The sequence below is a fragment of the Notolepis coatsorum genome, assembly GCF_963971535.1.
Source record: "Notolepis coatsorum genome assembly, contig: SUPER_6_unloc_1, whole genome shotgun sequence".
NCBI lineage: Eukaryota > Metazoa > Chordata > Actinopteri > Aulopiformes > Paralepididae > Notolepis > Notolepis coatsorum.
In genome coordinates, this window is record NW_028174883.1 from 316,158 (window position 1) to 388,246 (window position 72,089).

The 72,089-nt window shown below is 48.7% G+C and overlaps 2 protein-coding genes across 2 annotated transcripts in view; both read right to left on the minus strand.

Moving 5' to 3' along the window:
- Window positions 1-517: 517 nt before the first annotated feature.
- Window positions 518-29,633, minus strand: LOC311231266 (protein transport protein Sec61 subunit alpha-like). Its single transcript, XM_084338264.1, is given in 14 exon segments — window positions 518-618; window positions 621-718; window positions 9,884-9,960; window positions 10,070-10,261; window positions 12,663-12,860; window positions 15,093-15,253; window positions 21,393-21,431; window positions 21,434-21,545; window positions 24,803-24,912; window positions 26,136-26,267; window positions 27,665-27,743; window positions 27,896-27,961; window positions 28,072-28,139; window positions 29,515-29,633. Coding segments are annotated over 14 exon segments (1,425 nt in total). The 5' UTR covers window positions 29,522-29,633; the 3' UTR covers window positions 518-532.
- A 13,856-nt stretch (window positions 29,634-43,489) lies between these two features.
- LOC311231269 (phospholipid phosphatase 5-like) overlaps window positions 43,490-72,089 on the minus strand; it is a 40,081-nt gene continuing 11,481 nt past the window's right edge. Inside the window, exons 3-8 of the mRNA XM_084338267.1 lie at window positions 62,810-62,918; window positions 61,948-62,037; window positions 56,191-56,254; window positions 54,839-54,963; window positions 53,454-53,624; window positions 43,490-43,799 (exon numbers count right to left, since the gene is read on the minus strand). Coding sequence (XP_084194393.1) covers window positions 43,615-43,799; window positions 53,454-53,624; window positions 54,839-54,963; window positions 56,191-56,254; window positions 61,948-62,037; window positions 62,810-62,867 — 693 coding nt within the window. The 5' untranslated portion in view covers window positions 62,868-62,918 and the 3' untranslated portion in view covers window positions 43,490-43,614. The remainder of the gene's footprint in view (window positions 43,800-53,453; window positions 53,625-54,838; window positions 54,964-56,190; window positions 56,255-61,947; window positions 62,038-62,809; window positions 62,919-72,089) is intronic.

Consider the following 72,089-nt stretch of genomic DNA (forward strand, 5'->3'; position numbering starts at 1 on the left):
CTGAAATGAACATGACGTGGCTCTCCCTCCATCCTCCGAGAGCGTCCGGACGGCGGGGCCGAGCCCGAGGTCAGGCGGTGGCCTCTGACCCGACCTCTGACCCTTGTGCTTATAGCTGCCTTCTGTAGCAGAAGAGACAGTCGTTGGGTCTCAGGCCGGCTGCGGAGAGGAGGCTGATTGAACATGGGACACGGGAGGAAATGCAATACGGTGCGACCGCTGGGACAAGATGTCGCCCCCAGCCCCCACCCCCTCCTCCAGCGCTCGTCCCCTAAGAGGACACCAGGGGACAGGGGACAGCCCCCCCCTCCTAAGAGGACACCAGGGGGACAGAGAAAAGAGGACACGTCCCAGGTGCAATCTGTATTTGATTGTGCACATTTTATACAATGCAAAAAAAATATTTTTAAATGAATTTGAGGAGAGCCTATGTTGTGTCTGTGTGGTACTGTGTGTTGGGGGGGGGGGGGGGGGGGGGGTTCTTTAGAAGAGCAGGGGGGGGGGGGTCTCTAGAACAGGGGGGGGGTGCTATTTAGAACAGCAAGGCTCCCATGCTGCCCACTTCACTCTGCTCCTTCACAAAGATCTCAAAGTACTGGTAGATGATGGTCACGGCAGCAGGATGCCGGTCCCGGAGCCGATGGCACCCAGGAAGTCAGCCATGACAGACAGCCCGCCTATACACAGGCCCCCGAACGCTGCGGCCGTGGGGATGTACCTGGAGACGGAGAGACGGAGGACAGACGCACTTATTAATGATCTACCTGGAGACAGAGGGACGGAGGACAGACGCACTTATTAATGATCTACCTGGAGACATAGAGACGGAGAACAGACGCACTTATTAATGATCTACCTGGAGACATAGAGACGGAGAACAGACGCACTTATTAATGATCTACCTGGAGACATAGAGACGGAGAACAGACGCACTTATTAATGATCTACCTGGAGACAGACACACTTATTAATGATCTACCTGGAGACATAGAGACGGGAGAACAGACGCACTTATTAATGATCTACCTGGAGACATAGAGACGGAGAACAGACGCACTTATTATGATCTACCTGGAGACATAGAGACGGAGAACAGACGCACTTATTAATGATCTACCTGGAGACAGACACACTTATTAATGATCTACCTGGAGACAGACACACTTATTAATGATCTACCTGGAGACAGACGCACTTATTAATGATCTACCTGGAGACAGACGCACTTATTAATGATCTACCTGGAGACAGACGCACTTATTAATGATCTACCTGGAGACAGAGAGACGGAGGACAGACACACTTATTAATGATCTACCTGGAGACACACACTTATTAATGATCTACCTGGAGACAGAGAGACGGAGAACAGACGCACTTATTAATACCTGGAGACAGACACACTTATTAATGATCTACCTGGAGACAGAGAGACGGAGAACAGACACACTTATTAATACCTGGAGAAAGACACACTTAGTAATGATCTACCTGGAGACAGAGAGACAGACGCACTTATTAATGATCTACCTGGAGACAGAGAGACGGAGAACAGACGCACTTATTAATGATCTACCTGGAGACATAGAGACGGAGAACAGACACACTTATTAATACCTGGAGAAAGACACACTTAGTAATGATCTACCTGGAGACAGAGAGACAGACGCACTTATTAATGATCTACCTGGAGACAGAGACAGAGAACAGACGCACTTATTAACCCTTTGATCGCCAAAAACGCTGGGACACGTCTTTCCCCGCCATGCTTATTCTGCCAAAGACGCTGGACAGCGTCTTTGATATCAATATTTCAAAAATCTGTGATCGAAATCATATAACGTTGGCCACGGAATTATAAACACCCCCCCCCCCCCCCCCCATCCGGTCATCATCAGATCATACTTAGTAACTTCTAGAAGTACGTCCATTTGAAATTTTTTATCTCGCGCATATTCCTATCAAACTGTATTTCATCATCAATATAATGCATTTGGGGCTATAAATTACGTTCTGGAGAAAGCTGCAGAAAACGATAAAAACATACTTATACTTTAGACCGTATTTTAGTATGAATATGTGAATGAAAAAGTTTAACGTTGCTACACCCTGAACAATAGATATAGGACGTTGAATGGGCCATAATAATGTCAATTTAGCAATAGAATTTAAAAAGTTATAGCCCTGCAAAGAAGGGGAACTTCTCCATGTTAAATAGGGCTGGCGTGGGATGGTAAATTATGAATTTAACCCTGGCGATCAAAGGGTTTAACCCTTTCACTGCCACACAACCGACGGCGATGCTCCACCATTAGCATCATTAGCTCCGCGGTTGTGTGATAGTAAAGGGCTAACCTTCTGTATTGTCACAGTGAAAGGGTTAACCGGCCGTCGCGTGGCAGTGAAAGGGTTAATGATCTACCTGGGGACAGACACAGAGAACACGTCAGACACACTTATTCATAATAATATTATTATTATTATTATTATTATTATTAAGACACGGCTGGTTCCGGACGCATTTATGCCTCTGTTTTCCTTTTTTTTTTATCATTAGGTGTTTCTCAAGGTAGAAGGTTTATATAGCTCCACTTGTTGTTAGAATCAAATGTATTGTCATCATGCAGCACAAGTACAGTACAACCAATATACGTTTGGCTTCCAACCAGAGTTGGAACAGTCTAAATGTGGTGCTAAAGCAATGTCCAAACATGAGACAATTCAAACTGATGTATAAGGAAATGATGTTCACAAGGTACAGGGATGAGGAAGGGACTTGATATTCACGGGTGTTTACATTTTTATTTTATTTCTTTCATGTTTTACATATAGTTTTTTAGTTTTTGTTTTGCATATATATATTTTTTTTTTTTTTTTTTTATGTTTTAAAATAGTACACTCATTTGAGTAGTGGAAAAGGGGTAGGATTAAATAAGTGTATACTTCTTCCTACTCCTTTTCGAAAATGTAGATTGAGTTGTGTTTTGTTATTGTTTGTTTGTATTCATTGCATGTTCGAAATAAAGATAAAAAAAAAAAAAAAAAAGTGCAAATGTAACAGGAAAGTGCAATAGTGATATTAGGGATGCACCGATCAGATATTGATATCGGCCCGATATGACTAAAATAGCTGGACCGGGTATAAAAAAAATATATATATATATATAATAATAAATAAAATAATAAATAACAATTCAGTACATTTATATCTATGTATTAATTTGTTACATTTTGTTTCACTAAGTTAGGAAAGTAATGTTTTAAGTCAAGCCTGATGTTGCCTTCTTGCACAAAAGAATGATCCCAGTCTCTTCCACACAGTGAGGCGAACAGTTTATTAATTGAACAATGGGTATCGGCCGATACCCAAAGCCCAGGTATCGGTATCGGGACTGAAAGAGTCGGATCGGTGCGTCATCCCTATACAATGTACAGGTGATTAAACTGGATATAAAATATATAAATGAGGACTACTACATCAGATGCATGTACAATGTTATAATATTCAGTACAGTGATACAGTAAGTCATACTGGCAAGCGGTATAACTAGTAAGAGTGGGTAGGGATATATACAGATATAATACAGGTATGTAAAACGGATTATATGCAGGTATATTCAGACAGATGTGAATAAATATATATATATGGTATATATAGCATTAGTGTACATGCCATCATACAGAGTTATATGGGTAGACTATAGTTTGAGGTGGGTAGTTATGATTATTTATTATGATTACAGTGTAAGGCAGGTGTAGACAGTAAAGGCAGTAGGCAGGTATACATTGAGTATTGGTATCAGAGTTCAGACACTATGGATAACAGAGCCTAGATCAGTGGTCGGCAATAGGCGGGCCACGGGCCAAAATTGGCCCGCCAGCAATAATATCTGGCCTGTCAAGATTATTTTGAGAATATGATACATTTTTATTTTTATATATATATATATATATATATATATATATATATATATATATATATATATATATATATATATATATATATATACACACATCAGACCGACTATAGGCTAGGCTATATTTAAGCTATAATGTCCAAACAGAGAAACGACCACCACCTAAAGAATGCTTATTATACGTTGTGGTATCCATGTTGAGAGCATGACGGTGAATAACCGGTATAGGCAGCGAGGTGCAACGGGCGCTTGCTCAACATGAATAATGTCGGTGGACAGCGCCTGGTGCTGAAACGTGGCCACTCGTCAGAACGGCTCGTCAAATGAAGCTCACCGGATATTTCGTCTTGTAACTCAAGACCCGAAGCACGGAATAGGTTGAGTGTGATGACGATCGAAAGGCAGCAAATTTAACTTTCAAACAATGTATTGGATGATCGGCGAAAAATGCAGCCCGGTGGGGACAGACGAGAGCAACGTGCCGCGACGTGCGGAAAACAAGCAGTGTGGTATGAAATTAAACTCATTCAAACGTTATCTTTACTTATTATGACTGTGACGGTACCACACGTGTGAACAGTAACGATGCAATTAAACTGACGTCAAATCGGAACAAAAAAAGCTGAATCCGCTTCAAGAAGACGTGATAGATTAGGTATATAAGAATTACAACGAGACATCATTAACTAAATAAAAAATACAATTTGGCTTTTAACCCTCTAAAGCCGGGCGCAACACTAGACATGTTTTGCAAAACATTAAATATCTTTGGATCCGTTTGTGATAAAGACTCACTTAGATTGTCATCTCAAAATTGAGTGTATCTCTCCGTCAGTGCGCAGAAGTAAACAATAGAATCTTGAAATATCTAGATTGGTTGTTTTCTCTGGACTGCATCTAATCCGCTGTATCCATCCATTTATCATATATCTATGTCTGTCACTATAGCCAATGGAAATGCTAGAAATGGTCATGTGGACTGGGAGAACCAATGGAAAAGTCCTATAGTTTCTCAATAGTCCAGTCCGCTCCACAGAACGGGCCACAGATAGACGCACTGGTTGTGCTTAATGTAGGATGGACCGATAGAGAAGCGCTTGTCTCTGGTTTTATAATAAAATGGCAAAAAGACAAAGGTATAATGTTTAGTGCAAACATTTATTATATATAATAATGGAAAGTAGAAAAAAATTCTCATCTACCAAGTTACATCTTTTTCCACTTCGAAATGTCTGCATTTGATGTCTTTTTGAATCCATTGATTGATGACGAGAATGTATTTCATCAACATATACCCAATACTTGAACTTTTTTGTTTTGTTTACACTTGTTTACGTACTTGACTTTCTATTTTATACTTATTATACTTATTTCATACTTATATATTTTATCTAGCACACTCTCTGGAGCAAAACAGAAAGAAGCATTTCATACAAAAGTATTCTGTATTTCTGTATGACAACTAATAAAGAAACTTGAAACTTGAACTTGAAACTACACACCCCTGTGAACATTCACTTTCCCATCCACTTAATGGTAACAGTACAGTCCCGGTTATGTTCGGTTTTAGATATACTCATCAGTCATTCGGATGAGACGCTAAACCGAGGTCCTGACTGAATTCGGTCGTTAAAGAACCCAGGACGCCTATCGTAAAGAGTAGGGGGTTCCCCGACGTTCCTGGCCAAATTCCCAATCAGGTCTCTGACATCAAGGCCATCTAATCATCCCTTCCCCTTAATGGGCTGATATCAATCCCCGTCTCCCTGTCATTGTGTAGTGTGATGTGTGCCTGGTGCCAGTGTATGGTAGTCAGTGTGTAGTGTGATGTGTGCCTGGTGCCAGTGTATGGTAGTCAGTGTGTAGTGTGATGTGTGTCTGGTGCCAGTGTATGGTAGTCAGTGTGTAGTGTGATGTGTGCCTGGTGCCAGTGTATGGTAGTCAGTGTGTAGTGTGATGTGTGCCTGGTGCCAGTGTATGGTAGTCAGTGTGTAGTGTGATGTGTGCCTGGTGCCAGTGTATGGTAGTCAGTGTGTAGTGTGATGTGTGCCTGGTGCCAGTGTATGGTAGTCAGTGTGTAGTGTGATGTGTGCCTGGTGCCAGTGTATGGTAGTCAGTGTGTAGTGTGATGTGTGCCTGGTGCCAGTGTATGGTAGTCAGTGTGTAGTGTGATGTGTGCCTGGTGCCAGTGTATGGTAGTCAGTGTGTAGTGCGATGTGTGCCTGGTGCCAGTGTATGGTAGTCAGTGTGTAGTGTGATGTGTGCCTGGTGCCAGTGTATGGTAGTCAGTGTGTAGTGTGATGTGTGCCTGGTGCCAGTGTGTATGGTAGTCAGTGTGTAGTGTGATGTGTGTCTGGTGCCAGTGTATGGTAGTCAGTGTGTAGTGTGATGTGTGCCTGGTGCCAGTGTATGGTAGTCAGTGTGTAGTGTGATGTGTGCCTGGTGCCAGTGTATGGTAGTCATTGTGTAGTGTGATGTGTGCCTGGTGCCAGTGTATGGTAGTCAGTGTGTAGTGTGATGTGTGCCTGGTGCCAGTGTATGGTAGTCAGTGTGTAGTGTGATGTGTGCCTGGTGCCAGTGTATGGCAGCCATTGAGCCTGCGTAGCCCACGGTTGGGTGCTGCCAGTGGTGGTGAAGGAGGCAATTCCCACCCTACATTGTAAAAAGCGCTTTGAGTGTCTAGAAAAACAGAAAAGCGCTATATAAATGCAATTAATTATGAATTAATTACTGGTAGAACATCGAATATATGTTATATCCCTTATTTATTGTTGTCCTTGTATACTATTGCTACTGTCATTTTGTATGTTATTTACTTGTATGCATGTACATAACCTTGTTTTTGTTACAGCCTCCCACCCCCCCCCCCCTTCCCATAAAAGGCCTTTGCCTTTTGGACAGGCTGCTTTTGTATATAAGAATTTGTTCTTAATTGCTTGCCTGGATAAATAAAGGTTAAATAAAATAAAAAAGATGTCTTCAATGTAACCAGAAGTATCTTGTACCTGTTCAGCTCAACACCATGGAGGTCTCTCTGTACCGGCTGTCAAAATTGCAAAAACAACTTACATTTCCAACCTAGTCACAAAAAATTCCAATAAACCCCAGGCCTTGTTCAAAGTCCTAAACTCCCTCACCAACCCCTGTGCCACTCCCTCTGTCGTACCTTCATTAGCTCTATGTGAAGGCTTCCAACATTTCTTCATCAGCAAAGTCTCTGCCCTCAGATCTCTCTCCCCCTTGCCCCCCCCCCCCCCCCTCCCCCAACTGCCTGCTGTTTTTGACCAGTTTGCCCCGGTCTCCCTTTCCGATGCCATTAAACACCTGCGACCAACAAATTGCCCCTCAGACGCACTCCCCTCGCGCATCCTAAAGGAAGTACCTGACCCTGTCCTCCTCACATTATTACCTCTACTAAACGCCTGCCTCAGCACTGGATGTGTCCCGGCTGCCTTCAAGCATGCTGTGGTCCAGCCCCGGATAAAGAAGCCCAACCTCGATCCCTCTGTCTTCGCCAATTTTAGACCCATCTCACAATTACCATTTTTATCAAAAATCCTGGAGCGCATAGTCTACATACAGCTACAAAAATAAATCATTCCTTGAACACAACAACATCCATGATAAATTCCAATCTGGCTTTAAACCACGACACAGCACTGAAACGGCCCTCCTCCGTGTCTTAAATGACCTGATTTCAGCTGCTGATGCAGGTAACTCATCCCTACTAGTCCTCCTTGACCTCACAGCCGCCTTTGATACGGTAGATCACCACATCCTCTTACCTCGCCTCGAGCATCACGTAGGCCTTAGGGGCCCAGTCTTAGACTGGTTCCGGTCCTACCTAAGCAATAGGACCTTCTCTGTCCAACTTGGTGACTTCACTTCCTCTGTGGCCCCCCTCACCTGCGGGGTGCCCCAAGGCTCGATATTGGGTCCCACTCTCTTCCTCCTATACATACTCCCCCTAGGCCAGATCTTGGCAAAACACAACATCTCTTTCCATTGCTTCGCCGATGACGTGCAGGTTTACCTCCCCCTAAAACCCACCCAAGGGAGAACATCAATAAAACCACTACTTGACTGCCTGGCAGAGATCAAGTGCTGGATGTCTGAAAACTCCCTGACACTAAACGAAGGGAAAACAGAGGTAATTGTTTTTAATAGTGCCCCCCCGGCCCCCCTCATCGACGCACTTGGTCCCCTGGGTCCAAACCTCTCCACCTCTGTCAGGAACCTCGGGGTCATCTTCGACAGCAATTTTAAATTCGACAAACAGGTCAGCGCCGTAGTCAAAAACTGTTTTTACCACCTCAGACTCCTGGCGAAGACAAAGGCATACCTCTCCCAAAGAAACCTAGAGACAGTGATACATGCCTTTGTCACCACTCGTCTCGACCACTGCAATGCCCTTTACACGGGCATAGACAAATCCCTGCTTCGCCACCTACAACTGGTGCAGAACGCAGCCACGCGCCTCCTCACCAAAACAAAAAAACATGAGCACATCAGCCCAGTTCTGGCCTCGCTCCACTGGCTGCCTGTTCGCCCTAAATGTTTTTAAATCACTAAATGGCACGGCTGGCGTGCCATTTAGTCCGAACTCCTGCACCGCCACACCCCCCACCGATCCCTCAGATCAGCTGACCAGCTGCTACTGGTGGTGCCTAGAACTAGGCTCAAGACTAGGGGAGACAGAGCCTTCTCCACCGCAGCGCCTAGACTGTGGAGCAGCCTCCCCCTCAACGTACGGGCCGCCCAGACCGTGCAGGCTTTTGAATCACTTTTAAAACCTACCTGTTCTCCCTGGCCTTCGCCCCCCCCCCCCACTTAATCACCACTAGACCCCTGGCCCTTCTATCCTCTTTGTTTTACTGTGTCCTACCTGTTCTTATTACTTTCACTGTTTTACTGTGTTTGAAATTTTATTTAATTTTATTATTTTTTTTTTTTTTTTTTTCTCAACCTGCCTGTGAGGCACTTTGGTGCCAGCTGCCGCTGCCTGGAAATGTGCTATATAAATAAAATGTACTTGACTTGTCACCAGAGGTGTCTCTTGTACCTGTTCAGCTCAACAACATGGAGGTGTCTCTTGTACCTGTTCAGCTCAACAACATGGAGGTGTATCTTGTACCTGTTCAGCTCAACACCATGGAGGTGTATCTTGTACCTGTTCAGCTCAACAACATGGAGGTGTATCTTGTACCTGTTCAGCTCAACACCATGGAGGTGTCTCTTGTACCTGTTCAGCTCAACAACATGGAGGTGTATCTTGTACCTGTTCAGCTCAACAACATGGAGGTGTCTCTTGTACCTGTTCAGCTCAACAACATGGAGGTGTATCTTGTACCTGTTCAGCTCAACACCATGGAGGTGTCTCTGTCACCAGTGGCGTAGCGGAGGCCCCCGCACCCCCCACTGTAGACCATCCTCTTAGATTTTTTAGTACATGGTTCGCGAGTGCTCCCACGGGCCGAATATTGCCCCGATCCTCGCGAGATTAAATCCACGGGTACCTCTCGGCGTGCCGAAGCTTTTCCTAAATCACTTCCATCATCGAAAACGAGGGAAAGAGGTCGGTTTGCGACCCTGAAAATTTCGCGTGATTTTAAAAATGCTGTATTAAGTGAGCCTATTATGGGCTCCACGCGAGCTTTCTACCGTGGGTACATCTGGGCGTCCCGCAACTTTTACTCATTCACATGTAGCCCCGAAAATGCTTAGAAAAGGAAAGCCGAAAGCGTGGAATAAACTCGCCGAAACGGAAAAGTGTCCCACGGGCGCGCCGTGATTCCGATCCGCGTGGAAATATTCACGGCCATAGAGGAGACCGTGGGACACCTTTTTGCAACTGAATATGCGTCTCAACATTTTTCTCACTTTATTATTGATTTAGGGGAGTGGGCGGGGCCTCATGGTCTGACCTGCGGGGGGGGCCACTGTCTGTCACCAGAGGTGTCTCGTACCTGTTCAGCTCGTGTACCATGCTCGTCTCCCGGTGGCCCCTCATCACCATCTGCTGCTCCTTCAGCTGCTTGGCCACCTGCAGGAGACGTTAGGAACTCATCAGATCATCATCAGGAGCGTCGTGTAAATAATAAAGAACCTCCTCGTTGACACGTTGTATATAATAATGAAACACGTCTTCTCACGTCTTTGGCCGAGGAGCCCGACACCTCGATCCAGGTCTTGGAGAAGAAGGCGCAGGAGCCCAGCATGAAGACGATGTAGATGCAGGCGTGTACCGGGTCGTCCAGCACGTTGCCAAACGACTCCGGCGGCGACAGGAAGTAGCAGAGGCCGCCCACCGGGTAGGCTCGCGCCGGCCCGCTGCTGGTGGCGTCCTGCAACACACACACACACACACACACACACACACACACACACACACACACACACACACACACACACACACACACACACACACACACACACACACACACACACACACACACACACACACACACACACACACACACACACACACACACACACACACACACACACACACACACGGTGAGGGGGGTCATGACCATGTTCACGTCTTAAACTCATACTGAGGCCTTAGTTTTGCTTTTAAATTGCATATCATCATTCATTTATTTATTGTCACACAGAGTAGAAGAATTTTGCCAAAACAAACGCATTTCCTTTGATTTAATTATACATCAAATGATTTATGTCAAGGATTGCAATGCCCGCGCTTGAATGAAGTAAACTTTTCACCTGGATAACGTCAACATTCAGGGTGAATGTAATGTGAGAAATTGGGACGAAAAAAAATGTTAAAAAAATATAAAAATTTGATCGGATCGGGAAAGATCGGCATCGGTAGATACTCAAAATCACATGATCGGGATCGGATTGGGAGCAAAAAATGTGATCGGGACATCCCTAATTTACAATGTTTGTAAACATTAGAAAACAACAACATCAGGGCGGTTAGGTGGCCGAGTGGAGATTGTGTTCGTCACCAACCCCGGAGCTGTGAGCTGGATTCGCCTGTTCGAATCCAGCTCACAGCTCCGGGGTTGTCACCAGCTTGGCTGGCCGTCTGCACTAATACAATTGGCTGTATTAGAGGGTGGGAGAAGCTGGCGGGGTGGGTCCGGGTCGTTGTAAACAGCGACTCCTACAGTTCGGTCGGGGCGCCTGCTAAGCGCGGATAGGACTTGAGGGGGATAGTGTGATCCTTCCACACGCTACGCCCTCTCAGGGAGGATCCGCGCTGCCAGGTGAAAAGAAGCGGTGATTGGCTGGACGTGTGTCGGAGGAAGCACGTGATAGCCTCCACTCTCCCAGATGATCTGACTGTGGGGGGTAAGTGCGCAGCGACCAGGAAGGGACTGGGAATTGGCATACGACTAACATTGGGATGGGAGAAAATCGGAGGAAAATGGAGGGGGAAAAAGATCAAAAAAAATAAAAAAATAAAAACAACATCATCATTTCAGTTATGCCAGGTTAAGAAAGTTAAGAAAGTCCATAAAGGCGTAAAGCTTAAATGGGTTCTCGATTCATCATGATTACCTCGGCAATGCCATAGATTAGATTCTAGATTCCTTATTAACCTTCATGTTAAAAGGCTTTGTTTGCGTCTTTCTATTTGGCAATCTGTAGGATTTAGGGAGTTCTATAGTTCTGTAGAAAGTTGAAAACATATCACAATGAATAAATACAATTTTAAAACCTTTGAATCATAGAAGGATAGAATGCCGATAACCTCACCCCCAGACTAGTACAGTAAATCCCAGACTGTATCTTTAAACCAAAATAGAGCTGTGATTGGACGTGGAGGTGTGATTGGACGTGATGGAGCTGTGATTGGACGTGGAGGAGCTGTGATTGGACGTGGAGGAGCTGTGATTGGACGTGGGGGAGCAGTGATTGGACGTGGGGGAGCAGTGATTGGACGTGGGGGAGCTGTGATTGGACGTGGGGGAGCTGTGATTGGACGTGGGGGAGCTGTGATTGGACGTGGGGGAGCTGTGATTGGACGTGGGGGAGCTGTGATTGGACGTGGGGGAGCTGTGATTGGACGTGGGGGAGCTGTGATTGGACGTGGGGGAGCTGTGATTGGACGTGGGGGAGCTGTGATTGGACGTGGGGGAGCTGTGATTGGACGTGGGGGAGCTGTGATTGGACGTGGGGGAGCTGTGATTGGACGTGGGGGAGCTGTGATTGGACGTGGAGGAGCTGTGATTGGACGTGGAGGAGCTGTGATTGGACATGATGGAGCTGTGATTGGACGTGGAGGAGCTGTGATTGGACGTGATGGAGCTGTGATTGGACGTGATGGAGCTGTGATTGGACGTGGAGGAGCTGTGATTGGACGTGGAGGAGCTGTGATTGGACGTGGAGGAGCTGTGATTGGACGTGATGGAGCTGTGATTGGACGTGGGGGAGCTGTGATTGGACGTGGGGGAGCTGTGATTGGACGTGGGGGAGCTGTGATTGGACGTGGGGGAGCTGTGATTGGACGTGGGGGAGCTGTGATTGGACGTGGGGGAGCTGTGATTGGACGTGGGGGAGCTGTGATTGGACGTGGGGGAGCTGTGATTGGACGTGGGGGAGCTGTGATTGGACGTGGTGGAGCTGTGATTGGACGTGGGGGAGCTGTGATTGGACGTGGAGGAGCTGTGATTGGACGTGGTGGAGCTGTGATTGGACGTGGAGGAGCTGTGATTGGACGTGGGGGAGCTGTGATTGGACGTGGTGGAGCTGTGACTCAGGCAGCGTACTCACAGACCAGGTGCCCAGCAGGTTGACCAGGAAGTTGCCGCTGAAGCGCGTGGAGAGCATCTGGGAGATGACGTAGAGGTTGGACACCAGGGCGCTCTGCAGGATGATAGGGATGTTGGAGGTGTAGAACAGCTTGATGGGGTAGGTGTTGTACTGGCCGCGGTAGCGAGCCGACTTGATGGGCAGGTCCACCCGGAAGCCCTGGGGATGGAAGAGAGGATGACGGGAATAATAAACAATAACGTTATCTATTCAGAGTCCGCGGGTGAACCGGCTGTCGTGTGGCAGTGAAAGGGTTTTAATCTCCGCTACTGGAGAGACAGGCAAACAGTGAGTTGATGTTTCCTTTTGATCTCAAATCATAAACACAGTTGAACCATATTCATAAATCATCCAGTACCTCAAGAAACATATAACTCACTTTCAAACTTTCTTATCTAAAAGATGGTAAGTTTAGAGTGTTGTGTTCATTCATAGTTAAAGACAGTAGAGCAGGGCTGTACGTTAACTTTTTTTGCACATAGCACTGGTGCTACAGAGGTTGATCGTTTTGTAGCACAGGCCAAAATCTTGTAGCACAAGTATAAAATGTGTTATATTTGTAACAGTCACAAATGTGCCTATTGTATTTGTGTTATTTAGTTGCAGTGCCATGTTTGGCTGTCATTTTATGCTGACAAGTTGACGTCACACAGCCAGACACGCTACGTGTAAGGAATTATGGGATTTGGTGTTGGGTGTATGGACTCTACTAGGGGTGGGAATCACCAGTTTCATCACGATACGATACGATATAGATTCTTTGGACAACAATACGATATTTGCTGATATATGCCACGATATGATACGATGCAGGTGCCTGCAATCGATATGAGACGATATCATAACATAAGCCGATTTAACACAATCAGTAACATTTAGATCAACTCAAAAAAGGCAACGGAAATATCATTTGACATTTTTATTTTTGACCTCTTCCAGACTTTTAAAGGAAAAACAATCTATTGTTTTTAATACACATAGACCTCCTGTTCACTGTAAAGTGCCACGTTTTGATATATTGAGCTTTAAACTTTAAGTTAAATGTTTTGGAACTCGCAACACGCAACCGTTTTATGTTGCATGATCATGAATACATTTATTTTGTATGTTTAAATATCAACATTATCTGTCCACCCTCAGTACATTTACTATCAATATAATATACTCGTCTGACTTCATGTGATCTTTCCAAACACACACACACACAGAGAAGGGAGAATGTCTGCCCCCTCCTCTCTGCCCGTCTGCTGTTCTCTCTATATATAAATATGGCTATGAACAGCTTGTTGTTAGCTCATGCTAACGTAACGTTCATTTCGGACTTTATGACGCGAGGATTGCAAAGCATGTTATATGCATTTGACCCGTTGCCGAATAAAACAGCAGGGATTTGTTTTGGGTTGCGACAACACTATCTACTAGCTCTGTTTCAATGTCCGCGTTCCAAACGCTGCTGAGACGAGTCCTGCAGTCACCTGCTGTGTTGTGAGCTGAGCCGAGCGGATATGAGTCACTGCTCGCAACTCGCGGGGATATTGTTCGCTAGGGATTATGGGATTTGGTGTTTGATATATGGAGTTTTACGCAGAAGGGACATTGTATTTAATCGCACAAGACTACAAGTACCAAGTGGATAGCGGGCCATCGCACCAGTGCTATTGAAGTCAATCCTTTCATCGCACAGACTGACGTCAGTGTCGCACGTGCAACATATATATCGCACTGTACTGCCCTGCAGTAGAGGTTGAGTACTTTATTATCTAAAGATGGTAAGTTAGAGTGTTGTGTTCATTCATAGTTAAAGACAGTAGAGGTTGAGTACTTTATTATCTAAAGATGGTAAGTTTAGAGTGTTGTGTTCATTCATAGTTAAAGACAGTAGAGGTTGAGTACTTTATTATCTAAAGATGGTTAGTTAGAGTGTTGTGTTCATTCATAGTTAAAGACAGTAGAGGTTGAGTACTTTATTATCTAAAGATGGTAAGTTAGAGTGTTGTGTTCATTCATAGTTAAAGACAGTAGAGGTTGAGTACTTTATTATCTAAAGATGGTAAGTTAGTGTGTTGTGTTCATTCATAGTTAAAGACAGTAGAGGTTGAGTACTTTATTATCTAAAGATGGTAAGTTAGAGTGTTGTGTTCATTCATAGTTAAAGACAGTAGAGGTTGAGTACTTTATTATCTAAAGATGGTAAGTTAGTGTTGTGTTCATAGTTAAAGTAGAGTTGAGTATTTTCTGGTGGTCATCACATTCACACTCCAAGTGATTTAAACTGACTTTACAACACGGGCCGTCCACACATAAAAATAAAAATAAAAAAAATAAGAAATGGTTCAGTGCAAGCCAGGGTTGAAATGGATACGTGTCCTCCAGGGTGTGTGTTGGGCTGACCTGGAAGTATATGACCACCCCGAACACGAAGACGGTGGCGATGAGGTTCATCAGGTTGGGCAGGTTCTGTCGGTAGAAGGCCTCTCTCAGGGCGCGCACCTTGTCCGAGCGCGTCGCCAGCAGGTGGAACAGGGCGATGATGGCCCCCTCAAACTCAGTACCTGGAGAAGCACACGTTTTACATCATTTAGCTGAACACCTTTATATCCAAAGACATTTACAGGTTCTGTACGACAAGTCAGCAGGAAGGGTACGACTCTTGCAGCCGAGTAACAATGTTCATCAACCAGTGCTGGAACCTGGGTGCTGCAGTGTTGAGACATAAATGGTAATTTCTTTTTTTATTGTTATTTTTTTTTTATTACAAAATGTAAAAAAACATATTAGTATAGTAGGTAGAGTGCATGATAGTATAAGACAGTAAGGCAGTTTTCTTTTTAAATTCATTTCAGATATGGATTGAAGAAGTGTGTTTTTAGTCGACGGCAAAAGATTGGTCGGGTTTCGCCTCCTAACTGTGGTGGGAAGTCCTTTGTGGACCGAGGAGCGAGAGACTAGGCGGCTTCTCTTTGATGACCCTCCCGTGTCACAGGGACTGACACAGGGACTTGGTGTGGTTAGCTCCACAGGTTAGCTCCACAGAGCAGGTTAGCTCCACAGGTTAGCTCCACAGAGCAGGTTAGCTCCACAGGTTAGCTCCACAGAGCAGGTTAGCTCCACAGGTTAGCTCCACAGAGCAGGTTAGCTCCACAGAGCAGGTTAGCTCCACAGGTTAGCTCCACAGAGCAGGTTAGCTCCACAGGTTAGCTCCACAGGTTAGCTCCACAGAGCAGGTTAGCTCCACAGAGCAGGTAGCTCCACAGGTTAGCTCCACAGGTTAGCTCCACAGAGCAGGTTAGCTCCACAGAGCAGGTTAGCTCCACAGGTTAGCTCCACAGAGCAGGTTAGCTCCACAGAGCAGGTTAGTTCCACAGAGCAGGTTAGCTCCACAGGTTAGCTCCACAGAGCAGGTTAGCTCCACAGAGCAGGTTAGCTCCACAGGTTAGCTCCACAGAGCAGGTTAGCTCCACAGAGCAGGTTAGCTCCACAGAGCAGGTTAGCTCCACAGGTTAGCTCCACTGAGCAGGTTTGCTCCACAGAGCAGGTTAGCTCCACAGAGCAGGTTAGCTCCACAGAGCAGGTTAGCTCCACTGAGCAGGTTAGCTCCACTGAGCAGGTTAGCTCCACAGAGCAGGTTAGCTCCACAGGTTAGCTCCACTGAGCAGGTTAGTTCCACAGAGCAGGTTAGCTCCACAGAGCAGGTTAGCTCCACAGGTTAGTTCCACAGAGCAGGTTAGCTCCACAGAGCAGGTTAGCTCCACAGGTTAGTTCCACTGAGCAGGTTAGTTCCACTGAGCAGGTTAGCTCCACAGAGCAGGTTAGCTCCACAGGTTAGCTCCACAGAGCAGGTTAGCTCCACAGGTTAGTTCCACAGAGCAGGTTAGCTCCACAGAGCAGGTTAGCTCCACAGGTTAGCTCCACTGAGCAGGTTAGTTCCACAGAGCAGGTTAGCTCCACAGAGCAGCTCTCACCTCACTGAGCAGTGTAAGGGCGCTTTCACATATAGTTTTGGTGACTCGGTGCGATTCGGGGGGTGAAGTTGCAACATTGTTGCATTCTTCATTTGGTTCGGTCTGCATTCACATTGCAATTTGTCAAGTGCACCAAACTTTCTGAACAATGTCACATGGTCGAAAAGGGCGCTTGTCTATTGGACACAATAGAGTGGAAATGTGTGTGCGTGACTACGAGCCCTAACGTGTGTGCGCACGTGTGTGTGTGTGTGTGTGTGTGCGTGTGTGTGTGTGTGTGTGTGTGACTGCGAGCCGGAGGCGGTGCTGGTGATGCCTTCTGATGGGTCTCATCTTCGAAAGACTCAGCGATATGTTTCGGGCTGGATGTGGGTCTTGTGCCAAGTATAACGTCCAGCCAGGTCATCATACCAACTGACACTGGCCGTCTATCTGACGGCCACGGATAATAAACTGTAGATTTATATGGAATTCGTTAAACGGAACTGTTGTCTTACTTATTATTAAACATATTATTTATTTTTCCCAAATGAAGGTTGAAAGTCTGTCTCCGTCACAAGTGTAATGTAGGATCGACCGGTCTATAGAGGGAGAGCACAACTCATTGACTGCCTTAAATTAGCACACACAAATCATCTGCAACTAAGGTTATTTATTTAAATTGTTCCTGTTAATTAATTATTTTTAATAGACCGGTCTATCCTACATTACGAGCAACCAATGAGTCTATCTGACGGCCACGGATAATAAACTGTAGATTTAGATTCAATGTCAACGCCTTTTAAATATAATCAAAACGTTCCCGCATTTCTGTCCGCTTTATCGTTTTATGACAGACATCTGATCGAGTGTATGCGCCAATAATAACGAGTTGAGTTCTAACAAAGACCAGGCAGGCTGTGCTTCATCTCGCTATTCAGCAGAACGCATGAATGCTGAGTCTGGCATCAGTTTGCTTACATCAAACGCAATGAATGGTTTTGTTACACGCGTATTATTATTCTGCAGTATTATTAATTTGCTCAAACGTGGCCTCACACGGTGCCAACTGCAGGTCTCGCCATCTCAAAGATGACAGAGCATACATACATATGCAGCAGCATCCCCCTGTTTGGTTGCTCAATGCTGTAAAATATTACATAAATGTTTTTTTATGAACGATATTTGAGGAGCCTAATAACAGGGACTTTCATTCATCTTTTTTGCATTTGTGCCCGTTTTACGAGGAACGTATAAAAGTGTTATGCGCCCTGCTGTTTCACAGGCCGTCAGTGGACAATACTGTGTTTAGCCGATATTAAATAGTCTAATTGTTTTTTTCAGCCTGTTATTCGTTTTAACTTTCAGCCTGTTAATAAATATGTGTCGTTAATTCAGTATTTAACTTCTTGAATTCATATTTATTTAGGCTATGCTAATTAAAAACACAAATGTTATGGACATCTAATTTAATTTTCTGCTTATTTATTAATATATTGCTGACGCAGTTTTTTTTTATTTTGACGTGGCATTGATCCATTGTTCTATTGAAGCCCATTTTACCACCATCCTCTCGCTAAACAACTTGTACACTGCGTTGTTTTTTTGAGTGCCCACAAGTAGCTGTTTAATTTGGTCTTCTGCCCATATTTCTATCAGGGCTTTCACCTCGTCATTCGCCCACGTCTGTCCACGAGACATGTTGACCGCGTGCTTGTTTTGTTTCCTTCTGCCCAACATGCAGTTTATCAGGTCACTTCCTATATTTGGTCCGTGTTTGGTCCGATGAAGCGAACCAAGTTTCAAGTTCAAGTTTCTGTATTAGTTGTCATACAGAAGTACAGAATACTTTTATATAAAATGCTTCTTTCTGTTTTGCTCCAGAGATTGTGCTAGATAAAAATAGATAAGTATAAAAAGTATAGTAAGTATAAAATAGAAGTCAAGTACGTAGACAAAAGTGTTCAATATATACATATATACAATGTACAATGCAGAGTAGAAAAGTAACTGAGTTACAATACAATATACCATATACTACAGTACAATGCAGAAATGGGCTGAGGTACAATTTAGGTACAATTTGCAGTAAGGTGTAATAAGGTATGGGTTGTAGTGCAAATTCTTTGCCAATAAATATAAAGTGTGTTTAGGTGTTCTAAAGTGGGTGCTGCAGTGAGTTGTATGTTTAAAGTGAGTGTGTGCGTGTGGATGTGTGTGCTGTGGGTGCATTTGATGGTTGTTACATAGTGTTATTGTCATTTAGCATTCTGATGGCCTGAGGATAGAAGCTTCTTCTGAGTCTCTCTGTGCTTGCCATGAGACTCCGGTATCGCTTGCGTGTTTGGTCCGCACCAGAGTTCCACTGAGCATTCACACCACCCCAAAAAAAGCGGGACTATCCGAGGAAACAAACTCTGGTCCGATAGTCCGGACCAAACAGCTCTGGTGTGAAAGCACGCCGACAGTATAAATCCCTGTATATCTTCCTGTACATTTCACATTTATACTTTATATTTTAGAATGTATATCTCCGACTGTGTACCCTTAATTCCTATCCTCTTGTAAAAGCGGGTGTCCGTACCTCTGCCGGTGTTGACGGTGGTGGGGCTGAGGGCGGGGGGGGGGGGGGGGGGGGGTCTTACCTCTGCCGGTGTTGATGGTGGTGGGGCTGAGGGCCGGGGGGGGGGGGGGGGGGGTCTTACTCTGCGGTGTTGACGGTGGTGGGGCTGAGGGCCGGGGGGGGGGTCTTACCTCTGCCGGTGTTGACGGTGGTGGGGCTGAGGGCCGGGGGGGGGGGGGGGGGGGGGTCTACCTCTGCCGGTGTGACGGTGGTGGGGCTGAGGGCCGGGGGGGGCCTGGGGGGGGGGGGGGTCTTACCTCTGCCGGTGTTGATGGTGGTGGGGCTGAGGGCCGGGGGGGGGGGGGTCTTACCTCTGCCGGTGTTGACGGTGGTGGGGCTGAAGGCCGGGGGGGGGGGTCTTACCTCTGCCGGTGTTGATGGTGGTGGGGCTGAGGGCCGGGGGGGGGGGGGGGGGGGGGGTCTTACCTCTGCCAGTGTTGATGGTGGTGGGGCTGAGGGCCGGGGGGGGGGGGGGGGGGGGGGTCTTACCTCTGCCAGTGTTGATGGTGGTGGGGCTGAGGGGGGGGGGGGGGGGGGGGGGGGGGGTCTTACCTCTGCCAGTGTTGATGGTGGTGGGGCTGAGGGCCGGGGGGGGGGGGGGGGGGGTCTTACCTCTGCCAGTGGGTGATGTGGTGGGGCTGAGGGCCGGGGGGGGGGTCTTACCTCTGCCGGTGTTGACGGTGGTGGGGCTGAGGGCCGGGGGGGGGTCTTACCTCTGCCGGTGTTGATGGTGGTGGGGCTGAGGGCCGGGGGGGGGGGGGGGGGGGGGTCTACCTCTGCCGGTGTTGATGGTGGTGGGGCTGAGGGCCGGGGGGGGGGGGGGGGGGGGGGGTCTTACCTCTGCCGGTGTTGATGGTGGTGGGGCTGAGGGCCGGGGGGGGGGGGGGGGGGGGGGGTCTTACCTCTGCCGGTGTTGATGGTGGTGGGGCTGAGGGCCGGGGGGGGGGGGGGGGGGTCTTACCTCTGCCGGTGTTGATGGTGGTGGGGCTGAAGGCCAGGGGGGGGGGGGGGGGGGGTCTTACCTCTGCCGGTGTTGATGGTGGTGGGGCTGAAGGCCAGGGGGGGGGGGGGGGGGGGTCTTACCTCTGCCGGTGTTGATGGTGGTGGGGCTGAAGGCCAGGGGGGGGGGGGGGGGGGGTCTTACCTCTGCCGGTGTTGATGGTGGTGGGGCTGAAGGCCGGGGGGGGGGGGTCTTACCTCTGCCGGTGTTGATGGTGGTGGGGCTGAGGGCCGGGGGGGGGGGGGGGGGGGTCTTACCTCTGCCAGTGTTGATGGTGGTGGGGCTGAGGGCCGGGGGGGGGGGGGGGGGGGGTCTTACCTCTGCCAGTGTTGATGGTGGTGGGGCTGAGGGCCGGGGGGGGGGGGGGGGGGGGGGTCTTACCTCTGCCAGTGTTGATGGTGGTGGGGCTGGGGGGGGGGGGGGGGGGGGGGGGGGGTCTTACCTCTGCCAGTGTTGATGGTGGTGGGGCTGAGGGCCGGGGGGGGGTCTTACCTCTGCCGGTGTTGACGGTGGTGGGGCTGAGGGCCGGGGGGGGGGGTCTTACCTCTGCCGGTGTTGATGGTGGTGGGGCTGAGGGCCGGGGGGGGGGGGGGGGGGGTCTTACCTCTGCCGGTGTTGATGGTGGTGGGGCTGAGGGCCGGGGGGGGGGGGGGGGGGGGGGGGGGTCTTACCTCTGCCGGTGTTGATGGTGGTGGGGCTGAGGGCCGGGGGGGGGGGGGGGGGGGGGGGGGTCTTACCTCTGCCGGTGTGATGGTGGTGGGGCTGAGGGCCCGGGGGGGGGGGGGGGGGGGGGGGGCGCGGCGGGGGGGGTCTTACCTCTGCCGGTGTTGATGGTGGTGGGGCTGAAGGCCAGGGGGGGGGGGGGGGGGGGTCTTACTCTGCCGGTGTTGATGGTGGTGGGGCTGAAGGCCAGGGGGGGGGGGGGGGGGGGGGGTCTTACCTCTGCCGGTGTTGATGGTGGTGGGGGCTGAAGGCCAGGGGGGGGGGGGGGGGGGGGGTCTTACCTCTGCCGGTGTTGATGGTGGTGGGGCTGAAGGCCAGGGGGGGGGGGGGGGGGGGTCTTACCTCTGCGGTGTTGATGGTGGTGGGGCTGAAGGCCAGGGGGGGGGGGGGGGGGGGGGTCTTACCTCTGCCGGTGTTGATGGTGGTGGGGCTGAAGGCCTTCAGACGATGGTCTCACAGATGTTGGTGGCGATGAAGAGCGAGATGCCGGAGCCGAGGCCGTAGCCCTTCTGGAGCAGCTCGTCCAGCAGCAGCACGATCAGGCCGGCCACGAACAGCTGGAGCACAGGGCGTCTTATTTATGTTTGAACACTAGAGGGCTCACCGCCTCCATTATAGCCCCTCCTTCTATAAATAGCCTAATTACTGTAATCCCATGCACCTGTGATGAGGATACATTACACGGCCACCCAGCTGGAGCACAGGGCGGTTATTATTAACTCTTAACATCCTGACGGCCACCAACAGCTGGAACACAGGGCGGTTATTATTAACTCTTAACATTCTGACGGCCACCAACAGCTGGAACACAGGGCGGTTATTATTAACTCTTAACATCCTGACGGCCACCAACAGCTGGAGCACAGGGCGGTTATTATTAACTCTTAACATCCTGACGGCCACCAACAGCTGGAGCACAGGGCGGTTATTATTAACTCTTAACATCCTGACGGCCACCCAGCTGGAGCACAGGGCCGTTATTATTAACTCTTAACATCCTGACGGCCACCAACAGCTGGAGCACAGGGCCGTTATTATTAACTCTTAACATTCTGACGAGCTGTTATTTAAACATTCATTAACTCTTAACATTCTGACAAGCAGTTATTTAAACATTTATTAACTCTTAACATTCTGAAGAGCTGTTATTTAAACATTCATTAACTCTTAACATTCTGACAAGCAGTTATTTAAACATTTATTAACTCTTAACATTCTGAAGAGCTGTTATTTAAACATTCATTAACTCTTAACATTCTGACGAGCAGTTATTTAAACATTATTAACTCTTAACATTCTGACGAGCAGTTATTTAAACATTTATTAACTCTTAACATTCTGACGAGCAGTTATTTAAACATTATTAACTCTTAACATTCTGACGGCCCGGAGGAGCGGCCTTGGTTTGATGGCGTGCCGCTGTTTTAGTGTCTCTGAACTAGGGCTGGGCGATAACGATAACGATAACTATCGCGATAAATTATTTCCTCGAAATAACATGAAACGTGGTCGCAAAGTTTCGATATATCGATTTTCCAAGCTTGGCTCCGTTCTATCTCCGTTCAGCCTCGGCTCAACACACTCACTAACAACAACCAGCGTTACGTGATGACGTACTTACGCACAACAGCTAACAACAATCAGTGAAGGAGATGGCCGAGACCCGGAAGGAGGTAGGACTCACTCAACAAGGCTTGCTAGGCTAATTAGCTTCCACGGCATTGTTTTATATATTTACGTGCCGAGTATGTGTGTGTTTTGAATTCTGAGGCCACGTTTATGGTAGTGTGGGATATACAGTGGACGCCGTTTCAATATTGTGGCGGCAGAGAGTATTTTAGTGTCATATTTAGCACATTGTCATGGAATACTCCGCTTAGAACCAACAGGCTGGCTAGGTTAACTAGCTTGCACGTCGCTGTTTTTATATATTTACGTGCCGAGTATGTGTGTGTTTGAATTCTGAGGCCACGTTTATGGTAGTGTGGGATATACAGTGGACCTCGTTTCAATATATTGTGGCGGAAGAGAGTATTTTAGTGTCATATTTATTGTCATGAGATACTCCGCCTTGTCGGCTAACGTGCGCAGACTGATGACGACATCAACTCGACTTGAGACATTCGCAGCAGCATAAGAAGTTAATTAAACTTGACGGACATTATATCGACGATAATTATCGATATCGAATATTATGAAAATAATTTTATAATTTTATCGCGATAACGTTTTTGGTCATATCGCCCAGCCCTACTCTGAACTACAAACATAATAATTAGGGATGTCAGATATTATCGGCCGATATTGGCATTAAAATGTGATCGGTATCGGTTTTCAAAAATTAAAATAAAAAAAAGTTTTACATTTAAAGTTTTACATTTAACCTATAACCGTTATTTACCAGGCAAGCAAGTAAGAACAAATTCTGATTTTATTTATTGTCAAAAGTATGCACAATGTTATGTTAATTCCACAACAAGAGATATGTAATGTTAATTACCTGAAATTATTAAATTTTTTGGGGGGGGGAACCCTGCATATATTGGTATCGGTTGATATCGGTTGATATCGGTATCGGAAATTAAGAGTTGGACAATGTGAGAGAATGAACCTCATCATCTCCTACCACCAACAAGAAGACAAAAGACGTCCCCACCCTCCATTGTATCCAAAGACCCTCACCCTCACCTCACCTGTCCAACCACCCCTTCACCACCCCAAGCCCCCCCCCCCCCTCCCAGAGCAGAGAAAACCACACTAACTCACCATTCCAGACAAACCACCCCGAAACACATCACCCCCCCCCCCCCCCCTCCATGGACCCGAAATCCCCCCCCATGGAACAGACCAATCACCCACCTTTCCAGTTCGACCACTGACAATGGACACACCTTGTGCCCCTCCTGTATAGACTGTATATAATGTGGCCACACTGGTTGATCCAGAGCTCAGTTGGGGGACACTCTCCGAGTCATCCTGCTGTAACCCTTTGATTCTCCTGAACCTGCTTTGGTATTAAACCCATGTTTGTTCAAGCCTACCCGACTGTCTACATTTGATTACTCCGGGAACAATTCTCCCACAACAATATCGGTATAGGTAAAAAAGCCAATATCGAGCATCGCTAATAATAATTATATAATAATATTACATATTTACAATAATAAACATACCTATATACATACCATTAGAAAAACACGTGTAAAACACTCATTTTCTGTGGTATTGTTATCAACTTTGGACGTGAACTAGATAAGACTGTGGCCCCAGTGTGTTTCCTCTCAGCTGGGACCTGGACTAGATAAGACTGTGGCCCCAGTGTGTTTCCTCTCAGCTGGGACCTGGACTAGATAAGACTGTGGCCCCAGTGTGTTTCCTCTCAGCTGGGACCTGGACTAGATAAGACTGTGGCCCCAGTGTGTTTCCTCTCAGCTGGGACCTGGACTAGATAAGACTGTGGCCCCAGTGTGTTTCCTCTCAGCTGGGACCTGGACTAGATAAGACTGTGGCCCCAGTGTGTTTCCTCTCAGCTGGGACCTATACAAATATAAATATAAATGTTACTTCAGTGTGTTACTATTACTGCAGCACTGGAAGAAACATCCGAATGGTTCCTCTCAGAAGTGGCCAGGCTCATGCATGTTGTGCTATAAACGGTTCAAGAATAGCTTTCAATTGTACTTTGGGTTTGCACTCGACAGGCGTTTTACACGCCAGATGTTGCAGGCGTGGTGGTGGGGGGCGGTTAAGAGGTTAAACCTCCACGTGGTCAGGTCCTCCACGGTGATTAAAGAGCAGCGATGCGTCCACTGACCTGGATGATGATGAGCAGGCAGATCCCGGCGCCCATCTCCGAGGGGTCTCCGTACATGCCCGTCATCACGTAGACGATGGCCTGTCCGATGGTGATGATCATCCCGAACACTGCGAGGGGACAAGGGGGGGGGGGGGGGGTTAACCTTCTGTAGTGTGGTAGTGCAGGGTTAACCTTCTGTAGTGTGGTAGTGCAGGGTTAACCTTCTGTAGTGTGGCAGTGAAAGGTTAACCTTCTGTAGTGTGGTAGTGAAAGGTTAACCTTCTGTAGTGTGGTAGTGAAAGGGTTAACCTTCTGTAGTGTGGTAGTGAAAGGGTTAACCTTCTGTAGTGTGGTAGTGAAAGGGTTAACCTTCTGTAGTGTGGCAGTGAAAGGTTAACCTTCTGTAGTGTGGTAGTGAAAGGTTAACCTTCTGTAGTGTGGTAGTGAAAGGGTTAACCTTCTGTAGTGTGGTAGTGAAAGGGTTAACCTTCTGTAGTGTGGCAGTGAAAGGGTTAACCTTCTGTAGTGTGGCAGTGAAAGGGTTAACCTTCTGTAGTGTGGCAGTGAAAGGTTAACCCTCTGTAGTGTGGTAGTGAAATGGTTAACCTTCTGTAGTGTGGTAGTGAAAGGTTAACCTTCTGTAGTGTGGCAGTGAAAGGTTAACCCTCTGTAGTGTGGTAGTGAAATGGTTAACCTTCTGTAGTGTGGTAGTGAAAGGTTAACCTTCTGTAGTGTGGTAGTGAAAGGTTAACCTTCTGTAGTGTGGTAGTGCAGGGTTAACCTTCTGTAGTGTGGTAGTGAAAGGTTAACCTTCTGTAGTGTGGTAGTGAAAGGGTTAACCTTCTGTAGTGTGGTAGTGAAAGGTGAACCTTCTGTAGTGTGGTAGTGAAAGGGTTAACCTTCTGTAGTGTGGTAGTGAAAGGGTTAACCTTCTGTAGTGTGGTAGTGAAAGGTTAACCGTCTGTAGTGTGGTAGTGAAAGGTTAACCTTCTGTAGTGTGGTAGTGAAAGGTTAACCTTCTGTAGTGTGGCAGTGAAAGGTTAACCTTCTGTAGTGTGGCAGTGAAAGGTTAACCTTCTGTAGTGTGGTAGTGAAAGGTTAACCTTCTGTAGTGTGGCAGTGAAAGGTTAACCTTCTGTAGTGTGGTAGTGAAAGGTTAACCGTCTGTAGTGTGGTAGTGCAGGGTTAACCTTCTGTAGTGTGGTAGTGAAAGGGTTAACCTTCTGTAGTGTGGCAGTGAAAGGTTAACCGTCTGTAGTGTGGTAGTGCAGGGTTAACCTTCTGTAGTGTGGCAGTGAAAGGGTTCAAAGCTGTGAACCCTGGTGCAGGGGGGGACGGGGGGGGGACGTACGTTTCTGCGCCCCGTTAAAGAGCGCCCGGTCCTTGGGCGTGTCTCCCACCTCGATGATCTTGGCCCCGGCGAGCAGCTGCATGATGAGGCCGGAGGTGACGATGGGCGAGATGCCCAGCTCCATCAGAGTGCCTGGACAATAAGGTGGACACAGCATTAGTATCAGAGTGCCTGGACAATAAGGTGGACACAGCATTAGATCAGAGTGCCTGGACAATAAGGTGGACACACAGCATTAGAGCAGAGTGCCTGGACAATAAGGTGGACACAGCATTAGATCAGAGTGCCTGGACAATAAGGTGGACATTAGATCAGAGTGCCTGGACCATAAGGTGGACATTAGATCAGAGTGCCTGGACAATAAGGTGGACATTAGATCAGAGTGCCTGGACAATAAGGTGGACACACAGCATTAGATCAGAGTGCCTGGACAATAAGGTGGACATTAGATCAGAGTGCCTGGACAATAAGGTGGACATTAGATCAGAGTGCCTGGACAATAAGGTGGACATTAGATCAGAGTGCCTGGACAATAAGGTGGACATTAGATCAGAGTGCCTGGACAATAAGGTGGACATTAGATCAGAGTGCCTGGACAATAAGGTGGACATTAGATCAGAGTGCCTGGACAATAAGGTGGACACACACAGCATTAGATCAGAGTGCCTGGACAATAAGGTGGACACAGCATTAGATCAGAGTGCCTGGACAATAAGGTGGACACACAGCATTAGAGCAGAGTGCCTGGACAATAAGGTGGACACACAGCATTAGATCAGAGTGCCTGGACAATAAGGTGGACACAGCATTAGATCAGAGTGCCTGGACAATAAGGTGGACATTAGATCAGAGTGCCTGGACAATAAGGTGGACACAGCATTAGATCAGAGTGCCTGGACAATAAGGTGGACATTAGATCAGAGTGCCTGGACAATAAGGTGGACACACAGCATTAGAGCAGAGTGCCTGGACAATAAGGTGGACACACAGCATTAGATCAGAGTGCCTGGACAATAAGGTGGACATTAGATCAGAGTGCCTGGACAATAAGGTGGACACAGCATTAGATCAGAGTGCCTGGACAATAAGGTGGACACACACAGCATTAGATCAGAGTGCCTGGACAATAAGGTGGACATTAGATCAGAGTGCCTGGACAATAAGGTGGACACACAGCGTTAGATCAGAGTGCCTGGACAATAAGGTGGACGCAGCATTAGATCAGAGTGCCTGGACAATAAGGTGTATCCAGTAAATGCCTTTTATCACGGAATCTATATATTTTCCTGAAAAACTAGGGCTTTTCAAAATGCTATAAAACGGAAATGAACCGATTAAAAAAAACAATCCGTCTCGACAATGTTGACTGCAAACAAGTCATTGATAAACGACGGGCAGATTAGACACATAGCCATCATTTAAGACAGAGGTTAATGCGTTCACACAACGCTATCAGTGAAGTGGGTGGCGGCATGATTCAACCATGTTTTGACCACGATGTTCTGGCCGGTAATCAAAGTGTTAATCACCTCTGTTGGAGGCCAGGATCACCCTCATCCAGTAGAAGGGGTCGGCCGAGTCCGACGACATGATGCCGAACAGGGGGATCTAAATCACCGGGAAACAACGAGGCGTTGGGTGAATAAACACATCTGCATTGAAGCGAGGCGTTCGTCGTTGTTCTGACTTCGCTCTGTACTCTATTGACCAGATTCCAGACAGTAAAGAATGTTGTTGTTTTCAGGTCAGTGTCTTCCTACCTGGCAGCACACCAGGAAGATGAACAGGGTGATGGCCGTCCATAGTACTTTTTCTCTGAACTGAATCTGAGAGGAGAAGAACCAAAAGAATAGTGACGTTACAGTAACGGTCTTGTTTGAGCACGACAACATACAGACAGTGTTGGAACATTATTAACGTAATAACCAAAAGGCACCTTTCGCTCAGGCTTCTGGATCTCAGGAAGCACGCAACAGAACGGCTTGATGACTTCCAAAAATTTAACTGTAGGGGGAAAAAAAGTGTGAATTAGTTAACAGGGTAAAACACTGCAAAAACACAGCATGCATTCTGGAGGCGTTAGTGGGTCTTAACACGTCGACGCCTGTGCGAAACTGGCCCCTGTGTCAATGTCCCTAACCCAAGAATACACAACGAGACCCTCCTCTTGGAACCAAGTATGGTTTAGTCGATATTCCAATGTACAGTTTCCCCCCCCCCACCCAATGTCTAGATGTAACAGTACTGTCTATCTGTATGTCATTATGATTGAATTGAAAATGGGGGACCCTGATGTAAACAAGACCAAAGTCTTTCTCTGGTCTGCATCCCCTTAACAATTGTGTGTATTGAGCCGTACTGTATTGTACCCATTCTGCAATCTGTTGATACAATGTTCAATCAATCAATCAAAACAAGTTGAAAAGAAGTTGTTTTGCTTCAGATGTCTGCTACGTCATCACACTTTGATTGATTGATTGAACATGTTATTAACAGATTGCAGAATGGATACAATACAGTACAGCTCAATACATACAATTGTTAAGGGGATGCAGACCAGAGAAAGACTTTCGTCTTGTTTACATCAGGGTCCCCCATTTTCAATTCATCGTAACATATATGACATACAAATAGACAGTACTGCTACATCTATACATTTATGAAACCAGATTTACAAATACAGTACGGTTTGTGATACAAAGAGTCCAGAAAAGAGAGTATATACATTTGACATAGAAACTGTACATTGGAGGAGGTTGGTTAGGAGGAGTGGGTGGGGGACACTGTACAACTGAACAAGCAAAACTGTACATTGGAATATTGACAAGACCATACTTGGTCATTTACTGTACATTGGGGGGGGGGTTGTGTTAGGACACGTCCTCAGATGTGTCAGCAGGGGCGTCATCACTAGCTCACTGAATAATAACACTCTACATTATGAACTATGAAGGTCCACGTCACACATCAGACACAAGGCGAGCTCTCTTACTGTATATTATTATTACATGATTAGATAATTTAGATGGTTCCACCTGTAACGTTATATCGCTCATTGATTGATCCACCCAGTGTTTCTGAAACACCACCCCGGCTGAGTTAAAGATGTTGTTATCGTTACTAACGTCACCTTATTACAAACACCGAGACACAGAGGCGCGGAGGAGGAACCGATCCACGTTTTAAAACGGGTCAAATAATTGGGTTCTTCTTCTTGACTTGTTGTATTCAGTTAGCCAGCGAGCTAACACGCAAGCTAACGTCAGCTAGCACGCTAACACAAGAGCTAGAGTGTCTCTGGGTGTGTAGATGTAGAGCATTTCAGCGGGTATGTGCACCGTGATGAACATGTGTGTTATTATCCAGAGGGGTCACTCACTGCCCATGGTGGTGCTGGTCCGGTCCGCTGGGTTCTGGTGTCAACAGGGTTCCTGAGGCTCCATGTAGCGGCGCTGCTGCTGCAGAAAGACAGGAGAGAGAGCAGAGACACGTCACCACTCCAGCGGGGCAGATCTGCAGAGCCGCGAGTAGGGGAGAGATCTGCAGAGCCGCGAGTAGGGGAGATCTGCAGAGCCGCGAGTAGGGCAGATCTGCAGAGCCGCAGAGTAGGGGAGATCTGCAGAGCCGCGAGCCCAGCGTCTGGGCGGGGCTTCGTGGCTTGGACTAGGTTTGAGGCGTTGCTTGATTGATTGATTGATTGATTGAAAAGTTTATTAACAGATTGCAGAATGGGTACAGTACAGTACAGCTCAATACATACAATTGTTAAGTGGATGCAGACCAGAGAAAGACTTTCGTCTTGTTTACATCAGGGTCCCCCATTTTCAAGTAATCATAACATATATGACATACATGACATACAGATAGACAGTACTGCTACATCTATACATTTATGACATACCAGATTTGCAAATACAGTACTTTTTGTGATACAAAAAGTGTCCAGAAAAAGAGAGTATATACATTTGACGTAGAAACTGTACATTGGAGGAGGTTGGGTGGGTGGGGTGGGGTTGGGTGGGGTGGGGTTGGGTGGGTGGGGTGGGGTTGGGTTGGTGGGTGGGGGCTGTACATTGGAGGTGGGGGGGGGGGGGGGTTGGGTAGGGGGGACACACACATTGAACACTGTACATTGGAATACTGACAAAGCCATACTTGGTCATTTACTGTGCAACTAGGTTAGGACATTTGTAGGGGCCAGTTTCGAATTGCAGTCTCCCGTAGGTGTTTTTTGAGAGTGTTTTTGAAAGTGGGTAGTGATTCACATTCCTTTACAGCTTTGGGTAGGGCGTTCCACATTGATGTGGCATAATTGCGAAACGTGTTTAGTCCCTTGTTTGAGCCGAATCTGGGTTTAACATGATTTGTGGAGCTCCCTCTGGTGTTGTGATCGTGGTATTCACTGACCTTTGGGAAGTATTTTGACATGTACATGGGTACCTTGGTCGCGTAGTGTATCTTGTAGACCAGGCCCATTGCAAGTTGCTGTACTCTGTCGTCTACTCTAAGCCATCCTAGGTTGTCAAAGTGGGCAGGGGTGAGGTGGGTTCTAGGAGTCAGGTCAAGCAGTAGTCTGACTAGCTTGTTTTGAGATGTTTGTAATTTGTTTTTTAGTGCCTTTGAGGTGCTTTGGTACCATGAGGTGCAAGCATAGTCGTAGTACCCTTGAATGAGTGCTCCTGCCAGAGTCTTCAGGGTATTCTTGTTTACCAGAGAGGAGATCCGGTACAAGAATCGAGTTTGTTGGTTGACTTTTTTTATTACATTGGATGCCATTTTGTCACAGGAAAGATTAGCCTCTAGGATGGAACCCAGGTAGGTAATTTCATCTTTCCTTGTGACAATATTGTCACCCACTGTAACTGAGAAGCCGTCGGCCTTGCTGAGTTTGTTATTTGAACCGAAGAGAATGGACTCTGTTTTGCCCATGTGTAATGATAGTTTGTTATCAGCGAGCCAGGTGCAGATTCTGCCTAGTTCCGAGCTGAGGGTTTTTTCAACCTGTAACTTGTTCTTGTCAGAGACCAGCAGGGCTGAGTCGTCCGCAAACAGGAACAAGTTGCAGTCACAAGCTGACGACATGTCATTTGCATAAATTAGGAATAGTAGCGGTCCTAGTATGCTTCCTTGTGGAACACCACAGCTCACTGTGAGGGGGGGGGGATAGGGTACCGTTTACCTCCACCATCTGTTCTCTCCCCTCCAGGTAGGATTGCATCCAGCTCACTGATAGACTATCAAAACCAATTGCTTTTAGCTTGTCAATCACAATGGTTGACAGTGTCGAAGGCCTTTGGCCATGACAACATCCCCTCCAAATTCCTCAGAGACGCAGCAGCCGCCATCACCCCAGTCATCACACACATAATAAACCTCTCTATAAAACAGGGGCACGTCCCCAAGGACTTCAAAATTGCGAGAGTGACCCCTCTACACAAAAAGGGCAGCAAATTAGACCCAGGCAACTACCGCCCTGTTTCTATTCTTACCTCCATCTCGAAAGTCATGGAGAAAATAGTCTACGAACAGGTCGAAAAGTACCTGGCGGAAAAAAACCTAATCTACGAATTCCAATCTGGCTTCAGAACGTCCCACTCCACTGACACATGCCTCCTCTATTTGAACGACCACATCAAACAAGAGGTGGACGCTGGCAAATACTGCGGCATGGTCATGCTGGACCTACAAAAGGCCTTCGACACTGTCAATCACTCCATTCTAATGGACAAGCTAAAAGCAATTGGTTTTGATAGCCTATCAGTGAGCTGGATGCAATCCTACCTGGAGGGGAGAGAACAGATGGTAGAGGTAAACGGTACTCTATCCCCCCCCCTCACAGTGAGCTGTGGTGTTCCACAAGGAAGCATACTAGGACCGCTACTCTTCCTAATTTATGCAAATGACATGTCGTCAGCCTGTGACTGCAACTTGTTCCTGTTTGCGGACGACTCAGCCCTGCTGGTCTCTGACAAGAACAAATTGCAGGTTGAAAAAACCCTCAGCACGGAACTAGGCAAAATCTGCATATGGCTCGCTGATAACAAACTATCATTACACATGGGCAAAACAGAGTCCATTCTCTTCGGTTCAAATAACAAACTCAGCAAGACCGACGGCTTCTCAGTTACAGTGGGTGACAATATTGTCACAAGGAAAGACGAAATTACCTACCTGGGTTCCATCCTAGAGGCAAATCTTTCCTGTGACAAAATGGCATCCAATGTAATAAAAAAAGTCAACCAACGAACTAGATTCTTGTACCGGATCTCCTCTCTGGTAAACAAGAATACCCTGAGGACTCTGGCAGGAGCACTCATTCAAGGGTACTATGACTATGCGTGCACCTCATGGTACCAAAGCACCTCAAAGGCGCTTAAAACAAAATTACAAACATCACAAAACAAACTGGTCAGACTACTACTTGACCTGAACCCCAGAACCCACCTCACCCCTGCCCACTTTGCCAACCTAGGATGGCTTAGAGTAGACGACAGAGTACAGCAACTTGCAATGGGCCTGGTCTACAAGATACACTATACGACCGGGGTGCCCATGTACATGTCAAAATACTTCCCAAAGGTCAGTGAATACCACAACCACTACACCAGAGGAAGCTCAACAAATCATGTTAAACCCAGATTCGGCTCAAACAAGGGACTAAACACGTTTCGCAATTATGCCACAACAATGTGGAACGCCCTACCCAAAGCTGTAAAGGAATGTGAATCCCTGCCCACATTCAAAACCGCCCTTAAAGAGCACCTACGGGAGGCTGCAATTCGAAACTGGCCACCGTAAATGCCCAAAACCCCCACCACCTCCTAATAGACAGTCTCCTCCCCACCGCATGTATATATTCCCTCCCCGCCGTATGTATATTCCCCTCCCACCCACCCACCCCCTCCTAATGTACAGTCCCCTCCCCATCATATGTATATACTCTGTCAGGATCTAGGGGTAACAGTACTGTATATTTGAATACCGCCTATGTCACAAATGTATCAGTACTAAATACCTATATGTCCCTATGCCATAAATGTCATGTATGTTATGTATGTCATAAATGTCTATATGAATTGAAAATGGGGGACCCTGATGGAAACAAGACAAACGTCTTTCTCAGGTCTGCATCCCCTTAACAATTGTATGTATTGAGCCGTACTGTATTGTACCCATTCTGCAATCTGTTAAATAAAGTTTTCATTCATTCATTCATTCATTTTGTAGGTCCAGCATGACCATGCCGCAGTATTTGCCCGCGTCCACCTCTTGTTTGATGTGGTCGTTCAAATAGAGGATGTCAGTGGAGTGGGACGTTCTGAAGCCAGATTAGAATTCGTAGATTAGATTTTTTTTCCGCCAGGTACTTTTCGACCTGTTCGTAGACTATTTTCTCCATGACTTTCGAGATGGAGGTAAGAATAGAAACAGGGCGGTAGTTGCCTGGGTCTAATTTGCTGCCCTTTTTGTGCAGAGGGGTCACTCTCGCAAATTTGAAGTCCTTGGGGACGTGTCCCTGTTTTATAGAGAGGTTTAGGTTAAGGTTGATTGATTGATTGATTGATTAAAAACTTTATTAACAGATTGCAGAATGGGTACAATACAGTACAGCTCAATACAAGGGTACTACGACTATGCTTGCACCTCATGGTACCAAAGCACCTCAAAGGCACTAAAAACCAAATTACAAACATCTCAAAACAAACTAGTCAGACTACTGCTTGACCTGACTCCTAGAACCCACCTCACCCCTGCACACTTTGCCAACCTAGGATGCTTAGAGTAGACGACAGAGTACAGCAACTTGCAATGGGCCTGGTCTACAAGATACACTACACGACCAAGGTACCCATGTACATGTCAAAATACTTCCCAAAGGTCAGTGAATACCACGATCACAACACCAGAAGGAGCTCCACAAATCATGTAAAACCCAGATTCGGCTCAAACAAGGGACTAAACACGTTTCGCAATTATGCCACAACAATGTGGAACGCCCTACCCAAAGCTGTAAAGGAATGTAAATCACTACCCACCTTCAAAAACACTCTCAAAGAACACCTACGGGAGACTGCAATTCAAAACTGGCCCCTACAAATGTCCTAACCCAGTTGTACAATAAAGACCAAGCATGGCTTTGTCAGTATTCCAATGTACAGCCCCACCCAACCCCACCCCACCTACCCAACCTCCTCCAATGTACAGTTTCCATGTCAAATGTATGTCAGTATTCCAATGTACAGTGTCCCCCCCCTACCCAACCCCCCCCCCCCCCCCCCACCTCCAATGTACAGCCCCACCCCACCTACCCAACCTCCCCCAATGCACAGTTTCTCTGTCAAATGTATATACTCTTCTTCTGGATTTTTTTAGTATCACAAACAGTACTGTATTTGAAAATCTGGTATGTCATAAATGTATAGATGTAGCAGTACTGTCTATCTGTATGTCATGTGTGTCATATGATGAATTGAAAATGGGGGACCCTGATGGAAACAAGACGAAAGTCTTTCTCAGGTCTGCATCCTCTTAACAATTGTATGTATTGAGCCGTACTGTATTGTACCCATTCTGCAATCTGTTAATAAACTTCAATCAATCAATCAACACACAATTGTTAAGGGGATGCAGACCAGAGAAAGACTTTCGTCTTGTTTACATCAGGGTCCCCCATTTTCAATTCATCAGGACATATATGGCATACATGACATACAGATAGTCAGTACTGCTACATCTATACATTTATGACATACCAGATTTGCAAATACAGTACTGTTTGTGATACAGAAGGAGTCAAGAAAAGGGAGTATATACATTTGACGTAGAAACTGTACATTGGAGGAGGTTGGGTGGGGGGGGGGGGGGTTGGGTACATTGGGATATTGACAATCATACTGGGTAATTTACATTGGAGGTGGTTGGGGGGGGGGGAGACACACTGTATAAACAAGCAAAACTGTACATTGAGGGGGGGGGGGGGGGAGGAGACACTGTACAAATAAACAAAATTGTACATTGGACTATTGACAAAACCATACTAGGTAAATGACTGTACATTGGAGGGGGTTGGGTTAGGATATTTACAGGGGCCAGTTTTGAATTGCAGTCTTAGCAGGTTAAGGTTAGGGTTAAGGTTAGGGTTAAAGTTAGGGTTAGGGTTAATAATAAACAGCACAAACTGACTACTTCCGGGTTTTACAGGAAACAAAACAAGGTACAAAGCCACGACGCCCCGCCCACGCACAGTCAAACCTAGTCCAAGCCACGACGCCCCGCCCAGACGTTGGGCTTACGGCTCTGCAGATATACCCTATTCCATGCCCTATTCCACCACGGAGAGGGAGAGCAACACGTCATCATGCAGAGACACGTCACCACGCAGAGGGAGAGACATACGTCATCACGTAGAGACACGTCACCACGGAGATTGATTGATTGAAAAGTTTATTAACAGATTGCAGAATGGGTACAGTACAGTACAGCTCAATACACACAATTGTTAAGGGGATGCAGACCAGAGAAGGACTTTCGTCTTGTTTACATCAGGGTCCCCCATTTTCAATTAATAGTGACATATATGACATACATGACATACAGATAGACAGTACTGCTACATCTATACATTTATGACATATCAGATTTGCAAATACAGTACTGTTTGTGATACAAAAAGAGTCCAGAAAAGAGAGTATTGTAGCGCTGAGAAGAAGGAGTCGGAGGCGGTGTCTCGAAGCTAAACCTAATTCCTTTATTCATCAGCGTAACAACAAATCGACGTAGTCGTATCGACAGTAAAATAAGAATGCCGGTGGCAGGAAGTGCCACCCTATAAATCGTCCGGGGGGAACTACCATTCCCAACGAGTTCCGTGTGAATTATGTACAGTCACTACACAAGCCCCCCCAGAATTCACCCATAGTCAAAATCCCCCCGGCGTGGGGGAACAATTGCCCGGCCTCTGCGTGTGCGGAAAGCCGGGGGCGGGGAGGGCGGAGTGGCATAAGCGCCCGCGCCGTCCACGACACCCGGGGGCACGAAACGGCCTCGGCGAGCGTGGAAAACCGGGGGCGGAGAGGGGAAAGCGTCGCAAGCGCCCGTACCCTCACCGACACCCGGGGGCGCTGGCATCGGTGAGGCCGCCGGTGGCTCTGTGGGCGGTGGCACCCGGGGCAACGGCGGACGACCCCTGCGGGGGGGAAGGGCCAACTCCAAAGGCTGTGAAACGTCTATGTGAGCGGGCTTGATCCTGTCTATCGACACGGTCTCCGTCCTACCGCCCATGTCGACCATGAGGTCCTTGTTACCGTGTCGCAGGACCCTAAACGGGCCATCGTAAGGGGGGCGTAGGGGCCCCCGGTGCGCATCGTGGCGAACAAAAACATACTCCGCCGTGTGCAGGCTGCGCGGCACCCGGGAAACGGGGGTACCATGCTGCGACGTGGGAATCGGGGCGAAGGTCTGAGCCGCTTCTCGCAGGGTGGAACGCTGGCTGGCCGCGGACCAAGGGGTTGTCGCGTCCGGAATGAAATCCCCCGGGACGCGCAATGTCTGGCCGTATAACAGTTCCGCGGACGAGGCCTGCAGGTCTTCCTTGGGGGCACTCCTAAGTCCGAGCATGACCCACGGCAGCTTATCCACCCAGTTGCCGTCCGTCAGGCCTGCGCGCAGCGCCGCCTTCATGGACCGGTGGAAACGTTCGCATAGCCCGTTGGCCTGCGGGTGGTACGCGGTTGTACGGTGCAGCTTAACCCCCAGGCCGCTGGCGACTGCGTTCCAGAGCTCTGAGGTGAACTGCGAGCCCCGGTCGGAGGAGAGGTCAGACGGGGTCCCGAAACGTGCGATCCACGTGCTGATAAAGGCGCGGGCCACGTCGGAAGAAGACGTCGAGGCGAGGGGAACGGCTTCCGGCCATCGGGTGGTCCTGTCCACCATAGTGAACAGGTAGGTAAACCCGTGAGAGGAAGGAAGCGGGCCCACGAGGTCAACATTGACGTGGTCGAACCTCCTCTCGGGAACCACGAATGTCACAAGCGGGGCCTTGGTATGTCGGTGCACTTTAGCCCGTTGGCAGGACACACACGCGTCGACCCAGGCCATCACGTCTTTCTTGAGCCCTCGCCACACAAACTTCTGTGACACCAACCTGCTCGAAGGCTTCCTACCGGGGTGAGACAGGTCGTGCACAGCCTCGAAAGCCCGCCTGCGCCAGCCTATAGGGACCAGCGGCCGGGGTTGCCCGGTGGAGAGGTCACAGAGCAGGGACGCGCCCGAGCCGCCAATCGCGACGTCTCTGAGGCGCAGACTGGTATCCGCTGTCCTGAGGGCCTGGATGTCGTGGTCGGAGGCCTGTTCCGAGCCCATGGCGACGTAGTCGAGGCCCAGTTGCACAGCTCCGATGACGACCCTGGATAGGCAGTCTGCGACCACGTTGGCTTTCCCGGCGATATGCCGTATGTCTGTCGTGTACTCGGAAATGTACGAGAGTTGGCGCTGTTGTCGCGCGGACCACGGTTCAGCCACCTTGGACATGGAGAACGTGAGGGGTTTGTGGTCGACGAAGGCCGTAAACTCCCGGCCCTCCAGCATGAAACGAAAATGGCGCACCGCCAACCAGAGACCTAGGAGCTCTCTGTCAAATGCGCTGTACTTGCGCTCCCTGGGGGTCAGTTGACGGCTGAAAAACGCCAGCGGTTGCCAGGCGCCGTCAACGTATTGCTCATGCACTGCGCCCACCGCGTAGTCTGACGCGTCGGTGGTAATGGCGACCGGGGCCCCCGGTGACGGGTGAGCCAACATGGCTGCACCCGCCAGGGCCGCCTTGGTGGCCGCGAAGGCTGTCGTCCTCTCGGCCGTCCAGTCGACCGGCTGGTTGGGGGACTTGGCCTTCAGCGCCTCGTAAAGCGGCCGCATGGTGTGGGCCGCCCGGGGGATGAACCGGTGATAAAACGTCACCATCCCGAGAAATTCCCTGAGCGCCCGGGCCGTCGGGGGTCGTGGGAAAGCGGAAACGGCCTCCACTTTCGACGGGAGGGGGGCGGCCCCCCTCCTGTCGATGAGGTGTCCGAGGAACCGTATGGAGGTCAACCCGAACTGACACTTAGCCGGGTTGATGATTAGGCCGTTTTGGCCCAGCCTCGTAAAGAGGCATCGTAGGTGCTCCAGGTGCTCTTCGGGCGAGGAGCTGGCGACGAGGATGTCGTCCAGGTAGACAAAAATAAACGGCATGTCTCTGAGCGTCGAGTCCATTAGCCTCTGGAAAGACTGTGCCGCGTTCTTCAGTCCGAACGGCATCCGTAGGAACTCAAATAGACCGAAGGGTGTTACCACCGCCGTCTTCGGGACGTCCAAGGGGTGTACCGGCACTTGGTGGTAACCGCGTACCAGGTCTACTTTTGAAAAGAACAGCTTACCCGCCAGGTGCCCTGAGAAGTCCTGGATGTGGGGGACCGGGTAGCGGTCTGGCGTGGTAGCGTCGTTGAGGCGTCTGTAGTCCCCGCACGGTCTCCATCCCCCGTCCGGTTTGGGCACGATGTGCAGCGGCGAGGCCCAGGGGCTGTCCGAGCGTCGGACAATCCCCAACTTCTCCATGTTGGCGAACTCTGACCTAGCGACTGCTAGTCTGTCAGGGTTGAGCCGGCGGGCCCTAGCGTACACGGGAGCTCCTTGAGTCTCTATGTGATGCTCGACCCCGTGTTTGGTGGTCGCGGCCGAGAACGTAGGCTGTGTCAAGCCGGGAAACTCCCGCAGTAGGCGTTGGTACACGTCACCTTCTGCGAGCGAGCTGGCCAGCCCGCTGTATACCACTTCATTGCGCACACAAGTCAAGGAAGCGTACGTCTGGGCGTCTACCAGGCGGCCGTGCCTCACGTCCACGAGGAGCCCATGTGCGCAGAGGAAATCCGCCCCGAGTAGTGGGAACGAGACGTCGGCCGTGACAAACTCCCACGTGAACCGCTGTCCCCCGAAACACAACTCCACGGTCCTCGTGCCGTAGGTGCGGATCGGGTTACCGTTGGCGGTCGTCAGTCGCGGACCCCCCCCCCCGCCGGCGGTGTCCACCACCGTCGCCGGTAGGACGCTCCTCTGTGCTCCGGTGTCGCAGAGGAATTCTCGACCAGAGAGTGTGTCCTTAATGAAGAGTAGCCTGTTCGACGTACCTGCGCTCACGGCCGCTACTGGGCGCAGGCGTTGGCGTTTCCCGCCCTGACAAAAGTACAAGGCGGGCGGCACTTCGTTGCTTTCGCGCCGAAGCGTGCGTGGAAATAACACAGGCCTGTGTCATTATTGCCATCGGCCGCGGCGCCCCTCTCCATCTTCGCCCCTCCCCCTCTGGGCATGTGCGCCCGTGTCGGGGCCAGCACCTCTGGGGCTAAGTGCTGCGTGGCCAGGTAGAACCGATCTGCCTCCTCCGCCAGAGCACAGGGATCCACAATGTTTGTATTGGCCAGCGCCGTCTGTACCCGTGGCGGCATGTGTCTGAGGAACAGCTCTTTAAATAAAAAGTTTGGCTGCTCGGCGCCCAGCAGATTCAGCATCATTTCCATATGCGCCGACGGCTTGCTGTCTCCCAAGCCACGTATATCCAACAAGCGTCGGGCCCGCTCAGACGGCGACAACTCAAAAATCCTGAGCAGGTGCGTCTTAAACGCCTCATATCTATCCCGGGCCGGCGGAGCGGTAATGAAGCCTACCGTTCTCGCCGCCGTAGTGTTGTTCAGACTCGAGACGACGTGGAAGTATCGAGCGGCGTCATCCACGATTCCCCGTAGGGCGAATTGCGCCTCCGCCTGGGCGAACCACGCGGCCGCCGACTGCTCCCAAAACTCCGGCAGTCTGAGAAAACCAGCGTTGTTTGCCATGTTCGTCGTATTCTCCGTCTCGGAAACTTCCTCGAGACTAATGTCGGGGTCACCAGTGTAGCGCTGAGAAGAAGGAGTCGGAGGCGGTGTCTCGAAGCTAAACCTAATTCCTTTATTCATCAGCGTAACAACAAATCGACGTAGTCGTATCGACAGTAAAATAAGAATGCCGGTGGCAGGAAGTGCCACCCTATAAATCGTCCGGGGGGAACTACCATTCCCAACGAGTTCCGTGTGAATTATGTACAGTCACTACAGTATATACATTTGACGTAAAAACTGTACATTGGAGGAGGTTGGGTGGGGGGGGGGGGGTTGGGTAGGAGGGGTTGGGGGGGGGGACACTGTACAACTGTACAAGCAAAACTGTGCATTGGAATATTGACAACCATACTAGGTAATTTACTGTACATTGGAGGGGGTTGTGTTCGGACATTTACAGGGGCCAGTTTCGAATTGCTGTCTCCCGTAGGTGTTCTTTGAGAGTGGTTTTGAAAGTGGGTAGTGATTCACATTCCTTTACAGCTTTGGGTAGGGCGTTCCACATTGATGTGGCATAATTGCGAAACGTGTTTAGTCGCGTCTATACTTTCCGTAGCCGCATTTCTGGCAGACGTTCTCTGATTGGCCGACGTCAGTTTCTACACTGGTTAGGCTTAGGCACTCTTCGAAGTTGGTTAAGGTTAGAGTTTGTCTTAGAGCATGGCGATAGAACGCCAGGTAGTTTGCAGGCTGTTCGACGCGGAAATGGGCAAAGACACAGCTCGTCACGCTATTGGGCAAACATGTCAGTGGCCAATCAGAGAGCGTCAGTCAGTGCCAATCAGAGAGCGTCAGTCAGAAATGCGGCTACGGAAAGTATAGACGCTGTTTAGTCCCTTGTTTGAGCCGAATCTGGGTTTAACATGATTTGTGGAGCTCCCTCTGGTGTTGTGATCGTGGTATTCACTGACCTTTGGGAAGTATTTTGACATGTACATGGGTACCTTAGTGGTGTAGTGTATCTTGTAGATCAGGCCCATTGCAAGTTGCTGTACTCTGTCGTCTACTCTAAGCCATCCTAGGTTGTCAAAGTGGGCAGGGGTGAGGTGGGTTCTAGGAGTAAGGTCAAGCAGTAGTCTGACCAGTTTGTTTTGTGATGTTTGTAATCTTGTTTTTAGTGCCTTTGAGGTGCTTTGGTACCATGAGGTGCACGCATAGTCGTAGTACCCTTGAATGAGTGCTCCTGCCAGAGTCTTCAGGGAGGGAGAGCCACACCAGCAGGAGAGAGTTAGCAACACGTCAGAGCTCCGAGACACGTGACCCGGGGGACACCCTGCACATCCCACATGCGCACAATTAACCCCTTCACTGCCACACGACAGAAGGTTAACCCTTTATTTATAAATGTTTTTTTTTCAAGACACACAGAACAAGACATCACAATACAGTAGACTTAATAATAGAGACACCAACAATAATAATGACAGTAAGAATAGCAAAGACATAAACTATAAAAGTACATTAATGAATGGCTTAAAAACACGTGATGGTAGTGATGTAATGACACGTGATGCTAGAAGGTCGTGGGTTCGATTTGCCGCGTTGCCAGGTACCCAGGTGGGGGATCTCCCGGGCCTTTCTGTGTGGAGTTTGCATGTTCTCCCCCTCTGTGCTCGCAAGAGTTTCCCCCCCGATAAGATAAACCCAATGGAAAAACATGCACAACAACAGATCGCTGACGCCGTTGCGTCCCTGACGAAGACGGACAGGAGCACTTGGATTGGTCCCCGGGCGTGGCCCTCGCCAACGCCTGTCTGTGTTAATCTGATGACAAATAAAGACTTATACTTAACCCTTTCACTGCCACACGACAGAAGGTTAGCCCTTTCACTGCCACACGACAGAAGGTTAGCCCTTTACCATCACACAACCGACGGCGATGCTCCATCATTAGCTCCGCATTTGCGGAGCTAATGATGCTAATGATGGAGCATCGCCGTCGGTTGTGTGATAGTAAAGGGCTAACCTTCTGTATTGTCACAGTGAAAGGGTTAACCGGCTGTCGTGTGGCAGTGAAAGGGTTAATGACATGTGATGTATTTTGGTAATCATGGGGCGACAGTGGCTCAGGAGGTAGAGCGGCCGTCTGGTAATCTGACGTCTCCCAGTTTGATTCTGGCCCCCTCCCCCCGCAGTGATTCAAGTGATTTAGTCCATTCAAGAAAATGTGTTCATTATGACTGTACTACTTTTTCGTATTCTTTTTTGGATATGAGCAATCCTTTGCTTCTTTGCTTTAAAAATAAATAATTATGCGTGACACTGAGGGGCCGGCATGTTTGGAATGAAAAAAAAGCCCAAAATACACATTTATGTCAAATATTCGACTGATAATTATTAATTAATTACCAGCAAAGGTCTAGATAGCCTCGGACTAATACGGAGGAATAAAAGACGCCACACACTTGCATGTAGTTCACATGACACTGACTGAATCTCACGAGTTCCAAGTCAGTCAGAAGATCCTTAGGAACTTCTACTCATGTGCAATCGAGAGCATCCTGACTGGCAACATCACCTCCTGGTTTGGGAATAGCACTGCACAAGACCGAAGCAGACTACAGAGAGTGACATGTTCAGCCGAACGCACAATTGGAGGGGGGCTTCCCACCCTCCAGAACATTTACAACAAGCGGTGCAGGGGGAAGGCTAAGAGAATCATCAAGGACTCCAGCCACCCGAACAACTGCCTCTTTGAACTGCTGCGGTCAGGCAAGCGATACCGGAGTCTTAAGGCAAGCACAGAAAGACTCAGAAGAAGCTTCTATCCCCAGGCCATCAGGCTGCTCAACGAACAATAAACACTATGCAACAACCATCAAATGCACACAGCACACACATCCACACGCACACACTCACTTTAAACAAACAACACACTGCAGCACCCACTCTCCACACTTTAGAACACCTAAACACACTTTACACTTTATATTTATTGGTAAAGGATTTACACTACAACTCGCACACCTTACTGTAAATTGTACCTAAATTGTACCTCATCCCATTTCTGCTCTGCACTATATAGTATTGTATATTAGTACATTGCATAGTATATTGTATATTGTATGGTAACTCAGTTACTTCTATTCTGCATCGAACATTGTACATTATGTCTATACTGAACACTGTGACCTCTATTTTTACTTCTATTTTACATGCTATACTATTTTATTTCATACTATCTTGTCTTGCACAGTCTCTGGAGCGAAACAGTAAGAAGCATTTTGTATAAAAGTATTCTGTACTTCTGTATGACAACTATTAAAGAAACTTGAAACTCGTCAGCACCAGCTGTGTTACAACCTCTACTGATTGTGATCGACAGATGACCGATACGACGTCAGCATAAGAGCATTCAAGAGACGAACCGTTCACAACAGTTCAACAGTTTTCACGGCAAGAAATCATGTAAACAATATTATAAAATTTATTAAAAAATGTATCATAAAAAAAGGAGGAAGTCAAGTTGGGTTGAGGACGACACCATGCACAGTGCAATTACAACACATTACACGGAGAATCTAAAAGGATCCCGGTGTTCCTGAAAGCGGCTCCAGGGGGAGCTCGGGCTGGTCTGTCTATCTGTGTTGCTTCGCCTCTGGGTGGAGCTCCTGGTGCTGCAGGGGTCTGTGGCTGTCTGAGGCGCTGAGGGCCGGGTAGTGCTGCAGGGGTCTGTGGCTGTCCGGGTCGCTGAGGGCCGGGTAGTGCTGTCGATAACACAGGTAGGAAAACAGCATCCCCACGGCGGAGCCCACCACAACATCTGGAGGAGGGACACAAACAGTTTTATTCAGATATCAAGAGAGTTTCACCAGGGCCCTCATTTATCAACGTTGTTTTTAAATGAGGGCCCAGGTCTCTAAGCTGAACTGAAATCAAAGCAGGAACATATGTCTTTATGTCATAGTGAATGTTCACAGAATGAAAGTGAATAAAGAAGTAATACTCCAGAGAGCACTGCGCCGTTAATGCTGTGGTCTCACGCATGAGGCCAAAGGCAGAGTTATGCAATGTTATAATAGCAATATGCAACGCTATTGTTGTGAAGGGCCAGATTAAACCGAATATATATATTTATTTATATATATATATTTAATTGTATTTGTATATTCTCTAATATTCCCTGATATCCCTTGTATATTCCTTGTACAATATGCATTGAATATCCATTCTAGCCTACTGAACATCCCATAATAGTCTCCATTCTACTATTGGTCGAGACCTTGGTGCCAGGCTGCCATACCCCTCAGACCCAGTTCAAACGTACCGCTCCACATGTACGAACAAGTCCTAGTTCCGCGTAGGAATCTGACTACCGCACCACTAATGGGACTATTTGTTCATAGTGCGTATATATACTGCGCTACTAAAGTAGGACTTTCTTTTCAGTCCAGTTTCTTACCCTCCAATAGAGTCACAGACGTAAAGCCTCCCCGCGACGCCACGTGTGGGAGTAAGGCCAAGTTCGCCTACCATCGGTATTGAGACATCGTGTATATTAATATTTGAATAGTCATATTTGGCACTATATCGTCGAGTTGGACGTAGTCTATTAAGCTAATAATAGTCTGTTAATATATAGTGCTTCGTGCGGTGAGAATACTACCGTAGTCAGTACCCCATCGTTTCGGGCAGAGAACTGGCTGCTTACCCAGGGTGGTTGACCCCACGTGAAGCTGCACCCGAGGAGCCCCAGAGCCGACGAGCGAGTGGACCTGTATACCGGATTATTCTACCGACGACAGCCCGCCTTCCCAGGCACGGATTATGCTTTGTATACATTGATTATTCCATGGATAAAGACCCCCGACACTGCCGTGTGTTGGAACCCCCCCCCCTGGAGAGGACGCAAGGTGAGGAGACGCTCTGCAAGACGAGGTCGCTTCACGTCTCTCCTCCGTGGACCGGATGACGCCGGCCCACAAAGAGTCCACCTGCTTTCATCTGTGGTCCAAGGATCGCCGGCGCATTGAACGGCACTACAGTGGGTTCACCTGGGATACCCTTGGCCGGATGAGGCAGCCGGATTCTACCCCCCCCCCCTTCCTACTCCTGTCGGCTTACAAGCGACCGGATTGACCCCCTCTAGTGTATCCAGTATATAATCATTAAAGTATCATTGCTGTTATCCCTTAAACTATTCCAGGTCGTATATGTACCACCTGCGCCTTCAGAGATTGGACATTCTCTATTGATATACCGACGAATACTCTTGCCATAAAAGTGCATACTAATTCCATTCATAAATGTGATTGATTTGATTAAGTGCTTGCTCTACACACCATCGCTGTGTAGAAATAAAGACCTATTTCTAATTCGTACATTTGTGTTGGATCCGTTTCATCTACGTGACAGTGTTCATCATAATATATTTATGCCGTGTACTGGGTGGCCGAATATTAAGTACAAAGGTAGTGGTAGTAAGTATCATATCTAGTAATACAGTCAGGGAATTGTACCCCTCAGTTACAATTGGTCCTTCGAGCCGGATGGTAATCAGTGTAATATTAATATAGTGTTATTAATATTGAAATGGCCTATGATGAACACTCCACGAAACGATCCTCCTAACCAACGCCCGCAGCGCGAACGACGGCTCCCTCAGTACTTAGAGGCCTACGCTGTCAGTCAACAACCTAGTCTTCTACTAACAGTAAACGCGGTAAAACTAGAAAGTAAAAGTATGTCTAACCCCAACGCCCAGACTACCCCGACCATAGAGGCCCCTACGGGCTCTAATGTAACTGACCAAGTTCACGGTGGGGACCAGTGGGAACCAGACATGACTTCACACCCCGCCAGTACTGAAGAAGTAGTCCCCGATGAGTCCCGGGAGGAATACAACGCTACCGAGAGAGAACTCGGCACGGAAGAAGACGGGGAGAGCACCGTGGAGATAGAGCTCCAAGGCTCCGCAAGGAGTACCCCGAGGGAAGGCTCCCCTATACAACCGCCTTCTCCCAGCGAGGCAGAGAGGACCCTACAGCAGGCCTTCCTCATCAGCCTGAACGCCGCTGCTGAACGCGACCGACTGCAGATCCAGCAGCGGAGCGAACACGAGCAGATACGTCTAGAAATAAGACGCATTCAGATGGAAGAGAATGTGGCCCGAGAACGAGCCGGTGCTCAACGGGACGCAGCGCGCGACAGACAGCAGTCGCAACTAATAGAACAGCTGATCAGACGGACAACACCCTCTCCCTCCGCCAGAGGCTCCAGGAACTCGTCTAGACACACCTCCAGGGCGGCATCCCCTAGCCGAGTAAACAACCCTGAACTTGACCAACAGACGAGGTCTATACCCCCCACAGACCACCTCCCCCCACCGGTCCAAGCGAGACCTAGCAACCGGGAAGGAGCAGCATATCCTGTGGAGAGGCTAAACCAGAGACTACAAGCACTGGATGACCTAACTGAAGACGAAGAGGAAGAGGAGGAGAACCACGCCCGAAGACAGCACAGTACTCTACCGGACCAGGAGGTCCGGTACAGCCCAGGCTATACTCCCGCGGAGCTGCGCTACAGACCCCCGACTCTATACACGGGTGAGCACGACGCACGACTTGCACCGAGGAACAGCACCTGGACAAGCGGGCCATGGTACACTGCCGGTACCAGCCCATACCAAGGAGCGGGAGGAGACTCGCCTAGGAGGCCTCTCCCCCAACGCTCGCCGATGTATCCACAGTCAGCGTCATACATTGGCACGCCTATGGTACCCGACTTCACCCAAGAGAACCGGGCCCAGTATACAGAACTCCGCATGTGTCTGGAGACCATGTTGGTGGATGTATTGGATGAACGCCACAAATACGCCATCCTACTGAAGCACTTAAAGGTGCCCCGCGCACATAATATAGCGCTCGCCTACGCGACTTCCACCACCCCATACACAGCAGCGCTGGTAGCATTGGACCAGAGGTATGGGCGCATATGGGATTACGTGATCCAGGAGATCCGACACATCGACCGCTTACCCCCAGCAATAGACAATCGAGCACTGGACGACCTGTCCATCAGAGTGCAGTCCCTGGTAGGGATGTTGGGAGCGCAAAGAGAGAAGGGGAGGCATGAACTTTACGCCAACTCAAATGTGGAAAGGATTCTGGAGAAGCTGCCGCCCGCTCGTCAGGAGCGCTTTAGGCGGCAGAGGGACCACAGAGACCCGAATGGCCCCGAACCGAACCTCCTCAATCTAGCAGACTTCCTGGCGAGAGAAGTCAGCAGCCTACGGCTAGATACATTCGGACGGAGCACCCCTGGCTCCAGAGAAGGAACCAGACGACTAAATGATGGAAGAAGATCGGTGACTGTGATGCACCAATCGGAGTCAGTACCGAGCAGCAGGAGCCACAGTACCCCCTCCAGAACGGAGAAGTGGAAGATAGTGTGCCCCTACTGTGAGAAAGAACACTGGCTAGCGCAATGTGACTCCTTCCCCAAGCTGAACGCGGAGGAAGCAAGTCAATGGATAAAATCCAACAAGCGCTGTTTTCGCTGTGCGCGCTCACACATGGCAGCCGAATGCCGCTTAAAGAAAAGGTGCACCAAGTGCGATGGAGCCCATCTGGACATACTTCACGACAGTAACAGACGGCGCCCTTCACCCGCACCATCCAGCCGCAAAGCGAGCGTCATGTACATCGATCCCGCCAGCAGCAGTGGAGCCCGAGTACTCCTAAAAGTAGTGCGTGTGACACTAAGCTACCAGAATAAAGTCCTGGACACTTACGCCGTCCTCGATGACGGGTCAGAGAAGACCCTGCTGCTCGCCTCCGCTGCGGCCCAGCTAGGGCTGCGGGGAAGCGAAACCCAAATGACAATTCGGACAATAAGACGAGATTTGAAGACGATAAAGGGCGAGAATGTCTCATTCTCTATCGCAGCAAGCGGCCAGCCTGAGCGACGGTACCAGATTACAGACGCTTTCACCAGCCAAGAAATAGGACTGTCGCGGTACACATACCCCGTCGCCAAGCTGATGGAGAAATATGTACATCTGCGCAAGTTACCGATCCCGCTCATAGACAATGCTATGCCGACCCTGTTGATAGGCTCCGACCATGCAGACCTCATTGTCCCGATAGACCGGGTTCATACCGGACCCCGAGGCTGTCCTGCAGCAGTCGAGACCCGTTTGGGATGGACTCTCCAAGGCCCGCTCGCCAAATCTCTCAACCGAAGTACAGCCACTAGATGTCTCCACTCCCGAGTCACAGAGGGAGAAACCGCACTCCTGCAACACGTAGAGCGGCTATGGACCTTGGAACAAATGCCCTTTAAGAACGGAAAGAAAGACATTCGCTCTAAAGATGACATTTACGCCATTCACCTCCTCGAGACAGGGACCAAGAGAGTCCCGGTCAACGGCGTGTTGAGATACGCCACGCCACTCCTGCGGCGAGAAGGAATGCCTACTTTCCACGCCAAGACAGACGCCACAGAACGGTACCTGCTGAACACGGAGCGGCGCTTAGCCAAGAACCCCGCCCAAGAGAGTGTATACCGCGCTGAGATTGAGAAGCTCATCACAGCGGGACACGTCACAAAGATGGACATTAAAGAGGCTGACCAGACCACTGAATCGTGGTACGTGCCCCACCACAAGGTCCATCACAACGGTAAAGACCGCATAGTATTTAACTGCAGCTACTAGATCGGATCCCAAAATCTGAATAAAGAGTTACTGCCCGGTCCCACACTCGGCCCCTCCCTACTCGGCGTTCTACTCCGCTTCCGCCATGAAAAGGTGGCCATCAGCGGGGACATTAAAGGAATGTTCCTGCAGGTGAGACTAGTAGAGGCGGACAAGCCCCTGTTACGGTTCCTATGGAGAGAGAAGCCAGGAGATGAGCACCCAGCCATCTACCAATGGGAAGTCCTCCCCTTCGGAACGACGTGCAGCCCCTGCTGTGCTACATTTGCACTACAGAAACATGTAGCAGAGGACCCAGCAGCGGACGAAGAGGTCCGACACAGCGTAAAGAACAGCTTCTACGTAGACAACTGTCTACAAAGCCTTTCAACCCAAGAAGAAGCCGAGGCTCTCCTGATTAAACTCCGCGCCTCATTGATCAAAGGCGGCTTTGATCTCAGGCAGTGGGCCAGCAGCGATCCGCAAGTACTGCGCAGCCTCTCCTCCGAGGACAAGGCAGCCAGCAGCGAGACCTGGATGGCTACAATCCCGGGAGAAGCCCAGGAGATGACCCTGGGATTGGTGTGGCGATTCAAAACAGATTCGCTTCACTACAGACACAAGCCCCTGACTACGGAGCAGGGAAGGCCGGTGGCGGCGCCGACCACCAGACGGAGTGTGTACACAACACTCGCCCGACAATATGACCCGCTAGGATGTATTCTACCGTACACCACCAGGGCAAAAATGATTGTACGAGCATTGTGGGACAAGGACCAGGGCTGGGACGACCCCATTCCCGCACACCTTGCATCCACCTGGAGAGAGTGGGAGATGGAGCTCCACTCACTCCCAGGCGTTAATATGCGCCGAAGCTACTTCCCACCCACGGTGAGGCCAGAGACATGTAAAATGGACTTACACGTCTTCAGTGACGCCTCAGAGGTCGCATACGGATCAGTAGCCTACTTGCGGGCCCAAGAGAAGGGGGGAGAGATCTACACAGCATTTGTCCTCGCCCGCTCGAGAATAGCCCCACGCAAGCAACAATCTATCCCACGTCTAGAGCTCTGCGCAGCCCTAGCCGGAGCGCACCTAGCCACGCTCATCCAACGTGAGCTCACCATACCGGTGTCTAGAACAATCCTGTGGTCAGATTCCACGACGGTACTCGCCTGGATCAAATCGGACTCATGCAAGTACAAAGTCTTCGTGGGAGTCAGAGTCACCGAGATTCAAGACTTAACCGAAGAGTTAACCGGAGAAACAGAGTGGCGCTACGTTGATACAAAACAGAACCCAGCTGACGTCATCACCCGGGGGATGCCCCTGGATGACCTCACCCGTCGCAATGTCTACAGTGACGGCCCCGCATTCCTAAGACTCCCGGAAGGACAGTGGCCCATGCCTATCCCGAGGGAAGCAAGTCCAGAGGAGGTGGAAAATAAGAAGTCTGTGTTCTGTGGATTGAGCACCGTAGCCTCCACCGACCCTAACATAGACGATTGCACGTCCATAGAGAGTGCACAACAAAGAACATTCCTGCGGTACCACCCGGAGTGCAAGTCCCCCGCTGATATGTCAGCAGCTAACTACGAGGAAGCAGAATTGCTTCTACTGCAGCGAGCCCAGAGAGACTCGTTCCCCGATGAATTGGCCTGTCTACAGGGAGGAAAGCCCGTCCCATCCGACAGCAGATTAATTCATCTGGCCCCCCGAGAGCGACGCTCATACCCTCATCAGAGTGGGTGGTCGCCTACGCAGAGCCCCCAATCTACCGGATGACATTAAATACCCGATCGTATTGAACAGCCGACACAAGGTCACAGAGCTGATTATAAAGAAATACGATGAGGATGTACATCACGCAGGAGCAGAAAGAGTCTTCGCGGAAATCAGACGTCGTTACTGGATCCTACAAGGAAGAGAGGCGGTACGACGCTTCCAGCGAACATGTCTAGACTGCCGCAAGTGGCGCGCGCAGCCCAGCATACCAAGGATGGCTGACCTTCCTCCATGTCGCCTCCGAATCGGTGACAAGCCATTCCACTCAACGGGTATGGACTGCTTTGGCCCGCTGCACATAAAGAAAGGAAGAGGAACCGAGAAGCGGTGGGGTATTGTATTCAAATGCATGACCACCAGAGCGATACACATCGAGCTTCTCCCGACCATGAGCACAGACTCATTCCTTATGGCCTTCCGTAGATTCACATCACGGAAAGGAAGACCGTCTACCCTATTGTCCGATCATGGGACAAACTTCAAAGGCGGCGAAAGAGAGCTGAGAGAGAGCTTCCAAGCTATGGGCCCATAACTTAAGACCCACCTCGCTCCAGCACAGGTTGATTTCCAATTCAACCCCCCAAACGCACCCCACTTCGGTGGCACTTGGGAACGAGAAGTGCGCTCCATAAAGACAGCCCTGTACGCAGTACTTGGGGCCCAGACTGTGGCGGAAGAAGTCCTAATGACAGTCCTCACGGAGATTGAGGGAGTACTTAACTCGAAGCCCCTCGGATATGTCTCCAGTGATGTGGCGGATATCGACCCAGTTACCCCCAACACACTCCTGATGGGGCGGCTAGATCCTGCATTACCCCAGACAATGTACCGGCCTGAAGAAGCGAACGGCCGACGAATGTGGAGGTACAGCCAAGTATTAGCCGACAAGTTTTGGAACAGTTTCCTACTGCACTACCTACCGTCTCTACAGACCCGCCAGAAGTGGGTAAAGGAGAGAGACAATTTGACAGAAGGAACAGTCGTCATGATTATTGATCAATCACTGCCCAGAGCTATGTGGCCGGCCAGCCGCGTAAGCAAAGTGATCACCGGTGCCGACGGCAAGGTCCGAGCAGCTGAAGTGCTCGTCCAGGGTCGCACTTACACCCGTCCCGTGGCGAGGCTCATAGAACTGCCTCGACTCCCAGACACAATCGATGATGACCATGACCCTACAACCCTATGACTTTGTGAAGTTGACTGACCCCTACAGCAAACCCTTATGTGTAAATAGACAACGCGATTAATCTGTCTCTGTTTAACTGATTAGGTCTGGGACCAATCAGGGGGTGGCTGTTGTGAAGGGCCAGATTAAACCGAATATATATATTTATTTATATATATATATTTAATTGTATTTGTATATTCTCTAATATTCCCTGATATCCCTTGTATATTCCTTGTACAATATGCATTGAATATCCATTCTAGCCTACTGAACATCCCATAATAGTCTCCATTCTACTATTGGTCGAGACCTTGGTGCCAGGCTGCCATACCCCTCAGACCCAGTTCAAACGTACCGCTCCACATGTACGAACAAGTCCTAGTTCCGCGTAGGAATCTGACTACCGCACCACTAATGGGACTATTTGTTCATAGTGCGTATATATACTGCGCTACTAAAGTAGGATTTTCTTTTCAGTCCAGTTTCTTACCCTCCAATAGAGTCACAGACGTAAAGCCTCCCCGCGACGCCACGTGTGGGAGTAAGGCCAAGTTCGCCTACCATCGGTATTGAGACATCGTGTATATTAATATTTGAATAGTCATATTTGGCACTATATCGTCGAGTTGGACGTAGTCTATTAAGCTAATAATAGTCTGTTAATATATAGTGCTTCGTGCGGTGAGAATACTACCGTAGTCAGTACCCCATCGTTTCGGGCAGAGAACTGGCTGCTTACCCAGGGTGGTTGACCCCACGTGAAGCTGCACCCGAGGAGCCCCAGAGCCGACGAGCGAGTGGACCTGTATACCGGATTATTCTACCGACGACAGCCCGCCTTCCCAGGCACGGATTATGCTTTGTATACATTGATTATTCCATGGATAAAGACCCCCGACACTGCCGTGTGTTGGAACCCCCCCCCCTGGAGAGGACGCAAGGTGAGGAGACGCTCTGCAAGACGAGGTCGCTTCACGTCTCTCCTCCGTGGACCGGATGACGCCGGCCCACAAAGAGTCCACCTGCTTTCATCTGTGGTCCAAGGATCGCCGGCGCATTGAACGGCACTACAGTGGGTTCACCTGGGATACCCTTGGCCGGATGAGGCAGCCGGATTCTACCCCCCCCCCTTCCTACTCCTGTCGGCTTACAAGCGACCGGATTAACCCCCTCTAGTGTATCCAGTATATAATCATTAAAGTATCATTGCTGTTATCCCTTAAACTATTCCAGGTCGTATATGTACCACCTGCGCCTTCAGAGATTGGACATTCTCTATTGATATACCGACGAATACTCTTGCCATAAAAGTGCATACTAATTCCATTCATAAATGTGATTGATTTGATTAAGTGCTTGCTCTACACACCATCGCTGTGTAGAAATAAAGACCTATTTCTAATTCGTACATTTGTGTTGGATCCGTTTCATCTACGTGACAGTGTTCATCATAATATATTTATGCCGTGTACTGGGTGGCCGAATATTAAGTACAAAGGTAGTGGTAGTAAGTATCATATCTAGTAATACAGTCAGGGAATTGTACCCCTCAGTTACAGCTATTATGCAAAACAAAAATGTTATTAAGAACAAATGCAACTGTTTTGCTATAGGGTTGAAAATGACAGCAGTAACAAAAGATGGTGGTAGATTCCAAAATCCTTTACATTGCCGTGATGATTGGTTCTGATCTATCAACAGAACGTAAACTAACGCCTTCCAGTAAACCACACCAGACCCAGCTTCATGTGTTTGGCATTATAGTTATGAAGACGGATACAAAAAAATATGAATTATCATTAGTAACAACATGTCAAAAGGAACATTACCCTGCCAATGGTGTTTGTTGTCGCAAACCCTGGAAACGCCAACCATAACACCCAGGAAGAGGGGGGCGAGGAAGACACACAGCCTCCAGGCCTTCCCCCGCCCCGCCGGCCCGAAGCAGTGCAGCTTCCCCCCCAGGTAGAGCGCCGTGAAGCCCAGTCCGGCGAAGGCAACTGGAGGGAGCGGGAGGGAGGGAGGGAGGGAGGGAGGGAGGGAGGGAGGGAGGGAGCAGGAGGGAGGGAGCGGGAGAGAGCAGGAGGGAGCGGGAGGGAGCAGGAAGGAGCAGGAGGGAGCGGGAAAGAGCAGGAGGGAGCGGGAAGGAGCGGGAGGGAGCGAGAGGGAGCGGGAGGGAGCGGGAGGGATGGGGGAGGGAGCGGGAGAGAGCAGGAGAGAGCGGGAGATAGCGGGAGGGAGCGGGAGGGAGCGGGAGAGAGCGGGAGAGAGCGGGAGAGAGTGGGAGGGATGGGGGAGGGAGCGGGAGAGAGCAGGAGGGAGCGGGAGGGAGCGGGAGGGAGCGGAAGAGAGCAGGAGGGAGCGGGAGAGAGCGGGAGAGAGTGGGAGGGATGGGGGAGGGAGCGGGAGAGAGCAGGAGGGAGCGGGAGGGAGCGGGAGGGAGCGGAAGAGAGCAGGAGGGAGCGGGAGAGAGCGGGAGAGAGTGGGAGAGAGTGGGAGGGAGCGGGAGAGAGCAGGAGGGAGCGGGAGGGAGCAGGAGGGAGCGGGAGGGAGCGGGAGGGAGCAGGAGGGAGCGGGAGGGAGCGGGAGGGAGGGAGCAGGAGGGAGAGCGGGAGGGGGGGGGGGGGGAGCAGGAGGGAGAGCGGGAGGGAGTGGGAGAGAGCAGGAGGGAGCGGGAGGGAGGGAGCAGGAGGGAGAGCGGGAGGGAGCAGGAGGGAGCGGGAGGGAGTGGGAGAGAGCAGGAGGGAGCGGGAGGGAGTGGGAGAGAGCAGGAGGGAGCGGGAGGGAGTGGGAGAGAGCAGGAGGGAGCGGGAGGGAGGGAGCGGGAGGGAGGGAGCAGGAGGGAGAGCGGGAGGGAGCGGGAGAGAGGGTCAGTCAAAGGCACAATCAATACCCAGAATGCACCTTCCCCCGGTCCGTTAAGTAAGATGTACCTTAACTCAGCCCCGGCATATTATTGGTGCAGTGTTGATGTTAAAACTGTAAAACATAATCACAGTGACTAACTCTAATCCCTAACCGTAATCACAATGCACACACACACACACACACACACACACACACACACACACACACACACACACACACACACACACACACACACACACACACACACACACACACACACACACACACACACACACACACACACACACACACACACACACACACACACACACACACACACACACACACACACACACACAGGTCTCACAGGAGGAGTGGGCGCTGGGGAAGCTCTTCCTGCCCTCCAGGACGTCCCGCGGGTCTCCGCTGCAGAGGAGCTCCGGGTTCATCTGGCCGTCGGGGAAACAGCGGAAGAAGAAGTCGGGACGCGGTCTGGAAGAACCAGAGGTTATAGAGGTCAGAGGTTATAGAGGTCAGAGGTTATAGAGGCTACAGGTTCTACTGGAACACAGAGGTTATAGAGGCTACAGGTTCTACTGGAACACAGAGGTTATAGAGGCTACAGGTTCTACTGGAACACAGAGGTTATAGAGGCTACAGGTTCTACTGGAACACAGAGGTTATAGAGGCTACAGGTTCTACTGGAACACAGAGGTTATAGAGGCTACAGGTTCTACTGGAACACAGAGGTTATAGAGGCTACAGGTTCTACTGGAACACAGAGGTTATAGAGGCTACAGGTTCTACTGGAACACAGAGGTTATAGAGGCTACAGGTTCTACTGGAACACAGAGGTTATAGAGGCTACAGGTTCTACTGGAACACAGAGGTTATAGAGGCTACAGGTTCTACTGGAACACAGAGGTTATAGAGGCTACAGGTTCTACTGGAACACAGAGGTTATAGAGGCTACAGGTTCTACTGGTCTGGAACACAGAGGTTATAGAGGCTACAGGTTCTACTGGAACACAGAGGTTATAGAGGCTACAGGTTCTACTGGAACACAGAGGTTATAGAGGCTACAGGTTCTACTGGAACACAGAGGTTATAGAGGCTACAGGTTCTACTGGAACACAGAGGTTATAGAGGCTACAGGTTCTACTGGAACACAGAGGTTATAGAGGCTACAGGTTCTACTGGAACACAGAGGTTATAGAGGCTACAGGTTCTACTGGTCTGGAACACAGAGGTTATAGAGGCTACAGGTTCTACTGGAACACAGAGGTTATAGAGGCTACAGGTTCTACTGGAACACAGAGGTTATAGAGGCTACAGGTTCTACTGGAACACAGAGGTTATAGAGGCTACAGGTTCTACTGGAACACAGAGGTTATAGAGGCTACAGGTTCTACTGGAACACAGAGGTTATAGAGGCTACAGGTTCTACTGGAACACAGAGGTTATAGAGGCTACAGGTTCTACTGGAACACAGAGGTTATAGAGGCTACATGTTCTACTGGTCTGGAACACAGAGGTTATAGAGGCTACAGGTTCTACTGGTCTGGAACACAGAGGTTATAGAGGCTACAGGTTCTACTGGAACACAGAGGTTATAGAGGCTACAGGTTCTACTGGTCTGGAACACAGGTTATAGAGCAGGGGTGGGCAATTATTATAGGGAAAACTCTTTATGTAGGACAAGAATATAAGAATGTTCACCTTCCAACAGCCAATTTGATGACATTGGTGAAAATCCCGTTGAGAATTAGTGCCAATGACATCGCTGGAACAGAACGAAACAAGACACACTTTTAAAACAGGACACAACACTAATAATAATAATAATAATAATAATAATAATAATAATAATAATAATAATAATAATAATAATTATTATTATTATTATTATTATTATTATTATTGTACCGCACTTTACATTTGTGAAAATCTCAAAGTGCTACAGGAGATAAAGGTAAAAAGTCAAATCAATAAAAACTATTAAAATGAATAAAACAACCAATGGAAGAAACATACAGACTAAAAATAAGTACACAATACTGCTGTATAAGTACACAATACTGCTGTATAAGTACACAACACTGTATAAGTACACAATACTGCTGTATAAGTACACAATACTGCTGTATAAGTACACAATACTGCTGTATAAGTACACAACACTGCTGTATAAGTACACAATACTGCTGTATAAGTACACAATACTGCTGTATAAGTACACAACACTGCTGTATAAGTACACAATACTGCTGTATAAGTACACAATACTGCTGTATAAGTACACAACACTGCTGTATAAGTACACAATACTGCTGTATAAGTACACAATACTGCTGTATAAGTACACAATACTGCTGTATAAGTACACAACACTGCTGTATAAGTACACAATACTGCTGTATAAGTACACAATACTGCTGTATAAGTACACAACACTGCTGTATAAGTACACAATACTGCTGTATAAGTACACAATACTGCTGTATAAGTACACAACACTGCTGTATAAGTACACAATACTGCTGTATAAGTACACAACACTGCTGTATAAGTACACAATACTGCTGTATAAGTACACAACACTGCTGTATAAGTGCTGTATAAGTACACAACACTGCTGTATAAGTACACAACACTGCTGTATAAGTACACAACACTGCTGTATAAGTACACAATACTGCTGTATAAGTACACAACACTGTATAAGTACACAACACTGCTGTATAAGTACACAACACTGCTGTATAAGTACACAATACTGCTGTATAAGTACACCACAACACTGTATAAGTACACAACACTGCTGTATAAGTACACCACAACACTGTATAAATACACAATACTGCTGTATAAGTACACAATACTGCTGTATAAGTACACAATACTGCAGTATAAGTACACAACACAGCAGTATAAGTACACAACACTGCTGTATAAGTACACAACACTGCTGTATAAGTACACAACACTGCAGTATAAGTACACAACACTGCTGTATAAGTACACAACACTGCTGTATAAGTACACAATACTGCTGTATAAGTACACAATACTGATGTATAAGTACACAACCGCTGTATAAGTACACAATACTGCTGTATAAGTACACAACACTGCTGTATAAGTACACAACACTGCTGTATAAGTACACAACACTGCTGTATAAGTACATCACAACACTGCTGTATAAGTACACAATACTGCTGTATAAGTACACAACACTGCAGTATAAGTACATCACAACACTGTATAAGTACACAATACTGCAGTATAAGTACATCACAATACTGCTGTATAAGTACACAATACTGCTGTATAAGTACATCACAATACTGCTGTATAAGTACACAATACTGGTGTATAAGTACACAATACTGCTGTATAAGTACACAATACTGCTGTATAAGTACATCACAATACTGCTGTATAAGTACACAATACTGCTGTATAAGTACACAACACTGCTGTACAAGTACACAACACTACAGTATAAGTACACAACACTGCAGTATAAGTACACAACACTGCAGTATAAGTACATCACAACACTGTATAAGTACACAACACTGCAGTATAAGTACATCACAACACTGTATAAGTACACAACACTGCAGTATAAGTACATCACAACACTGTATAAGTACACAATACTGCTGTATAAGTACACAACACACAACACTGCAGTATAAGTACATCACAATACTGCTGTATAAGTACACAATACTGCTGTATAAGTACACAATACTACTGCTGTATAAGTACATCACAATACTGCTGTATAAGTACACAACACTGCAGTATAAGTACATCACAATACTGCTGTATAAGTACACAACACTGCTGTATACGTACACAATACTGCTGTATAAGTACACAACACTGCAGTATAAGTACACAACACTGCAGTATAAGTACATCACACCACTGCAGTATAAGTACACAACACTGCTGTATAAGTACACAATACTGCTGTATAAGTACACAACACTGCAGTATAAGTACACAACACTGCAGTATAAGTACATCACAACACTGCAGTATAAGTACACAACACTGCTGTATAAGTACACAACACTGCTGTATAAGTACACAACACTGCAGTATAAGTACATCACAACACTGCAGTATAAGTACACAATACTGCTGTATAAGTACACAACACTGCTGTATAAGTACACAACACTGCTGTATAAGTACACAACACTGCTGTATAAGTACACAACACTGCTGTATAAGTACACAATACTGCTGTATAAGTACACAATACTACTGCTGTATAAGTACATCACAATACTGCAGTATAAGTACACAACACTGCTGTATAAGTACACAATACTGCTGTATAAGTACACAACACTGCAGTATAAGTATACAACACTGCAGTATAAGTACATCACAACACTGCAGTATAAGTACACAACACTGCTGTATAAGTACACAACACTGCTGTATAAGTACACAACACTGCAGTATAAGTACATCACAACACTGCAGTATAAGTACACAACACTGCTGTATAAGTACACAACACTGCTGTATAAGTACACAATACTGCTGTATAAGTACACAACACTGCTGTATAAGTACACAACACTGCTGTATAAGTACACAACACTGCTGTATAAGTACACAACACTGTTGTATAAGTACACAATACTGCTGTATAAGTACACAACACTGCAGTATAAGTACACAACACTGCAGTATAAGTACACAACACTGCTGTATAAGTACACAACACTGCTGTATAAGTTTTATACAACACTGCAGTATAAGTACACAACACTGCAGTATAAGTACACAACACTGCAGTATAAGTACACAATACTGCTGTATAAGTACACAACACTGTATAAGTACACAACACTGCTGTATAAGTACACAATACTGCTGTATAAGTACACAATACTGCTGTATAAGTACACAACACTGTATAAGTACACAACACTGCTGTATAAGTACACAATACTGCTGTATAAGTACACAACACTGCTGTATAAGTACACAATACTGCTGTATAAGTACACAACACTGCTGTATAAGTACACAACACTGCTGTATAAGTACACAATACTGCTGTATAAGTACACAATACTGCTGTATAAGTACACAACACTGCAGTATAAGTACACAACACTGCAGTATAAGTACACAACACTGCAGTATAAGTACACAACACTGCAGTATAAGTACACAATACTGCTGTATAAGTACACAACACTGTATAAGTACACAACACTGCTGTATAAGTACACAATACTGCTGTATAAGTACACAACACTGCTGTATAAGTACACAATACTGCTGTATAAGTACACAACACTGCAGTATAAGTACACAATACTGCTGTATAAGTACACAACACTGTATAAGTACACACAACACTGCTGTATAAGTACACAATACTGCTGTATAAGTACACAACACTGCTGTATAAGTACACAATACTGCTGTATAAGTACACAACACTGCAGTATAAGTACACAACACTGCAGTATAAGTACACAACACTGCTGTATAAGTACACAATACTGCTGTATAAGTACACAACACTGCTGTATAAGTACACAATACTGCTGTATAAGTACACAACACTGCAGTATAAGTACACAACACTGCAGTATAAGTACACAACACTGCTGTATAAGTACACAACACTGCTGTATAAGTACACAACACTGCAGTATAAGTACACAATACTGCTGTATAAGTACACAATACTGCTGTATAAGTACACAATACTGCTGTATAAGTACACAATACTGCTGTATAAGTACACAATACTGCTGTATAAGTACACAACACTGCTGTATAAGTATATAAGTACACAACACTGCTGTATAAGTACACAACACTGCAGTATAAGTACACAATACTGCTGTATAAGTACACAATACTGCTGTATAAGTACACAACACTGCAGTATAAGTACACAATACTGCTGTATAAGTACACAACACTGCAGTATAAGTACACAACACTGCAGTATAAGTACACAACACTGCAGTATAAGTACACAACACTGCAGTATAAGTACACAATACTGCTGTATAAGTACACAACACTGCAGTATAAGTACACAACACTGCTGTATAAGTACACAACACTGCTGTATTATAAGTACACAATACTGCTGTATAAGTACACAATACTGCTGTATAAGTACACAACACTGCAGTATAAGTACACAATACTGCTGTATAAGTACACAACACTGCTGTATAAGTACACAACACTAGTACCCTCCTCCCCTGTTGCTCCTCCCCTTCACTAGTCCCTCCTCCCCTGTTGCTCCTCCCCTTCACTAGTCCCTCCTCCCCTGTTGCTCCTCCCCTTCACTAGTCATTCCTCCCCTGTTGCTCCTCCCCTTCACTAGTCCCTCCTCCCCTGTTGCTCCTCCCCTTCACTAGTCCTTCCTCCCCTGTTGCTCCTCCCCTTCACTAGTCCCTCCTCCCCTGTTGCTCCTCCCCTTCACTAGTCCCTCCTCCCCTGTTGCTCCTCCCCTTCACTAGTCCTTCCTCCCCTGTTGCTCCTCCCCTTCACTAGTCCTTCCTCCCCTGTTGCTCCTCCCCTTCACTAGTACCCTCCTCCCCTGTTGCTCCTCCCCTTCACTAGTACCCTCCCCTGTTGCTCCTCCCCTTCACTAGTACCCTCCTCCCCTGTTGCTCCTCCCCTTCACTAGTACCCTCCTCCCCTGTTGCTCCTCCCCTTCACTAGTCCTTCCTCCCCTGTTGCTCCTCCCCTTCACTAGTCATTCCTCCCCTGTTGCTCCTCCCCTTCACTAGTCCCTCCTCCCCTGTTGCTCCTCCCCTTCACTAGTCCCTCCTCCCCTGTTGCTCCTCCCCTTCACTAGTCCCTCCTCCCCTGTTGCTCCTCCCCTTCACTAGTACCCTCCCCTGTTGCTCCTCCCCTTCACTAGTACCCTCCTCCCATGTTGCTCCTCCCCTAACACTAGTACCCTCCTCCCCTGTTGCTCCTCCCCTTCACTAGTCCCTCCTCCCCTGTTGCTCCTCCCCTTCACTAGTACCCTCCCCTGTTGCTCCTCCCCTTCACTAGTACCCTCCTCCCATGTTGCTCCTCCCCTAACACTAGTACCCTCCTCCCCTGTTGCTCCTCCCCTTCACTAGTCCTTCCTCCCATGTTGCTCCTCCCCTTCACTAGTCCCTCCTCCCCTGTTGCTCCTCCCCTTCACTGGTTAAAGGCGGGACCTCCCCTGTAGCTCCTCCCCTTCACTAGTTAAAGGCGGGACCTCCCCTGTTGCTCCTCCCCCTCACTGGTTAAAGGCGGGACCTCCCCTGTAGCTCCTCCCCTTCACTAGTTAAAGGTGGGACCTCCCCTGTTGCTCCTCCCCCTCACTGGTTAAAGGCGGGACCTCCCCTGTAGCTCCTCCCCCTCACTGGTTAAAGGCGGGACCTCCCCTGTAGCTCCTCCCCCTCACTGGTTAGAGGCGGGACCTACCCAGAGATGCTTCTCGGAGGTCTCTCCTCACTGTGGTCTTCAGGAAGGACACCAGGAGGATGGCGGCCACGGGATGAGAACGGAGATGCTCTGGAGGAGAGAGAGAGAGAGAGAGAGGAGAGAGAGGGAGAGAGAGAGAGGAGAGAGAGGGAGAGAGAGAGAGGGGGGGGAGAGAGAGAGAGAGAGGAGAGAGAGAGAGAGTGGCACGGGTGATGAACAAGCTGGTCACGTGACACGGACATGAACCTATCAGGTCACAAGCTGGTCACGTGACACGGACATGAACCTATCAGGGTCACAAGCTGGTCACGTGACACGGACATGAACCTATCAGGTCACAAGCTGGTCACGTGGCACGGACATGAACCTATCAGGTCACAAGCTGGTCACGTGACACGGACATGAACCTATCAGGTCACAAGCTGGTCACGTGACACGGACATGAACCTATCAGGTCACAAGCTGGTCACGTGACACGGACATGAACCTATCAGGTCACAAGCTGGTCACGTGACACGGACATGAACCTATCAGGTCACAAGCTGGTCACGTGACACGGACATGAACCTATCAGGGTCACAAGCTGGTCACGTGACACGCACATGAACCTATCAGGTCACAAGCTGGTCACGTGACACGGACATGAACCTATCAGGTCACAAGCTGGTCACGTGGCACGGACATGAACCTATCAGGTCACAAGCTGGTCACGTGACACGGACATGAACCTATCAGGTCACAAGCTGGTCACGTGACACGGACATGAACCTATCAGGTCACAAGCTGGTCACGTGACACGGACATGAAGCCCACCATCAGTCTAGACGTCTCGTTGGGTCTCAGCAGGGAAACACAGACTTACGAACACGAGGGAGCGAGACACGTATTCCTCCTGAACGTGGTGGAACTTGTAAAGCCATAGCTCCTCGGGCTGGATCTGTCTGATGAACGGACCGGGCATCTCAGAGAGGCTGGAGAGAGAAGAGAGAGGGATGAAGAGAGGGAGAGAGAGAGAGGAGAGAGAGAGGGAGGAGGAGAGAGAGAGAGAGAGAGAGAGAGAGAGAGAGAGAGAGAGAGAGAGAGAGAGAGAGAGAGAGAGAGAGAGAGAGAGAGAGAGAGAGAGAGAGAGAGAGGGATCAGTCAGGGCTACATCTCAGAGAGGAGGAGAGAAGAGAGAGAGAGAGGGATCAGTCAGGGCTACATCTCAGAGAGGAGGAGAGAGAGAGAGAGAGAGAGGGATCAGTCAGGGCTACATCTCAGAGAGGAGGAGAGGAGAGAGAGGGATCAGTCAGGGCTACATCTCAGAGAGGAGGAGAGAGAGAGAGAGAGGGATCAGTCAGGACTACATCTCAGAGAGGAGGAGAGAGAGAGAGAGAGAGGATCAGTCAGGGCTACATCTCAGAGAGGAGGAGAGAAGAGAGAGGGATCAGTCAGGGCTACATCTCAGAGAGGAGGAGAGAGAGAGAGAGGGGATCAGTCAGGGCTACATCTCAGAGAGGAGGAGAGAGAGAGAGAGGGATCAGTCAGGGCTACATCTCAGAGAGGAGGAGAGAGAGAGAGAGGGATCAGTCAGGGCTACATCTCAGAGAGGAGGAGAGAGAGAGAGAGGGATCAGTCAGGGCTACATCTCAGAGAGGAGGAGAGAGAGAGAGAGGGATCAGTCAGGGCTACATCTCAGAGAGGAGGAGAGAGAGAGAGAGGGATCAGTCAGGGCTACATCTCAGAGAGGAGGAGAGAGAGAGAGAGGGATCAGTCAGGGCTACATCTCAGAGAGGAGGAGAGGAGAGAGAGAGAGGGATCAGTCAGGCTACATCTCAGAGAGGAGGAGAGAGAGAGAGAGAGGGATCAGTCAGGGCTACATCTCAGAGAGGAGGAGAGAGAGAGAGAGAGGGATCAGTCAGGGCTACATCTCAGAGAGGAGGAGAGAGAGAGAGAGGGATCAGTCAGGGCTACATCTCAGAGAGGAGGAGAGAGAGAGAGAGAGGGATCAGTCAGGGCTACATCTCAGAGAGAGGGAGGAGAGAGAGAGGGATCAGTCAGGGCTACATCTCAGAGAGGAGGAGAGAGAGAGAGAGAGAGGGATCAGTCAGGGCTACATCTCAGAGAGGAGGAGAGGAGAGAGAGAGAGGGATCAGTCAGGGCTACATCTCAGAGAGGAGGAGAGAGAGAGAGAGAGGGATCAGTCAGGGCTACATCTCAGAGAGGAGGAGAGAGAGAGAGAGGGATCAGTCAGGGCTACATCTCAGAGAGGAGGAGAGAGAGAGAGAGAGGGATCAGTCAGGGCTACATCTCAGAGAGGAGGAGAGAGAGAGAGATCAGTCAGGGCTACATCTCAGAGAGGAGGAGAGAAGAGAGAGAGAGGGATCAGTCAGGGCTACATCTCAGAGAGGAGGAGAGAGAGAGAGAGAGGGATCAGTCAGGGCTACATCTCAGAGAGGAGGAGAGAGAGAGAGAGAGAGAGGGATCAGTCAGGGCTACATCTCAGAGAGGAGGAGAGAGAGAGAGAGAGGGATCAGTCAGGGCTACATCTCAGAGGGGAGAGAGAGAGAGAGAGAGAGGGATCAGTCAGGACTACATCTCAGAGAGGAGGAGAGAGAGAGAGAGATCAGTCAGGGCTACATCTCAGAGAGGAGAGAGAGAGAGAGAGAGAGATCAGTCAGGGCTACATCTCAGAGAGGAGGAGAGAGAGAGAGAGGGATCAGTCAGGGCTACATCTCAGAGAGGAGGAGAGAGAGAGAGAGGGATCAGTCAGGGCTACATCTCAGAGAGGAGGAGAGGAGAGAGAGAGATCAGTCAGGGCTACATCTCAGAGAGGAGGAGAGGAGAGAGAGAGAGGGATCAGTCAGGGCTACATCTCAGAGAGGAGGAGAGGAGAGAGAGAGGGGATCAGTCAGGGCTACATCTCAGAGAGGAGGAGAGAGAGAGAGTCGAGAGAGAGGGATCAGTCAGGGCTACATCTCAGAGAGGAGGAAGAGAGAGAGAGAGGGATCAGTCAGGGCTACATCTCAGAGAGGAGGAGAGAGAGAGAGAGAGGGATCAGTCAGGGCTACATCTCAGAGAGGAGGAGAGAGAGAGAGAGGGGATCAGTCAGGGCTACATCTCAGAGAGGAGGAGAGGAGAGAGAGAGAGGGATCAGTCAGGGCTACATCTCAGAGAGGAGGAGAGGAGAGAGAGAGGGGGATCAGTCAGGGCTACATCTCAGAGAGGAGGAGAGAGAGAGAGAGAGAGGATCAGTCAGGGCTACATCTCAGAGAGGAGTGAGAGAGAGAGAGAGAGAGGGATCAGTCAGGGCTACATCTCAGAGAGGAGGAGAGGAGAGAGAGAGAGGGATCAGTCAGGGCTACATCTCAGAGAGGAGGAGAGGAGAGAGAGGGGATCAGTCAGGGCTACATCTCAGAGAGGAGGAGAGAGAGAGAGAGAGGGATCAGTCAGGGCTACATCTCAGAGAGGAGAGAGAAGAGAGAGAGGAGGGATCAGTCAGGGCTACATCTCAGAGAGGAGGAGAGAGAGAGAGAGAGAGAGTGGATCAGTCAGGGCTACATCTCAGAGAGGGAGGAGAGGAGAGAGAGAGAGAGGGATCAGTCAGGCTACATCTCAGAGAGAGAGAGAGAGAGAGAGAGAGAGAGGGATCAGTCAGGGCTACATCTCAGAGAGGAGGAGAGAGAGTGAGAGGGATCAGTCAGGGCTACATCTCAGAGAGGAGGAGAGGAGAGAGAGAGGGATCAAGTCAGGGCTACATCTCAGAGAGGAGGAGAGGAGAGAGAGAGGGATCAGTCAGGGCTACATCTCAGAGAGAGGAAGAGAGAGAGGGATCAGTCAGCGCTACATCTCAGAGAGGAGGTCAGAGAGGAGGAGAGAGAGAGAGAGGATCAGTCAGGGCTACATCTCAGAGAGGAGGAGAGGAGAGAGAGGGATCAGTCAGGGCTACATCTCAGAGAGGAGGAGAGAGAGAGAGAGAGGGATCAGTCAGGGCTACATCTCAGAGAGGAGGAGAGAGAGAGAGAGGGATCAGTCAGGACTACATCTCAGAGAGGAGGAGAGGAGAGAGAGGGATCAGTCAGGGCTACATCTCAGAGAGGAGGAGAGAGAGAGAGAGGGATCAGTCAGGGCTACATCTCAGAGAGGAGGAGAGAGAGAGAGAGAGAGAGGGATCAGTCAGGGCTACATCTCAGAGAGGAGGAGAGAGAGAGAGAGAGAGATCAGTCAGGGCTACATCTCAGAGAGGAGGAGAGAAGAGAGAGAGAGAGGGATCAGTCAGGGCTACATCTCAGAGAGGAGGAGAGGGAGAGAGAGAGGGATCAGTCAGGGCTACATCTCAGAGAGGAGGAGAGAGAGAGAGAGGGATCAGTCAGGGCTACATCTCAGAGAGGAGGAGAGAGAGAGAGAGGGATCAGTCAGGGCTACATCTCAGAGAGGAGGAGAGAGAGAGAGAGAGAGGGATCAGTCAGGGCTACATCTCAGAGAGGAGGAGAGAAGAGAGAGAGAGGGATCAGTCAGGGCTACATCTCAGAGAGGAGGAGAGAGAGAGAGAGAGGGATCAGTCAGGGCTACATCTCAGAGAGGAGGAGAGAGAAGAGAGAGAGGGATCAGTCAGGGCTACATCTCAGAGAGGAGGAGAGAGAGAGAGAGAGGATCAGTCAGGGCTACATCTCAGAGAGGAGGAGAGGAGAGAGAGAGGGATCAGTCAGGGCTACATCTCAGAGAGGAGGAGAGAGAGAGAGAGAGGGATCAGTCAGGGCTACATCTCAGAGAGGAGGAGAGAGAGAGAGAGAGGGATCAGTCAGGGCTACATCTCAGAGAGGAGGAGAGAAGAGAGAGAGGGATCAGTCAGGGCTACATCTCAGAGAGGAGGAGAGAAGAGAGAGAGAGAGATCAGTCAGGGCTACATCTCAGAGAGGAGAGGAGAGAGAGAGAGAGAGGGATCAGTCAGGGCTACATCTCAGAGAGGAGGAGAGAGAGAGAGAGGGATCAGTCAGGGCTACATCTCAGAGAGGAGGAGAGAGAGAGAGAGAGGGATCAGTCAGGGCTACATCTCAGAGAGGAGGAGAGAGAGAGAGAGGGATCAGTCAGGGCTACATCTCAGAGAGGAGGAGAGAGAGAGAGAGGGATCAGTCAGGACTACATCTCAGAGAGGAGGAGAGGAGAGAGAGAGGGATCAGTCAGGGCTACATCTCAGAGAGGAGGAGAGGAGAGAGAGAGGGATCAGTCAGGGCTACATCTCAGAGAGGAGGAGAGAGAGAGAGAGGGATCAGTCAGGGCTACATCTCAGAGAGGAGGAGAGAGAGAGAGAGAGGGATCAGTCAGGGCTACATCTCAGAGAGGAGGAGAGAGAGAGAGAGAGGGATCAGTCAGGGCTACATCTCAGAGAGGAGGAGAGAGAGAGAGAGATCAGTCAGGGCTACATCTCAGAGAGGAGGAGAGAGAGAGAGAGAGGGATCAGTCAGGGCTACATCTCAGAGAGGAGGAGAGAGAGAGAGAGAGGGATCAGTCAGGGCTACATCTCAGAGAGGAGGAGAGAGAGAGAGAGGATCAGTCAGGGCTACATCTCAGAGAGGAGGAGAGAGAGAGAGAGGGATCAGTCAGGGCTACATCTCAGAGAGGAGGAGAGAGAGAGAGAGGGATCAGTCAGGGCTACATCTCAGAGAGGAGGAGAGGAGAGAGAGAGGGATCAGTCAGGACTACATCTCAGAGAGGAGGAGAGAGAGAGAGAGAGGGATCAGTCAGGGCTACATCTCAGAGAGGAGGAGAGAGAGAGAGAGGGATCAGTCAGGGCTACATCTCAGAGAGGAGGAGAGAGAGAGAGAGAGGGATCAGTCAGGGCTACATCTCAGAGAGGAGGAGAGAGAGAGAGAGAGAGAGGATCAGTCAGGGCTACATCTCAGAGAGGAGGAGAGGAGAGAGAGAGAGGGATCAGTCAGGGCTACATCTCAGAGAGGAGGAGAGGAGAGAGAGAGGGATCAGTCGGGGCTACATCTCAGAGAGGAGGAGAGAGAGAGAGAGGGATCAGTCAGGGCTACATCTCAGAGAGGAGGAGAGAGAGAGAGAGAGGGATCAGTCAGGGCTACATCTCAGAGAGGAGGAGAGGAGAGAGAGAGAGGGATCAGTCAGGGCTACATCTCAGAGAGGAGGAGAGAGAGAGAGAGAGAGGGATCAGTCAGGGCTACATCTCAGAGAGGAGGAGAGAGAGAGAGAGAGGGATCAGTCAGGGCTACATCTCAGAGAGGAGGAGAGAGAGAGAGAGAGGGATCAGTCAGGGCTACATCTCAGAGAGGAGGAGAGGAGAGAGAGAGAGAGGGATCAGCCAGGGCTACATCTCAGAGAGGAGGAGAGAGAGAGAGAGAGAGAGGGATCAGTCAGGGCTACATCTCAGAGAGGAGGAGAGGAGAGAGAGAGAGAGGATCAGTCAGGGCTACATCTCAGAGAGGAGGAGAGGAGAGAGAGAGAGAGGGATCAGTCAGGGCTACATCTCAGAGAGGAGGAGAGAAGAGAGAGAGAGGGATCAGTCAGGGCTACATCTCAGAGAGGAGGAGAGGAGAGAGAGAGGGATCAGTCAGGGCTACATCTCAGAGAGGAGGAGAGGAGAGAGAGAGGGATCAGTCAGGGCTACATCTCAGAGAGGAGGAGAGGAGAGAGAGGGATCAGTCAGGGCTACATCTCAGAGAGGAGGAGAGAGAGAGAGAGGGATCAGTCGGGGCTACATCTCAGAGAGGAGGAGAGAAGAGAGAGAGGGATCAGTCAGGGCTACATCTCAGAGAGGAGGAGAGAGAGAGAGAGAGGGATCAGTCAGGGCTACATCTCAGAGAGGAGGAGAGAGAGAGAGAGAGGGATCAGTCAGGGCTACATCTCAGAGAGGAGGAGAGGAGAGAGAGAGAGGGATCAGTCAGGGCTACATCTCAGAGAGGAGGAGAGGAGAGAGAGAGAGGGATCAGTCAGGGCTACATCTCAGAGAGGAGGAGAGAGAGAGAGAGGGATCAGTCAGGGCTACATCTCAGAGAGGAGGAGAGAGAGAGAGGGATCAGTCAGGGCTACATCTCAGAGAGGAGGAGAGGAGAGAGAGAGAGAGGGATCAGTCAGGGCTACATCTCAGAGAGGAGGAGAGAGAGAGAGAGAGAGATCAGTCAGGGCTACATCTCAGAGAGGAGGAGAGAGAGAGAGAGAGGGATCAGTCAGGGCTACATCTCAGAGAGGAGGAGAGAGAGAGAGAGGGATCAGTCAGGGCTACATCTCAGAGAGGAGGAGAGAGAGAGAGAGGGATCAGTCAGGGCTACATCTCAGAGAGGAGGAGAGAGAGAGAGAGAGAGAGGGATCAGTCAGGGCTACATCTCAGAGAGGAGGAGAGAGAGAGAGAGAGGGATCAGTCAGGGCTACATCTCAGAGAGGAGGAGAGGAGAGAGAGAGAGGGATCAGTCAGGGCTACATCTCAGAGAGGAGGAGAGGAGAGAGAGGGATCAGTCAGGGCTACATCTCAGAGAGGAGGAGAGAGAGAGGGGGATCAGTCAGGGCTACATCTCAGAGAGGAGGAGAGGAGAGAGAGAGAGGGATCAGTCAGGGCTACATCTCAGAGAGGAGGAGAGAGAGAGAGAGAGAGATCAGTCAGGGCTACATCTCAGAGAGGAGGAGAGAGAGAGAGAGAGGGATCAGTCAGGGCTACATCTCAGAGAGGAGGAGAGAGAGAGAGAGGGATCAGTCAGGGCTACATCTCAGAGAGGAGGAGAGAGAGAGAGAGGGATCAGTCAGGGCTACATCTCAGAGAGGAGGAGAGAGAGAGAGAGAGAGAGAGAGGGATCAGTCAGGGCTACATCTCAGAGAGGAGGAGAGAGAGAGAGAGAGGGATCAGTCAGGGCTACATCTCAGAGAGGAGGAGAGGAGAGAGAGAGAGGGATCAGTCAGGGCTACATCTCAGAGAGGAGGAGAGGAGAGAGAGGGATCAGTCAGGGCTACATCTCAGAGAGGAGGAGAGGAGAGAGAGAGAGGGATCAGTCAGGGCTACATCTCAGAGAGGAGGAGAGAGAGAGAGAGGGATCAGTCAGGGCTACATCTCAGAGAGGAGGAGAGAGAGAGAGAGAGGGATCAGTCAGTGCTACATCTCAGAGAGGAGGAGAGGAGAGAGAGAGGGATCAGTCAGGGCTACATCTCAGAGAGGAGGAGAGGAGAGAGAGAGGGATCAGCCAGGGCTACATCTCAGAGAGGAGGAGAGGAGAGAGAGAGAGAGACAGATCAGCCAGGGCTACAGCTGACTACAGATACTCCCATGCTCTACACCAGGGGTCAACCACCCGTCGATCTTGATCGACTGGTCGATCTTTGAGACCTTCCCTGTAGATCTTTCCCTGAAAAAAAAATGTAAAAAAAAAATATATATATATATATATATATATATATGTATTAATCTTTCCATGAGAGTCCACATTACAGTTCTACTTTTGTTTTGATGTGAAAAGTGATGCTGCATAAGATTACTGCACTGACTGAGAAAGTACATAATAGTTCTACTTTGACGTTTTAATGTTGGACCAAAGCATTGCATGTAATTAGAATACAGGCAAATAAAAGGCATTTAGTTTAAAGTACAATCTTGGCTGTCTTTTTCTCTCAACACTTCAATAGGTAGATCTTGCCTTCACCAAAAAAAATTAAAAGTGATCATGGGCTTAAAAAGGTTGGTGACCACTGCTCTACACAGTACCATAGAATAGAATAGAATAGAATAGAATAGAATAGAATAGAATAGAATAGAATAGAATAGAATAGAATAGAAGTACTTTGTTGATCCGGATGGTAATTCAGCAGCACCACAGATCGCTCACAATAATAAACATTTACAGGTAGTCAAACATCACAAATGACAAATGAGAATAAAAATACGGTCAGGGATATACATTCTAAAATATACAGCCAAAAATATACAGTGATATACAGTAAAAATGTACAGTAATAATAAGTGTCAAGTGTTGACGTAAAGGTAAAAAGGCATAAGTCAAAAGGTCCAGGAGGATGTGCCGGAGTTTGTACCGTCACTCTGTGCTCAAATTAGCAATTTAAATGATACGATCGATATAATTCGATCGATAATATACTGTATATATATTTCTTAATTTCTTTATTGGAAATACATATAAGATATTGTTGCTCATTAACCCTTTCACTACCACACTACAGAAGGTTAACCTTTCACTACCACACTACAGAAGGTTAACCTTTCACTACCACACTACAGAAGGTTAACCCTTTCACTGCCACACTACAGAAGGTTAACATTTCACTACCACACTACAAAAGGTTAACCTTTCACTGCCACACTACAGAAGGTTAACCTTTCACTACCACACTGCAGAAGGTTAACCCTTTCACTACCACACTACAGACGGTTAACCTTTCACTACCACACTGCAGAAGGTTAACCCTTTCACTACCACACTACAGAAGGTTAACATTTCACTACCACACTACAAAAGGTTAACCTTTCACTGCCACACTACAGAAGGTTAACCTTTCACTACCACACTACAAAAGGTTAACCTTTCACTACCACACTACAGAAGGTTAACCTTTCACTACCACACTACAGAAGGTTAACCTTTCACTACCACACTACAGAAGGTTAACATTTCACTACCACACTACAGAAGGTTAACCCTTTCACTACCACACTACAGAAGGTTAACCTTTCACTACCACACTACAGAAGGTTAACCTTTCACTACCACACTACAGACGGTTACCCCTTTCACTACCACACTACAGAAGGTTAACCTTTCACTGCCACACTACAGACGGTTACCCCTTTCACTACCACACTACAGAAGGTTAACCTTTCACTACCAGACTACAGAAGGTTAACCTTTCACTGCCACACTACAGAAGGTTAACCCTTTCACTGCCACACTACAGAATGTTAACCTTTCACTACCACACTACAGAAGGTTAACCTTTCACTGCCACACTACAGAAGGTTAACCTTTCACTGCCACACTACAGAAGGTTAACCCTTTCACTACCACACTACAGAAGGTTAACCCTTTCACTACCACACTACAGAAGGTTAACCTTTCACTACCACACTACAGAAGGTTAACCTTTCACTACCACACTACAGAAGGTTAACCTTTCACTACCACACTACAGAAGGTTAACCTTTCACT